This window comes from Sciurus vulgaris (assembly GCF_902686455.1).
Source record: "Sciurus vulgaris genome assembly, chromosome: 13".
Classification (NCBI taxonomy): domain Eukaryota; kingdom Metazoa; phylum Chordata; class Mammalia; order Rodentia; family Sciuridae; genus Sciurus; species Sciurus vulgaris.
This window is the reverse complement of record NC_136474.1, coordinates 54,080,726-54,152,814: the sequence shown is the minus strand read 5'-3', so window position 1 is coordinate 54,152,814 and position 72,089 is coordinate 54,080,726.

The window sequence follows — 72,089 nt, the reverse complement described above, 5'->3', positions numbered from 1 at the left end:
GAAAAGGGAGTTCCTGGTTGCTCTGGCTTTTATCTCAGTTGAAGCACAAGTGCGTTCGTGTCCCTTGAGACTGCTCACACCAGACCCAGCTACAGATGCACCAGTCTGGTTTTACCCATTGGTCTGGAACACATGAAATATTTGACATAGAGCTCAAGGGAGAACGCAAGTCTCTGGATAGCTATTTGTAAGTCCTCTACCTAGAGATAATCACTGAAGCAATGAGAGTAAATATATTCTTCTAGAAGACAGAGGTCGAAGAAGAAGGCTAAAGGAGAACTTCAGGACACCTGTGTCTAGGGCCCAGAGACAGGGAGAGAGACCAGAGATAAAGTCAGAGAAGAAGCGATTCAAGAGAAGAACAAAAGAATGAACTAAAACCTGGGGACCAATTGGTCAAGGGCGGAGCAATCTAGAGGAAGTTGCTGAGCAGCAGTGTAATGCTACATGAAGAAAGGTGAACTTGGTGGCCAGCGATGACCGCCGTGCTTTGAAAGCAGGGCTTTAGCAGTGGCTGAATGCAGACTGCAGAATACAAGAGTTTATAGGACCAAGCCTCATGCTCTAAGGACTCTCCTCCATAGTTAGTTACTAGCTACCAGGTTCAGACCAGTGGTGGAGTATTGGAGATAAGGAATGAAGAATTAAAGATAGGAGCGGTGCTTCAGAGAATAATACACCAAGTATGTTATGGTCCTGTATCACTTATAGAATGTATCCTGGCTAAATAGAAATACTGAGGAGAAAGAAAAGTTTGAATATATAAGGGAGAGTAAAAATCATTGGAAGATGTGTGTGTGTGTGTGTGTGTGTGTGTGTGTGTGTGTGTGTGTGTGTAAGTCAAGAAAAAAGTGCCTCCCTTTGACAAATAGCACTTTTCACTTGAGAGAAGGGCTTGCGCATAGAAAAATGAGGGCTTCATTCATGTGACTTGCAATCTATACAATAATGCACGTATCTAGACAACCTGCTGTATTCATGCTTAGGAAAAACTATATACAGTTTACTTCGTTTTTCCTCTGTCCTCAGCAACATTCATTGTTTTCTTCAGAATATACAGTTTTTATTATTTATAGCCAAAAAAAAATCAGTTAGTCAATGTCTTACACTGATCCTTCTCCAAATACTCCCTCCCCAGGGTGCACAGAGGTAACCAAATAGAAAAGTCCCCAACTGAAGTATGTGGTGGCCAATAACCACATTATTAAGGACATTTTCCATGTAGATGTTCCCAATCTGCTCCAGTTCTGCCACTGTTCACCAAGGCTCAGGGACAATTTGGTGTGGTTGATTATGTTGAAAGCTAAACGATTTTTTTTTTCAATTGGAGTAGGTAACTTATAATTATAAACATGCAGTTTAATAATTGTATGCCAGAAACAGCAATAATTACATATTTTTTCTTTTCTTGTTTCTCACTTGGAAGTGAAAGGAGAAAAAAGACTAAAGATAGTTATGAATATTATTTAATTTCCTTGGGAGGACACCAGCCATCAAATACTTATTTTAAGTTTCATGTGAAAATGTTGCATATGTATTTTTAGTAATTTTTTCAGTGATTGCAAAGAAGATATTTTCTATTTTAATATGTCTAGATGACAATGACCTGAATAAGAATCCACGGGAAATTTAGGGAAGATTTTTGTCATTGAACAAAGAAGGCAAGGAGGAGCCCAGGAACTTCTAGCTCCAGAGGAAATAACCCGTCTCTTGACCCCCTCCTCTGTCTCCATGCCATCACTTGCAAGCAAAGGGGGTCTCCAAAACGGTGAATGACCCTGCTTAGGTTACATCCTCCTTTCCCAAACACATACAGCTTTGTGCCACCTTTTGCTTTGACTGTGATCCACTCTGGGTCTCAATATGCTTACTTGCATCATGTACCACAAAAACCTGAGAACTTCACATCATCCTACATTCCCGGCCCCTCCACAGCTTACTTCTTCAGCACCAATTAGTATATTGTGAATTTATTTTGCTTATTTATTAGTCTGTCCCCAATTACAGTGTAAATCAGAAGTGTTCTCTGTAATGCAAAGCTGCGTTGCATCACAACCTAGCTTGTCAATCTGAAAGCTGCTCTCCCCGCCCTTTCCGGTGCAGCCATTTTCCCCGCCTCCCAACCACTTGTCAGTCTGTGGACATCCTAGCTAGCTATTGGTTCATCAGTCAGCTTGCAAGTATCCTTCTCTGTTATTGGTTCCCTGTTAGCCCCTCGGAGTTCAACTGCTTAAGGCTACCTTCCTGCCATCTTTTCTCTCTTCCTGACTCACTTTCTTTCTCCTCCTTGCTTTTCACACTCTTTCTTGAGCATGCCCTTTCTCTTTCCCTTTCTTTTCCTCTCATTTTCTCTCTTACCCTGCAGGGAGACACTCTGTTTGCTTAATAAACTCCCTTATGTGATTTCCCGTGTTTGGTGTGGTTTTCGTGGGATTTCTTACATTCTCTGTGTTACTTACACTGTATCCTGGTGACTGGAACAATGACAGGCACACAGTAAACATTCCACAATTATTTTTTGGATGAGTGAATAAAAAACAAATTGAGGAAATGAGCCTTTGAACTTGACATGAGCTTGGATGTGACTATAAAGACAAAGCATGAACGCACAGATTTTGGGCCTAAGATGTTTGGAGTGTTGTATTCACTTTGTTCAGTATCAGGAAAAGGTAGCAGTAGTAGATCATGGACTCAAAATCTAGGAGTTCCAAAAAACACTACACCAAGAATACAAATAATCCAATCAACAAATGGGCTAAGGAAATGAACAGACACTTCACAGAAGAAGACCTACAAGCAATCAACAGATATATAAAAAAAGTTCAACATCTCTAGTAATAAGAGAAACGCCAATCAAAACTACCCTAAGATTCCATCTCACCCCAGTTAGAATGGCGATTATCAAGAACATAAGCAACAATAGTTGTTGGCGAGGAGGTGGGGAAAAAGGTACACTCATACATTGCTGGTGGGGCTGCAAATTAGTGCAGCCACACTGGAAAGCAGTATGGAGATTCCTCAGAAAGCTTGGAATGGGACCACCATTTGACCCAGCTATCCCACTCCTTGACCTATACCCAAAGGACTTAAAATCAGCATACTACAGAGATACAACCACATCAATGTTCATAGCTGCTCAATTCACAATAGCCAGATTGTGGAACCAACCTGGATGTCCTTCGATTGATGAATGGATAAAGAAACTGTGGTATATATATACAATGGAATATTACTCAGCCATAAAGAATGCTAAATTATGGCATTTGCAGGCAAATGGATGAAATTGGAGAATATTATGCTAAGTGAGATAAGCCAGTCTCAAAAAACCAAAGGACGAATGATCTCACTAATAAGTGGATGATGACACATAATGGGGTATGGTAGGGGGGGCAAGAATGGATGAAGGAAGGACTGTATAGAGGGAAAAGAGGGGTGGGAGGGGTGGGGGGAAGGGAAAAAAGAATGAATCAAACAACATTACCCTATGTAAATTTATGATTACACAAATGGTTTGCCTTTACTCCATGTACAAACAGAGAAACAACAAGTATCCCATTTGTTTACAATAAAAAAAAAGTCTAGGAGTTCTCTTTTTGCAGAAATTAATTGGGATTATGAGCAGGTATGATATTGCAAAATAAGCAAAATATTTCAAAAAGTAAAACAACAATGACCCAAAATGTTTAAAGTTTGTGTTAAACAGTGATTCGTCACTATAACAAAATAACTGAGAAAACTAACTGGAAAAGAGAAAACATTACTTTGGACTCACAGATTTCGAGATGAGATCTCAATCTGTGATCAGTTGGTCCATTGCTTTTTGGGCTAGGGTGAGGCAGCTCCATGGTAGGAGCACAGGGTGAAACAAAAGCCACTCACTTTATGGCCAAGAAGCAAGAGAGTGAGAAGGGGGCTCCACAATTCCCTTCAAGGGTATGCTGCCAGTGAACTAAAACCTCTCACTAATTCCCAACTCCTTAAATATTCCATCACCTCCCAGTATAGCCATGCTGGGGACCAAGAATTTAACACTCGAACTTTGGAGGACGTTCAACACCCAAACTACCGAAAAGCTCTTGAATAACAGCTTCTATCTCTACAGTCTTTCCAGCTCAGAAGCAGAATTTATGATGCCTTTTTAGGTCAATATTTGCCTTCATACAAGCTGAAATTGTTTGAACAAACTGCAAAACTAACAGAAGCTCCCAGCAAATAGTTGTCACTCAAAAAAAGCATGTCGGGCGAGGAGCTATATCAACGCCTGGGCAAAAATTATGAATCAGACAAAATAGATCTTTAATTTTGCAATCAGCTTCTAGGCACTTGGGACTGATCTCCAGGTTTCCTATCAGGCTATTTTTGAGTTCGCACCCTTCCTGAAAAGACCTTCCACGTACAAACTACCTTCTCTTTTTCCTTTCCTCTCTCCCAAATACAATGACATGACATTTAGACTCCATTCAGGCAGAACTGTATTTTTTCTTTGTTTAATAGACCTTAGCATTCAAGAGTAACAATGCCCAGAACAGGTTAAAATGCTCAGGTTTTTAAAGATCCCCTAAGGGACGAATGATGCTTGGTCCATCAGGTGTTCAATGCTTTGATCAAATACCTGACCAGGAAAACTTAGAGGAGGGAAACCTTATTCTGATTCATGGTTTCAGAGGTTTAGTCCATGGTGGGCTGACTCTATTATCTGGGCCCAATGTGAGTCAGAACATCACAGTGGAAGGACATGGCAAGGAAGCCCTGCTCACCTCATGGCCACCAGAAAGCAGAGGACAATAGGGGTTTTAACCTAGTGATAAACCTAGTGAATAAACCTCCGGTAGCCACACCCACCTGCTTGTATTTACTGTTTAGTCCCTCTGAGCGGGGATGAATAGTTAGACTCAGTCCAATCATTTCATCTTTGGATATTCCTCCATGAACACAGGAGCTTTGGAGTGACGCCTCATATCCAAACCATCAACAATGCTGGTGTCAGAAACGTCATTCAATATGTAATTGAACACTTCTGGCCTGGAGGAGTGAAGAGGTGAAAATGTATTTTATTTTCTGTTACTTCTAAGGAAAATCAGTAAAGGTTTCTCTCCAATTTTTTTTTTTTTTAGTTTATAATTTGAAAATGTTTCTGAGTGTGTAACATATTCTAAATACAAAGGGCATCCTAGGTATCAAAATTCCCTAGCTGACAATAATGTTAAAAAATTTAAGAACACGATTAGGGTTAGCATGGAGAGAGTGAAGAAAAAACTGAAGATGAAGGAATAAATTATTTTGAGAGACTGTATAGTGTTAGGTACTTTCTCATGTATTTTCTGGAACTTCCTGAAATGTGTGAGTTCAGATATAACCTCCAGAACTTCCCACCCTACACGCAGAAGCCAGGTCCTCCCCTGAGGTGCCAACCTCAGTGACTTTTCCTTTTCCCTTACTCTCTATCCGTCCATTACACAAAGGTTTATGAGTATGTAACTGGACTTCAGGGAATTTAGAATTTCCTCTGTCTAAAGTATTTATTTAAAAAATGAGGCCAGCTGCCGTGGTGCGCACCTGTAGTTCTAGCTAATTGAGAGGCTGAGGCAGGAGGATGACTTGAGCCCAGGAATTCAAGGTCAGTCTTGGCAACAGAGTGTGACTTTGTCTCAAGGGGGAAAAAAAGAGAGAGATTAGTTTAAAATTCATCTATCCATCTATCTTGCAATTAGTTTAAAAACACTATTAATAGAAAGAAAATCCATTCACCCGGAAACTCTAATGGAAACTATAAAAATCAAGACTTGAGTTTCATAAATTCTCCAAACACTTATCATTTTCACTAAAACATGCCCCACTGGAGGAAAGGTGACAAGTTACACATAAAAATCCTTACTTATTATGTAACTTTTATTTAACTTTAAAAAGAATTTAAAAGTCCAAAAAATAATGAGACTGTGAGTTAAATTTGTGGTGATAACACGACTTGTGTTACATGAAATTCAATTTTTTGTAGTCGCAAATAGGGAATGAAAGCATTTTAACAGATGTTTGATATGGTTTATAATAGATCCAGGATTTTGTCTAACTGTTGAGCAACAAACATTCAAGAAGAAAATTGCCTCTTTGTTAAAACCTGTTATGCCCAATAACATTGCAGAATAACACAAACAATACCAACATCCATATTAAACGTCAGTTTTAGATTAGAGGCACACATGGCCAGGATTTATTGAATAACAATAAATTCCACTGTGAATTGGATGGAGAATGCTTGTTTTTCAGCTTCAGGTCTTCACCAGTGATTCTCCTGTTACTTTCTGATATTTTTATCCAGTTACTGTTATTAAAAAAAAAAAAAAAAAAGTCTTGCTCATGATTGAGATATGAAATCAAGGTCAGGGGAAGGGTCCAAGATGTCACATGGAACAGCTTAATTGGAACTGACCTGAAATCGAGATAGAAAAGGCTAATCCAAGGAGTTGGGGCTGTCTATAGAAGGGACACTCCCGACAGGCTATGTCTGAATAAGTGAAGAGAAGGGGCATTTCCAAAAAGAACATCATGAGCACTTTGGGAATGAAAGCCAATGAAGAGATGTATTACTGACTGAGGAGTATGAAAAAATATTGTAGAAGGGAGAAGATGGCTTCCACTGTGCCTGACATATGAACTGATGAATGCTTATGTGGCAATTACATCAACTGGTAAACCATATCATGGAGGGACTAAGACTCAAACAAAAAAATTTCTTTTTTTCTTTACAGTGCTGGGATCAAATTCAGGCCTCTGATACTGATATACACGGCCAGCCTCAAACAAAATAATTTCTGTCTTTTGCTCACTACACCTGTCCAGTTTCACACCGCCCATATGCTAAGAGTTCCATAGATAATGGTTAACATCTTGATTGAGCAAAGTATGTTGCACATAATGTGCACAGATCCAAGGATTGATATTATTTAAATTATGAGGACCCTTAGCTGAACACCTTTATTTTACAGATGGAAAAAAAATTAGTGATTTGTTAATATAAGATAGTTTCTATTTTGATCTGATTGAATAATATAGAAAAACTGTGCTGTTTAAAGATAGTCTGTAGTGTTCCAAGGAGAAATTTTATGGACACATAGTATTATATTGCTGGCTAGAGAGTTAGAGCTTCTACAATAAAATTCCTGTTTTGAAACATTGAAAGGAGGAGACCGGGAAGATGTATCAGTATACACATTCAATTTCTCACTCATTCAATTAAGAATGCCCATTGTGGCCTTGGCACTATTCCAGTTAAACAAAGCATATGAAATTTGTGCCTTTGTAGAGTTTACGTTCTAGTTGACAAGGGTCTAGTAGCTTACACTACGGTGAATGGTAAATAGACAAGCACGGAAGGATATAGGAGATGGGATAGGTAGGGAGAAAAATCTAGTTTCAGGAATGTGGCTGAGACAAAAAGGCCTCGCTGAAAAGGGAAACATTTGTGTTAAGATTGAAAATTTGTGAAGAAGCAAGCTCAGGATGTCAGAGGGCAGATGGGACAGCACGTGTCAACACTGTCTTGAATGATCTATCATCTATCTATCATTGATCTATCATCTTTCTACCATTAATCTATTGTGACGGGCTGACAGATTTGACTCCATGAAAAGTTATAGTCCAGGCTATATGGGCAATGACTAAACAGACTCCATTTTACTCTGAGACCCCATGTTACATAGGAAATGCTTCTCCCATGGGAACACCCCGTCTCTGTACCCGTCAATAGTTGCTTAGCTTGACATGGTTGGCAATACAAAATGACAAGATGGCAATTCTCGTATAATGGAAAATTGTTCTCTTTTTGCTTCCTATTTTCCTAAGCACTGTATCACGTCACCAGTGATGTCAATAGCGATTGTCTAGATGTTAATAACCATTCTTTAATTTGTACCTAAGTAAGGTCATTTTGACCCACTTCCCCCTCTGCTAATGATTTCAGATCTCATGATGTTAGTTTGTAATTTTGAATCATAGCAACAGACACTTAGGATTGGTGTACTGATTTATGGTATAAAACCCCTGCAACCTATGGTCGGGGCTTTTCTCCCAATAGCCATTTTTGGGGCATTGTGTGAGACAGTCAGCCAGTTGGCTTAATAAAGACTCTCAAATTTGAACTTCTCATTGGTGATCGGTCTGTTCTTAAATTGTGCCCCATAACACTATCATCTATCTCTCTATCTATCATCTATTGATACTAGGGACGGAACCCAGGGAGTTTCACCATTGAGCTACACCCCCAGACCTTTTTATTTTTTATTTTGAGACAGGGTCTCAAAGTTTCAGAGACTGACCTCCAACTTGTAAAGCTCCCGCCTAAGTCTCATGGCCAGGATTTATTGAATAACAATAAATTCACAAGCTAGATCATTTTCTTTGTTTTAATTTCTTGAAATACTCATAGTTCAATTGGTGTCATGTCTGAGGTCATTATGAGTTCTTTCATTGCATTTATTTACTAATATCTGTAACAGAGAAAAGCTAAGAAAGGGTTAAAGCAGGCACAGGGTTTCAAGAGAACTGGTACAGATGCAAAACAGTCACTGCAGGTGGTCAGGCAAGAGTAGAAGTGGGGGTTGTGGCTCAGTGGTTGAGTGCTTGCCTAACGTGTGTGAGGCACTGATTCTCAGCACCACATATAAATAAGTAAACGAAATAAAGGTCCATCAACAACTAATAAAGATTAAAAAATAATCAGAAACAGCCTAAGAACTTGTTGAGGGCATAGGGATGTTCAGGGTGCAGAATTCACTTAAGGCAAAGGTTGGACACCAGGCAGTTTGGAAGTGGACGTGGTCAGGCAGAGAGAGTGAACCAAGCTGAAGTTCCAGGGAGTTCACTGCCTGTGGCCCTCTTGATGCATTCACCAAATGGCCCCATAGGAGGTTGGGTGAGTGTTCCCAGTACGACTGTCCTACCTGCCCTTCCTTGTATGTGTCTCAGGTGAGGGGCTCGCATCAGTCTGTGGTGTGGTATTGTGTTAGTCAGCTCTTCATCTGTGTGACGAGAGATAGCTGATAAGAACAGCTCAGTGAGGAAGTTGGTACTGGGCTCACAATTTATGGTCAGCCAGCTCTGCTGCTTTGGGCGTGAGATGAGGCAGAGCACCATGATGGAAAAGGTGCTGTGGAGAAAGGATCAGGTCATGGAAGCTAGGAAGGAGGGAAGGAGGAAGGGGAGAGAGAGAGAGAAAGAGAAGCCAGGGACAAAATATAATCCCCAAGGGCACACCACAGTGACCTGCTTCCTCCAACCATGCCTCACCTGCCTATAGTTACCGCCCAGTAATTCATTCAAATCATTAATCCATCAAATGGAATAATCCACCATTAGGTCACAGCTCTCAAACTCTAATCATTTTACCTCTGAACATTCCTACTTCGCCATATGAGCTTTCCAGGGGACATCTCATATCCAGACCAAAGCAAGTGTACCTGGTAAGCTCATGAACCTACTTTGGCTGATATGGGTTTGATACACGAACGCATCCATGTGCTTCTAATTCAAGTTAATAAGTTCACAGGTGGTCATTTTTAGTAGCGTAATTAATCTGTCAGTTGGTGCCTTATTGTTGTGCTGTGCAGCTGGGCTTATTCTTTCTGATTGGTTCTGTATGTCCAACATTTGGTGGTTGTCTTTTTGCCCAGAAAAGTTACCAAGTCATTATGCCTTATCACTTGTTCTCAGAGTGGAGTGGTTCATGGTAAACTGCTGGTTTATCAAGTGGAGTATTTCAGGGAGAGTCACCACTGACCTGGAGTGACATGGAGTCACTCATAGCAGGGTACAGCCACCCTCCACAAAGGCCCTGAGCCAACAGTGTACCCAGGAACATCCAGAAGGCTGGGATGTCTGAGATGAGCAATAGAAGAGTAGAAGAAATCTGCTCAGAGAGGTTAAAGCAACCCTTATGTGTCATAGGAAAAAATTTCCTTTTTACCTTGAATGCTGTGGAAAACGCTAGGAGTTCTGAATAGAGGAGAGTTGCTGTCTTGAGTTGGTCACACTCTTGGTGAACATATACCTCTCTATGAAGTTGTCTGTGAATTTACGAACTAGAATTTATTAGTCCCTCATGGGTTCTCATGGTACTTTTTTTCCTACTGTTTCCACACTTTTTATTTTTGATAACAATAGGTGCCATTGTTCTCCTTTCTTTCAGTTACTCCACTCATATACATGTGAACAGTGACATCCCATGTAATTTCTGTACATAGTAGGCATTTACTAAATACTTACTGCCTTTACGTACCTTTGCAACTTTTTCTTTTATGGTGAATTCAATTAGAGAATGTCACACAAGTACAGAACTGGTGATACTTAGTATGGTTTTCAGACAAGAATGAATAAAACTTGTGCATCATTCATTTGAAAAATTTTGCCCGTATCAATGTTTGATTTTTTTTAAAGCAATAAATTGAAGTGTCATTCCATGGAAGGCCAAAAACATTTAATCAAACATGTCACCATCGGGTTACCTTTATAGGCATTTCAAACAACCATGCAATTCCTTTGGAGTGGATCCTGTGAACTGTAGCTCTGGAATTAGTCCTATGAGTGTGATCTGACGGTATCAAAAGGCCCCACTTGCTTTAAAATATTTCCACTATAAAGAATGCCTCCCCCTTACCAGTTCCCAGACCCTCCAACCTTTAGTTTCCACCTCTGAAGCAATTCCTTTCTTCCATGGCAAGGAAAAGGGCAGAGCTTTTAGAAGTCTTCTATAGAATGCACACTGGAACTGAGCAGCCGGAATCCTTCAGCCTGGTGAGAACCTGCTTACAGACTGCTTTACTTACCCCTCTCCACCAGCTGAAAACATGACCATTCCTCTATATTTATTTATATTTATGCAAAGTCCTCTAATTCTTCAGGATGTTAAGGATGCAGGGAGCATCCCTCTTCTGAGCACGAACATCTTTTGGATATGATGATTTAATCAGCTTTGATGATTTGGAATTACAGGACTTTACCAAGAGACTGGCTCTTCTGAGTTGAAAGAAAATGTCTTAACCTCCCTCACCATGACATTTATTTTCCATAAATGGTGCTGGCTTTGCCTTGGCATTCTTTTAGCAGCAGGAGACCATTATCCTGTGAGAATGTTCTCTCCCCTTTCACATTATCTCTTAATTATTGCCCTCTATTTTTTATGGACAATGCCCTCAGGAATTTTCATGTAATTCCGCCACCCCTCCCTCCTTGGATTTGTACTGCCACAGGGAAAGGATTTAGGTGTTAACCCCAGAAAGTCCAGAATAATGAATCTTGTAGACAGTTGGCTCAGTATCCCAGGAGTCCTTTGAGAGGGGCTGAGATGCTGTGAGCTACGCAGGGCAAATGCTTGGGAACCAAAAAATTTGCATGGAAGCCTTGGAGGGAAAGGAAAAGATGGCGGTGTAAATCTCAGTGCTGGCAGAGAGAGGGATGGATGGAAGATTTAGTTCTTCCCACATACAAGTCTCTCCACACCATCCACTGTATTTATTTTATTTTAAAGGGAACTTTTCATCCCTCCCACTAACACAAATAGACCTCAACACGTAAATCCCAGCTCTGCAGTTTTGTTGAGTCTGAAGCCAGTCAGATTAAAACAATGGCTACAAAACACCAAGAACTCCCCTGATGCATCTGAATGACTGTTTGTTAACTTCAAAGCTGACCATTTAAATGCTAGCTTTATTAAGCAAGTAATCCAAAACATAAGCACCCAGTTTGAGTCATTAGCATTTAATTATCCAACGTTTGTTGTTGCTAAATTACAATGCGGGGTAAAATCTTTCTCTACTTATATATGTCTAAAATATACAAAATCATTTTAAGATGCAAGTTTATGTTTAGGCATAGATGCTTCTCTTGTATTATTTATAAATTGAAGGAATCCCGGGTTAAGGTTACCATTTTCTGCAGAGTAACATAAAAATTCCATTAAGAAGAGCTTACCTCCACCCTCATGCCTTTGGATATTGGCTCAAGGGATCTACAGATTCTGTTGAATTTATCATCAATATTTATTGACTATAATTGTAATTTCAAATAAAGGGAAGCGTTGAGCTCTGATTGCAGGTGTTTCTGGCAGTGAAAGAGTCTTTTTCCCCATTTCGTTGAAAATGCAAGGAAAAAAAATCCTGGTGCTTTTTCCACATAATATAAAAGGTCACTGACAATAGCCCACCTATAGATGCTGATGTGTGACATTTAAGCTGAATACAAAGAAAGCATGATAAGCATTAAAAAGAACGAGTTGCTTTCAAGATAATTCTGTTTACTAACTCAGTTCTCTTTGAAAAAAAAAATGAAGGTAGCATTCCATTTTATTTTCCGATTTTTCTTGAAAAACACACATACACACTACCTTTGAGAATGTGAATAAAGCACGGAGTGCCTATCACTGATATTTATTCATTTATTTTTCAATAAAAAGAAATTTTTTAATGTAACGGATAACACTTTGGATACATCCTAAGTCCTTCTGCTCTATGTATTTACCTTAAGGAACTTTATTTTCTGTAATTCATGATCACATATGGAGACTTTTCATTTAAATTAAATGTGGGGGCTGGGGAGATAGCTCAGTTGGTAGAGTGCTTGCCTTGCAAGCACAAGGCCCTGGGTTCAATCCCCAGCACGGCAAAAAATAAATAAATTAATTAATTAATTAAATGTGTTTTCTAACTGATACATACAAATCATACATATTAATGAAGTGACATGGTTGAAACATACCTATCTCCTCAAACATTCATCTTTAAAATCCTTTCTTCTAGCGTCTTGAGTTTTACATAGGTTAGTACCTCTATCCCCGGATTGTGCAAAAGCACTGCTTTCTTCTTCTCACTGTGACTTAGCACCCATCACCCTTTCCCTGTCCTTCTTCCCCTCTACTCTTTCAGCCTCTTGGTGACCATAATTCTCCCCTCAACTTCTGAGATCAACTTTCGTAGGTGGCACCTGTGAGTGAGGTCATGTGGAACTTGTCTTTTCTGTGCCTGGCTTCTCTCACTTACCAGAACCATCTCCAGTTCCCTCCATGTTGTCACAGATGACAGCACTTCATGCTTTTCTATGGATGGATAGTGTTCCCTGTGGGGCTGGACCAAGTTTTCTCTATGCAGTCAGCAACTGATAGATACTTAGGTGGTTTCCCTTTCTTGAGTATTGCAAATAGTGCCTTAATGAACACAGGGGAGCAGCTGTCTTAATAGGCGGATTTCATTTCCTTTGGATATGTGCCCAGCAGAGGGATTGAAGGATCACGTGGTAGTTCCATTTTTAATTTTTTGAGGAACCTCTATGCTGCTTTCCACAATGACTCTGCTAATTTACATCACCACCAACACTGTATAAGGGTTTCCTTTTTTCTACATCCTCACCAGTACTTGTTATCTTTAGTCGTTTTAATAGTATTCATTCTTTCTGGAGTGAGGTGACATCTCACTGTGGTTTTGATTTGCATTTCCCTGGAGATTAGTGATGTTTTTTGAATACTAAAAAGCTTCTGCACAGCAAAGGAAATGATCAATAGAGTGAAGAGACAACCTATAGAAAGAAAATATTTTCAAATTACATCTGACAAGGGGCTGATAGAAGAAACTCTAAAAACTCAATAGCAAAAAAACAAATAATTCAATTACAAATGGGCATTAGACATAAATAGACATTTCTCAAAAGAAGACATACAAATGATCGTCAGGTTTATGAAAAACTGGTCAACATCACTATCACTGATATTTAATCTACAAATTGGTTTAAAAATATGGCCCAGGTTATGCAAACTAGAATGTAGAAAAATGTTCTTTGGGTGATATATTCAGTTATATCTTAGTGAAAAATATCTGAAGTGTTTATAACAGGAGCTATGTGTACATGTTGCCAAAAGCACCAGTTGAAAAAGCTAAGTCATGTAGAAAATTGTTCTATTTTTGACATAAATATAGGACACAAATAACTGCCTGGACTGATTTAATTTCTCTTTGTAAAATAAATTATTTAACCCAAATTATGAAATGAACCCCTGGTTTAGCATTCTGCTGTCACAGTTGAGTCTGAATCTGTGTGAGGGGCTAATAGAGTATGCCAAGCAGGATCCCTGCAGGATACCCTCCTCCCATCAAAACCCAGAATACACTGCTAGGAAGGCTCAGAACATAATACCCTCAACGGAGGAAGCTGTATAAGCAAAAAGTTCATTCTGACCTTCTCTTGCCTTTCTCCCCTGAAGTACAGTCATAAGGACTTAAAATCATCATACTACAGTGATGTGGTCACATCAATGTTCATAGCAGCTCAACTCACACTAACTAAACTATGGAACCAGCCTAGGTGACCTTCAACAGATGAATCTTTAAAGAAAATGTGGAATACATACACAATGGAATATTACTCAGTCATAAAGAAGAATGAAATTATGGCATTTGCCAGTAAATGGATGAAACTAGACACTATCATGCTAAGTGAAATAAACCACTCCCCAAAAGCCAAAGACCGAATGTTCTATCTGGGATGGTTAGGGAAGAATAGGAGTACTTTAGATTAGAAAAAAGGAAATGAAGGGCAGGGAAGGGAAGGGGAATGGGAATAGAAAAGATAGTAGAACGAATTGACATTACTTTCCAATGTTCATATATGCATACATGACCAATGTAATTCCACATCGTGTACAACCAGAAGAATGGGAAGCTGTACTCCATGTATGTATGCTATGTCAACGTACATTCTACTGTCATGTATAACTAAAAAGAACGAATACAAATTTTTTAAAAAGAAATTCTCTGACCCATGTTGTCTTAAGATCGTAAGATCCTCATTCCAGAGGAGTCCTGCCCTAGATCTGGAGGCCAAGAAGAATATGAACAAACAGGTCTTGCTAAATTCCCCTATGAGGTCATACAGAGATCACGATTGGGTCCTCATTCCCCTGGCATTGAAGGTTAAACCCCTGAAACACGAGGCAAGAGTAGAAAGCAAGTTTTATTGAAGAGAGAGACAGAGGTAGCAGACTTCTCTGGAGAGAAGGGGTCCCAGAGCTGGGTGTCCAAGGAAGTGGGTGTGTCTTGCTCTTTTGTAGGTCTCCAGGGTCCGCCTGCCTCTGTTTCTTCTCCGGGTTTGTCCTGAGGGCAGGAAGGAGCAGCCTGGGGGGAAGTGGGATCCTGGGGAGGTGTCAGTCAACAGTGAGCAACCCAGTGATGACCAGCCCTCATCTTCTCTCCACCCCCATCGTTCATTATCTGCACTGATTCCTGCCCTTTGCCCCTTGCCTCAGTTTGTGAAGGAATGTGACATTTCCTGTCCCCTCAGGTCAGGCAGGGCTGCAGGCAGATTGCTTTTTGGCATAGAAAACACGTGGGGAGTCAGTACAGTGGACTCACTTTACAGAATGGATCTCTTCACCTCATGTTCTCACCACCCTCATCTCTCTGTCCCCTTACAATATCCCTTTTTTTTCCAATCATACTTCTATATCAACGTCCATTCTTCATTGATTCTAAGCATAAAAATGGAGTTTTCCCCGAGTTCATTGAGTCTTTGCTTTTGAAGACTCCTGTGTCCCATGAAACTTTGGTTAAATAAATCTGTTCTGCTTTTCCCTCATTAGCCCGTCTTTTCTTATAGGGGTATCAGCCATGAACCAAGTGGGAGGTTAGGGAAAGATACTATTTTTTCTCCCCTACTCTGCTGGTTACTATGTAGGTTTGTAGGGATGGGTGAGAAGAAAGAATGGGAGCTGTGGAAGGAGTGGGGATGGATCCATTAGCCTGACTGAGGCTCTCGTGGTAGTTCCAGAATTGGAATTAGGAGCCTGATCTTTCCCTGCGAATCAGCGATTCTCAGTGTTTGCTGCACAGTGTATTTCTCTCTCCAACATCCCTGGTCCTAGGCCAAATTAGAGGCCTCTGAGTTTGTTGCCCATTTCTGTAACTGCATGGATATTACATCCAAGAACATTCGTGGGTTCGTTCATGAACTCCATGAGATGTGGGGAAAGCCAAAGCAAGCTTAAATGCCTCTGTCCATTCTGGAAGGATCGAACGGGGAAGGAAGTGAAGAGGCTTTCACTGATGGGGGAATAAGAAGCCCAGTCTTCATAGCTGTGGGCAGTGTCAGTGCTGACCGGAGAGAAGAGCAGCTGGTGGAGTGATCTGGGCGGCCGCTTCCCCAGGTCAGAAGAGGAGCAGCATTTCAATGAATGGGCCCTGCACATGCCCGGGTGTGAACTGAGCTTCAGGTTATTAGGGAAATAGAACCATCATCCACTAGATATGTGGGGCCAGCTGGGTGTGGTCCTTAATCCGAGTGCCCCGATAAGCTGGGAATGTTGCCTAAGCATGAGTGACACACAAATCCTTAAAAATACAGAGCTAAAAGACAACACACACTAATGTTTTAAACATAACATTGCTACTTAAATTACGAAGTTATCATCAGTTTGCATTCTTTCTGATAGCTTTCAGTGAATTTAAGCAACAGCCTGGTGACTGAAGGAAAAATAGCAGGAGAAAGTGGGTATAGAGCTAGCACTCCAAATAAACATTACCATCAATTGAAAGAAGAAAAAGAAAATTAGCTTGTGTTGAGTCCTTATTTTTGATGCATACTATGCTAAGTATTTAAAATTTTTTTTTGTTTTGTTTTCAGACTGCATTTTGATTCATTGTACATCTTTTCATTTCTATGGTTGTACACGATGTGGATTCATACCATTTGTGTAATCACACTACATATTTTTAAAAATATATTTTCACTTAAATATTATTTACACTACTTTAAGACTTTGCCATTTTTTTATAGATAGTTTTTTGAGTTTAAAAAAATTAAACTAGGTAACAGGTCAGCTGGACAAGTTTAGTTTATCAGATAATATTAAAAAAGATTTATAGGATAACTGGAAGAAGGAAGATGATAATAAACTGATGAACTTTTCTTTTGTTCCCAGTATTTTTCAATGCAAAGGGGCAAAAGATATTTAATATTTTAGTAAACAAACCTATGATGAAAAACAGATTGAGGTAAATTGAGGGGAACCTCTAGGAGGGAACTGACCAGCGAGACCTCCCCACCGGGTGAGTCTTCCCTGCTGGGTGAGGTTTCCCCACAAGGACGGTAAAACCAGAGACTCAGGCCCAAACAGGCCTTGCCTCAGCCCGCAGCCTAGGTCCCCTTTGGATGACCATTGGTCAACAAGTGGAGGCACCTCTGCCCACTAGCAGGGATTATACCCCACCTGAAGGCCACCACTCCTAGAGAGGCAGCTTCCTTGTGGAGCACCACATTATCAACTTCTTCCAAGACTTCAGCCTACTGAAGGCTAAGGGGGGATATATATAGAAATCTTCAGGGACATTGTAAGTCAATAGAGGAAATCTGCAATATCTCAGCGGTCCTCTGATACCTGAACAATATGAGAAAACAAGGAAAGAAAATGCTGCAAACAAATCTAGATGTTACATCAATAAAACCCAATGACAGCATGGCAGAAGAAATGACAGAAAAGGAGTTCAGAATGTACATAATTAAAATGATCAGAGAAGCAAACGAGGAGATGAAAGAGCAAATGCAAGCATTGAATGATCGCACCAATCGACAGTTAAAAGAGCAAATACAGGAAGCAAAAGATCATTTCAATAAAGAGTTAGAGATATTGAAAAAAAAACAAACAGAAATCCTTGACATGAAGGAAACAATAAACCAAATTAAGAACTCCATAGAAAGCATATCCAATAGGATAGAACACCTGGAAGACAGAACCTCAGACATTGAAGACAAAATATTTAACCTTGAAAACAAAGTTGAACAAACAGAGAAGATGGTAAGAAATCATGAACAGAATCTCCAAGAACTATGGGATATCATCAAAAGGCCAAATTTAAGAATTATTGGGATTGAGGAAGGCCTAGAGAAACAAGCCAAAGGAATGAACAATTTATTCAATGAAATAATATCAGAAAATTTCCCAAATCTGAAGAATGAAATGGAAAATCAAGTTCAAGAGGCTTATAGGACTCCAAATACACAAAAATACAACAGACCCACACCAAGGCACATTATAATGAAAATACCGAACATACAAAATAAAGACAGAATTTTAAAGGCTGTGAGAGAAAAGAACCAAATTACATTCAGGGGGAAACCAATACGGATATCAGCAGATTTTTCAATCCAGACCCTAAAAGCTAGAAGGGCCTGGAACAACATTTTTCAAGCCCTGAAAGAAAATGGATGCCAACCAAGAATCTTATACCCAGCAAAACTTACCTTCAAATTTGATGATGAAATAAAATCCTTCCATGATAAACAAAAGCTAAAAGAACTTACAAAAAGAAAGCCAGCATTACAGAACATTCTCAGCAAAATATTCCATGAGGAAGAGATGAAAAACAAAGAAGCAAATCAGCAAAGGGAGGAATTATCCTAAAGGAATTGTCAAATAAAGGAGGAAACAAGTTGTGTCAAACAAATAAATAAATAAAATTTAAAAAATGAACCAAATGACTGGGAAACCAAACCATTTCTCTATAATAACCCTGAATGTTAATGGCCTGAATTCATCAATCAAAAGACATAGACTGGCAGACTGGATTAAAAAGAAAGATCCAACAATATGTTGCCTGCAAGAGACTCACCTCATAGAAAAAGATACCCATAGACTAAAGGTGAAAGGATGGGGAAAAACATACCATGCACATGGACTCAGCAAAAAAGCTGGAGTATCCATCCTCATTTCCGATAATGTGGACTTCAAGCCAAAGTTAGTCAGAAGGGATAAAGAAGGTCATTTCATACTGCTTAAGGGAAGCATAAATCAGCAAGATATAACAATCATAAACATCTATGCCCCAAACAGTGGCTCATCCATGTTTGTCAAACAAATCCTTCTCAATTTCAGAAACCAAATAGACCATAACACAATAATACTAGGTGATTTTAACACTCCTCTCTCACCACTGGACAGATCTTCCAGACAAAAATTGAACAAAGAAACCATAGATCTCAATAACACAATCAATAATTTAGACTTAACGGACATTTATACAATATACCATCCAACCAAGCGCGAATACACTTTCTTCTCAGCAGCACATGGATCCTTCTCTAAAATAGACCATATATTATGCCACAAAGCTAATGTTAGCAAATACAAGAAGATAGAGACACTACCATGTATTCTATCAGATCATAATGGATTGAAGTTAGAAATAAATGAAAGAGTAAAACACAGAAAAAAAAAAAAAAGAAAAACAGATTGAAGTTAGCTGGAAAGGGTAACCTAAAACCAAGAAAATGAAATTGATCATAATTAAGTATATTTGCATGCTTGTATATTTTTAAAAAGTAGTTATCTCACCTATATGGACTGGAAGAAACCTGAGACCATCCATCCATGTTTAAAAATGAGAATTCTAATGATACGGCTTGGCTCCTTGTTCAAGATATGTATGTCAAAAAATGGCATTTTAGGCAGTTTTGAGATGTAATGCATGTTAAAATTGATTAATATATCTAAAAAAAAAAAAAGCACTTTGCAGAGTGACTAGAATAATGTAGAAGCAAATTAAGGTCAGCTCTCATTATTATTGGGCCTGATATTCTTAACAGAAGGAAGGGAAAGTTATCTGTTATCCAAAGCAAATTGCAAGACAACCCCAGATTTAAGAAGCAGGAAAACTGGCTTCACCTCTTGATGAAAATGTCCAGGTCAAGGAAGGGAGCAGTGGAGAATTGGCAGCACTTTGGCAAGCAAGCTACTATCCCTGTCGCAGTAGAAGGCTGAGCAGAAAACCATGTTAAGTGTCAGGCAATGAGCAAAGGGGCTGCAAAGGCACAGGCAACAGCTCTGGTTGTGTGGGAGATGAACTGGCCACTTGGCCATAGACCAGAGTCAGCTTTGACCATCTGAAAGGCTGGGGCAGCCTCTGGGCAAGAGCAGCTGTCCTGGCAGTGTGGCATTTCTATATAAATGCCAGGCAGCCTGGGCTGCAGTGAGACACCTAGTCAAAAAGTCAGGAGAAGAGGAAGAATGTGAGGGGATGCCTTTCTGAGTATGTGCACAGCATTCTTGGTGATTTTCAGAAATAATAAGAGACTGTGCTAAGGTTGTGTCATGGAGTTGAGGCTGAGCTGGGGTGACTGAGAGCCTTGATAATTTTGGTATCCATGTGAGCATTTATACTCTTAACAGACACAGTGATGGGCTGGGGAGATAGCTCAGTTGGTAGAGTGCTTGTCTTACAAGCACGAGGCCCCGGGTTCAGTCCTCAGTACTGCAGCGGGGGGGGAGACATGATGATAATTCACAGAATATATACAACATGGTTTTATTTGTTTATTTGGGGTACTGGGGGTTGAACCTAGGAGCACTTTACCCCTGAGCTATGTCCTCAGCCCTTTTCATTTTTTAATTTTGAGACTAAGTCTCCCTAAATTGCCAAGTCTGGTCTCGAGCTTGCAATCCTCCTTCCTTGACCTCCCAAGTAGCTAGGATTATAGGTGTGTACCACTGCACCTGCCCACAACATGGATTTAATGCAAATTTATCATCCTTCTTCAAATGAGTCAATTAACTACAAGTAGCCAAGACCATTTTCTCTGACCAGTTCCTGCTTGGAATGTCCTTTTTACCATCCTAGATTCAGGTTGACCCTCTTTAGGAGGGTCAGCTTCTTTGCATCCACTGCATATACATTGAAATAGCAGTTTTCTGGAATCAGACTCTATACTAACTGCACAGATTTCTCAGACTCCTTAGCCTGAAGTATTTGAAATTCAGCTACAAAGTTGGAAATTATTTATGGTGATTCCTACTCTTTTTAGATGATGCATGGATTTGGGGAATTCTGGACTTGAAGAAACTGCATTCTTCCATCCTGTATACTCTCTAGGATTGTATTTCTACATGTGAGTGATATTACGGTGCCCTGGTCTCTGTAGAAATGGTTGTGAAGGTCATCTTATTATTGGACATCTGGAGAGCAATGTCCCTGTTTACTGCCTTGAATACCACCTTCCACATGGAAAACCACTGTCTTTCCAAGTTATTTTGAAACATTATTTCTCTCTCTTTTTCCTTGTCTGCCTCTTTTCTCCAGTCTACTTAACCATGTATTGCCCAGTTAAGGTTATACTTAGAGTTTAACCAAGATAGCTAACATACATGAATTAATAAAATAATTAATGTTAAGCTTTGCCTTATTGATGGAAATTAGGATAGGGGGCTACCAACAGGAGTCATTCTAGTTATAGAAGACTAATTAATACACAGAATGTGGAAAAAGTAAGGTCTGGGGAGGCCAGAGAAACATTATACACAAATTCTTAATTCAAACAGACTGATCAGAAGGTATTTCTAAGATATTTTAAATGTACTAAATGCATACTTGTATTAAATGTAAATTGTTTCCTAAAACCACAGATTTCTTGTCCTATTTCTAGGGGAAAGGCAAATTGCCACACATGCAAAACAGCTAGCTTCTTAAAAATTAATAAATGTGAAAGATTAATACTTATTTGTATTTTTTGGAATAGTTAAAACCTTCAGCATATAGCAGTTTTCAAATACAAAATATTAAGTGTTCTATTAATATTCCTAACTGCTGTTGAAACTAAGATAATCTGTTCTGATTTTTGATGAGATACATTCTAGGAGAGATGGCCTTTAAGGATAGCTTTCAATAGCGAAGGCCCCTTTTGCTACCTTTACATTTGGTATTGACTAAAATCCTGTTTGAGTACCATAAATACATTATTTATAAGTGTGGATTGTTACGTGTGAAAATTATACAGCGAAGGCATTTTTAGCATATATATTTAGATGGATAAATGGGTGGATGAGTAGATGACATATAAGTTCATCCTTGCAAACCCCTGGGATGGAAGCAGAAGGAAGGAGGTCAGCTGAGAATGCTATTGCTCCTTCGTGAGCTGAGAGAGTAGCACGGGAATATTTTCTGGGCACCAAGGTCATGTGTCAGGGACCGGTAACTCAGAGTATGAGAAATCTGAGTGGGTGGTACCACCGAGAGATGGAAAAATCAGGTCTCCACTCTCCGAAGAACTTTGCACAACTGGAGCCAAATATCAGTTTTCGGGGGTCATTGCACATGGTAGCTGGAGATTTAATTGTTTAAACTTTGTAGACAACCAAAGGAGAACCTGTTCCACCATGATGCTCATTCCCATAGTCCTCTTATCAGCTGGTGACCCCAGCTTTCCTGCTTGACCATGGCTCTCTTCCCTTTACTGCTTTATTTTCTGTTTCATTTTCTCCTCTGGTGAAGTGGGGGTGGGGTAGAAGAAGGAATAACCATAAGTATCAGTTTAAAAACCAGAAATCTCTACCTTTCTCTGATTCTTTTCCTTAAAACCAAACAACAATAAAAACTTGAGAATTGTTTGTTAGGGTGAAATATAAAAACTTTATTGTTTTGAAATTCAAAAAGAAGTCATAAGATTTTAAATACTGCAGAAAATTTTGAGAAATGTGTAAGGTATAGGTCTAAAAGAATTTTCTTTGCAATAAAATTTTCTCTTCTGTTTCTGTTTTTCTAAAGTCACCTGTGTTTTAATATCTTAGTGTCTTATTTTTGTACTCAACAGCCTTATTCATTGGGAGGTTCGTTCTGCATGCCTGAATTGTGAAAGGATAATTTCACTTTTGCTGTTAATAAATTGGCACTTACTTTTTTTTAATTATTATTTTATTTTTACAGATTGCATTTTGATTCATTGTACAAGAATGGGGTACATCTTTTTGTTTCTATGCTTGTGCACGATGTAGATTCATACCATTCATGTAATCATACATGTATACATGTACATAGGGTACTGATGTCTGTCTCATTCCACCATTTTTCATATCCGCCTCCTCCCTCTTATTTCCCTCTGCGTACAGTTCCTCCATTCTTCTCTCCCCCTGCGACCCCCCCAACCCCCATTATATATCATCATCCACTTATCAAGGAAAACATTTGACCTTTGGTTTTTTGGGATTGGCTTATTTCACTTAGCATGATATTCTCCAGTTCCATCCATTTATCTGCAAATGCCATAATTGTATTCTTTATGACTGAATAATATTCCTTTGTGTATATATACCACAGTTTCTTTATCTACTCATCCGTAGAAGGGCATCTAGGTTGGTTCCACAATCTAGCTATTGTGAATTGAGCTGCTATAAACATTGATGTGGCTGCATTACTGTAGAATGCTAATTTTAAGTTCTTTGGGTATCAACCAAGGAGTGGGATAACTGGGTCAAAAGGTGGATTCATTCCAAGTTTTCTGAGGATTCTCCACACTGTTTTTCAGAGTGGCTGCACCAATTTGCAACTCCACCAGCAACATCCACGCCAACATCTATTATTGCTTGTGTTCTTGATAATAGCCACTCTAATTGGAGTAAGATGAAATCTTAGAGTTGTTTTAATTTGCATTTCTGTAATTACTAGAGATGTTGAACACTTTTTCATATATTTATTAATTACTTGTATATCTTCTTCTGTAAAGTGTCAAGTTCCTTGGTCCATTTATTGATTGGGTTCTTTGTATTTTTGGTGTAAAGTTTTGGCATTTACTTTCTATCAATGTGTTCCTTTCAAGTGTTTCACTTAAAGATTGCAAAAGATTTGTTATATTGTGCAAAGGTTTACATTTGTGGTGAATTATCACTGTAAGAAAAGTTACCTATTTTAAACTTCAGAAAGTTTTTTTCAATACCTTTGCATTTCTTCAGTTTTGTTTCCTATTTTTTGATTGCTAGAGCTCTTGAGTGGGATGTTTTTCTAAACTTCCATCAAGGAGTGTTAGCTATTATTTTGTGCATGTTGTATTTTACAACCCTATTGCTCTTTTCAAAGAAATGGCTCACACTGGATTGTATTCTAAGATTAAATTACAAATGATTTTTAAGGGTTCACATGTCCTATTTTTCATATTATCTTTGACATGTCTCCCCTAAAACTGAACGAATTCAGCTTGCGATTGTAATAGAAATTGTAGGTTCACAATCCCTTAATTGCCTACCAAAATCTAAGTGCTGAAAAGTGACACATTTTTCATAACTAATTTGGCAGTTTCTTGACCTCTTCTGAAGATGTTCAGAATAATGTGGTAAAACCAAATGTGGAATGAAATGAGGTTATTTATAATCTTTTTATCCTGCTGAGTGTAAATATTTATATTTTTCACTGAAGAAATATTAAGATGTTTGTATATTGGGTGCTGTATATATAAAATATACATCTCTGCACTTTCTAAAATCTGATGAATTTGGAATTCCAAAACACATCTGGTACCAAATATCAAAGCAAAATTCTCAAAGTAAAAAATATGACTATCATACAAATATAAAATGAATTCATATCAAAGATATTCCTTATTAATTGATGAGGAAGCCAGTAAGATAACAATGTTTGTTCAAAAGAGAATTTAAGAAGTAAAAATTTATGTCAGACAGTCAAAGGAATATTGAAATGAATTTGTATGAATAGTTTTTTTTTTAAATATGGATAATGGCATGCAAAGTATGAAAAACTGGTAATCTTTTCTTCCCACTAGGAATCTACAAATTATGTTATTTCAGAATTTCTAGACTCTAATTAAAAATAGTAAATAACAGAATCAAATTTGGGTGCATTCTCCTATATATATATATGTGTGTATATATATATATATATATATATATATAATCCATACTTAAACAATGACACCGAAAGGTCAAGTAGTTATCCTTAAACATTATTCTAAGTTTTCAAAATCTATTTTGGTTTTGGTACCAGGGACTGAACTCAGGGGCACTCAACCACTGAGACATATCCTCAGCCCTATTTTGTATTTTATTTAGAGACAGGGTCTCACTGAGTTGCTTAGCACTTCATCATTGCTGAGGCCGGCTTTGAACTTGCAATCCTCCTACCTCAGCCTCCCAGGTTGCTGGGATTACAGGCATGTGCCATGATGTTGGGCTCAAAATCTATTCTTGATTAAAAGAAAAAGGTTAGTATCATTTAATTTTGGTTGATTATTTACATAAGTGCAACAACATATAAGGCTCTTTAAGAACATAGTATTTTGCAAATTAAAGATGTGAAAAATGAATTTTCATTTTAAATTTTGTAAAGAAACTTTGACTTGAATATTTAAAAGTCTTCATTATTTGTTCTCTTTTGAGTATAGCAGAGAAAGGCCAAGAAACTCCCTCCAGGAAATTTTATCTTCTGTACCTCTAGACAGGGTAAAATCCTATCTCATAGGAATTCCCAATATCTTATAAGGTCTGACTACCAAGAAATGTCTTTCCTTACTCTTGTGTATCTTGAATCTTCTAAGCAACAGAATAGGTTCCTGGTCAACCTATTGGCAACTCATAGCAAAGTATCATCCTTATTCTTTAATGGTGAGCTTGTTATATCATAACGAATAAGAGTCATCCTTAAATGTGACATCCGGATATGGCTGTGGTTGCACAATTAGTATGTAAAGTAATATTTTAGGAAGGAGGAGTATGCATTCCCATTGAAAATATGCATATATTGAGCTGGGGTTGTGGCTCAGAGGCAGAGCACTCACCTAGCACGTGTGAGACCCTGGGTTCAAACCTCAGCACCACAGAAAAATAAAATAAAGGTATTGTGTCCACCTACAACAACAACAATAACAACAAAAATCTAAAAAAATAAAAAATAAAATATGCATATAACCGTATTTTCACTAATAGTAAGGGGATCGTTAAAGTATTTGAATGCCGAGGGGTTGATAAGAATCAGCAGTTATTTACCAAATGTTTTATCGTAATCAGCAGAAACATAGTCTACTAAATTGAGATTTAGAGATAATTTTTTTAAAAGGAAAAAGACCTTCTTGCATACCAATTAGATAATAGAACATTAAAAACAATACTAAATGTATTCCAAAATAAATAACTAGAGTTAAAATTTTTTCATTGGTTCATTTAGTTTGATGTAATTAATTCCTGTTTTACTTTTATGAAATCTGCTGCTTCTAAAGTGAAAAGGAGTGCAAATCCTGACTCTGTCTTCAGGAAGTTTGTTATCTATGTGGTGTTATCCTAAAGCTCCCGCAGCCTGGTGTGTGACTTTGCCTGGACATTGCTGGTATCGGTCTTCCCATAAGTTGCTGATGTGCCCTTCAGTGGAACATACCAATTCACGTCTGTAGCTTATAGCAGTCTTCAAGCACGCAATAAGGTAGGGCACAAACCTGCTCCAAAATGCTAAATGCTGTGATTAATTTATTATAGTAACCAGTAATATAAAAATGCAGGAGCATAAAATTCTCTTTTGCAGTGAAATTCATAAATCTTTCATGAGAATCTGACCAATGTTTCTCCTGAGGGCAAGGATCCATAATGGACATTGAGGATATTAACGTATTTCCAGGGTTTTTCAATCTATTCATTCTGTAAGGAAATGGTTTGCAAACTTTCCAGGTACCAGCATCTCTGGGAAGGCTTATTAAAGCATGGCGTTTGGGGCCTCATCCCGTAATTTCTCACTCAGTAAGCCTGGGGTGGTAATCTACAATTTGTCCTCCCTTCCCTTCCTTCCCTCCCTCCCTTTCTTCCTTCCTTATTGCCTTTCTTCCTTCCATTTGGAGAGTAAACCCAGGGCCCTACCACTGAGCTACACACCCCCACCACTGAGCTACACCCTGACCCAGCCAGCCTAAAATTTGTATTTATGGACAAGAACCCAGGTGATGTGGTCTGAGAATCCCATTATAAGAAACACTGGTGTAAAGGGTATAATTTCTGAAACAATTTCATGAATAACACTTAACCTATACACACATTTATCCTCTGAATTGACAACTTCCACTGATGTTCTTACAATCATGTTCTGCTAATTGAGAAACAGGAAGCACGGCTGACATGGCCTGCCACTTTAGCATCCCTCTCTTTATAAGGCAAAAGAAGACGTATTTGTGATTTTTTGAGTGGTTGAAGGGAAAATCTCAAAGTTAGCATTAAATGACCAAAAAAATGAAAACGTACCATAAAGATTTGTCCTTTTCTAAATTTGGATTCTACAATCAAGGACTGTTGGAAGAGAATTCTCACCTGATTTAGATAGGAACAGGTTCCTGAGATATGGCACTTGGCGACAAATTTAATCAAGCTAAAATGCAGTATTTGAAAATGAACATGGCAAAAGATAACAAGGTGGTAGGGATTGTGGTGGACATGGAGAGGCACTGCCCAGGTTCCTGTCCATGTGAGAACAGTTGACCAGCTGTCAGCAGGCAGCCTCAGATGCTGGTTGCCTCAAGGTTTGCTCAGAGCTGTGCAGAGAGCTGCCAGGGTGGCCCATTTCCAATGACTGATCATATGCTGGGAGATAAGACCTGGCTATTTAGTCCAATGCTGGACACTCTATGAGCCATATGTGATCCAGTGACTCTGTGGGGTTGGCCAAAGTACCTGTGGGTATGGGGTCAGGAGGCAATACCTTTGAGCATTTGCCAATAAATGCCCTGTGCTGCTTCCCCTTTATGCTATTCCTTCTTATGATTGTGGAGTCCTGAACTTCAAATTGTCTCAACAACCTTTTCTGCAAAACCCAACCTCTGATCTGAGTACTTTCACAAGGAACTGAAGTTTATCCTTTTTGTTAAAAATGATAATAAAGTTTGGCATAGTGACACATGCTTATAATCTCAGCAGCTCAGGAGGGAGGCTGAGGCAGGAAGATTACAAGTTCAAAGACAGCCTCAGCAACTTCATGACAGACTGTCTCAAAATAAATAAGTAAATAAATAGACTGAGGATGTTACTCTGTGGTAGTGTACCTCTGGTACTGCAAAAAAAAAAATGTATATATATACACACACACATGTACATATGAGAGTGTGATAATAGTATGTTTGTATCAGTAAATAAATAATAAATTAATAAATCAGGGGCAAAATAAAAAAACAAAGCCATATAAAATTGTATAAAATTGCCCTGATGAGTATAAATACTATTTAGATGATTATACAGAACTAAATAGTAACCACTTACCATCCATTGTTCCATTGCTAACACTGAACATTTCAATATCGTTTGTCTATTTGATGGAGAGCACACCAAGTTCTAAGGTTGCATTAATGCAATACTTTGCAGGAGAGGTTTCTCAAGCTCCTTATAAATTAACTTAGGGATAAGAGCATTGAGATTGGGGAAATTTTGTCAATATTTTAACATTGCTTTTTTTTTTTTTTTTTTTTTTTTGGATTTGGGCATTATAAACCAAGGTAAATAAAGTTCAGTTCTCTCCAAATGTCTACAACTAGCTATACAAGCTTTAATTTGGTTCTCATTGTTCTCTTTCATATCCGGGAACAAGCTGACACTTCCCTTTAGGACAAAACTGCTCATTTCCTGGAAAATCAGAAATGTATCCCATTACCTTATCTACACAGTTGCATTTCTATGATGCTCATTCTTCTGGTACAATCTCCTTTATCCCCATTAAATATAGCTTTTACCAATTAAACCGACTTCTATTTTAGAGAGGTAGGTCATTGATAGTTGCCTATCACACAAGCAGTTTAGCAAGAAACCCAGCAAGTCTCTGTCCCCATAGCCTCACACATCAGTTTTATACATTCTTAAAATGTCAAGAGTGAGCACATTTAATAGCCTCATCCAAGATTATGGCCACCATAATGCATTAACTTCTATATTTTGAACATGTACTTGGGTTTCAATACAGATGGACCATGATTTTTTTTTTTAAGTTTTTTTCAAATTTGCAATTGTGCAAAAGTGATAATCATTTAGTGAAAAAAATTTAGAATGTTTTATTGGTGCATTATAATTATACATAATAGTGGGATTCATGATGCCATTTTTGTTCATGCACATGACATAATTTGATCAATTTTATTCCCAAGTAACTTCAAAATTTTTTGAACTTTGATTTTTCCTAGTGATACGCATTAGGATATTCTCTTGTGAAACCTCCAGCAGACAGCCTCGAAGTCATCCATGAGATCGCAGGTAAATGGCTGATGCTCTTCAGTGTGCCATGTAGCTAAGTCATTATGATCAGTAGATTAGGCGCATTAAATGCATTTTCAAGTCATGATATTTTCAACTTACAATGAATTTATCCAGACAACCTCATCATGACTCAAGGAGCATCTGCATTGTTTTACCTAGAAATAATCCAGGTATCTGAAGATTATCAAATAATTAGCTACTTAAAATTAGCCAAAGGTGTTTTGAGTTAACTAAGGATCTCGCAAAGTAAGCTGAGGCTCTATAGAAAATAATTACTGTTGTATCAAAAAAAGCTCATCAGAATTATTAATTTTAGTTGAACACAAGTTTACATTTGTCATACTCTTAAAAATAATCTTAGTAGTGTTAGCTTATTTGACCAACAAAACGACACAAATAGTTTTGAAAATTTATGAAAAAAATCAAATCTTTTAAAAAAGCAAAACATTCTCCTATAATACTGACCTTTGATAAAATCATAGGAGATAGAGCTGTTTTCCTAACCAAAAATATCAAACCAGCCTCATCATCCAATGGTTCATCTTGATTATGTGAACTTGGATTCTTATATAAACACCCTTCTGGGATAGGAGTTTATTTGTTTTGTTTTAAAAGACTATCACATTTAATATTCAGTTTCCTTATTTTCTGGGGGAATTTTAGGAATGATCATTTATGTAAGCATTTATTGATCTTGCAAATGATACAATCTAGAGCTCCTTTATTTTGAGAAACATTGTTATCTGCTAGAATCCTCAGAGGTAGGAAAATTTTCAAATTTGCTCAATGAGAAGTTAAGGTTTTTCTCAATTGTAGATACACAGACACATGCTCATAAAATCTGAGCAAAATGTCAAAGTAACACAAAACACAAAAACTCACAAGTTTCTATCTCAGAGATCTGTTTTCCTTTAATGGATCTAAAATATTTTCTTAATTGATTTGAGCACAGAAAGAGACAAACAGAAAAAGAAAATGTCTTTGGTCTTTGCCCTGACAGAGGGCAGATATCTATCATCTTGAAACAGTCACGCTGTCCAACCATGAAACAAGATCCCCACTGCTGCCCCCAGTGAGAAAAAAATACATTGACTGTGCACAAATTAGAATCAGACCGAATGTGGCCAAGAACCAGAAACAAAACACAAAACAGGCAGGCAACTGAAAAGAGAAGCAGAACCAGCAAGAGAGTCTCCTGCAGTTGGGAGATTCACTCAGGAACCAAGAAAAGATGTGGCCAGGCTTAACCAATGCAAGCAATCATACTTCTTAGCCAATAAGGTTTAATAGGCTTTGGCAGCTGAGAGCCTTTGAGCATCTCAGTGGACCCTCCAAAACTCTCAAAACACAATTTTCAAAAATTAAGACATGATTCTCATACAAACATAAAACGAACATGTCAAGGTTTTATATGACCCATTGCTTAATAAAAGAACCAGTAAAATGTTACAATAGGTCTGAAGGAGAATTTGAGAAATGGTCATTTAAATGTAGTCAGTCAGATAAAAGAACACTGAAATAAATTTTCTCAAAGGTGCAAACCTGATTAATGTCTTAGAGGATGATATGACTGTAACTTTTGGGATTATCTTTCCTATGAATAGGTAAAAAAAAAATTACAAGTAACTTCAAAATGTCTGCACTCTACTTAAATATTAAATAGCAGATGTTTCCCTTAAATATTCCTTGGGTGAGTCTATTAAACAATAGAATTGAAATGATATGCTGTCATCCTTCTGCTTTATTTCTAAGTTTTGGTAACTTTAATTAATGAAAAGTTTCTGATAAGAGACCATGGATCTGTATTTACTTTGGCAACTTTGACTATAATTGATTGTTTATTCAATCAATTTACATAATATAGTCTGCCCTCTGTATCTGTGGGCCCCGTATCCATGGAGTCATCCAACAGTGGATGGAAAATATTTTTCAAAAATTGCATCTGTACTGAATATGTACAGATGTTTTTCTTGTCATTATTCCCTAAACAATACAGTATAACAACCATTTACATAGTATTTACATTATATTAGGTATAATAAGTAATCTAAAGATGATTTAGAGTATACAGAGGATGTGTGTAGGTTATATGCAAATACTGTGCCATTTTATAAAAGGGACTTCAGCATCCTTGGATTTTGGTATGACTGAGAAAGTGGGTCCTAGAACTAATCCCCTACAGATGCTGAGAGGCAATTATACTTTTTGGTTTGTGAATTACTCTGAAATTTTATTTTCCCCACCTTGATACCTTGTTTATCAAAATGAAATGAGCTTGAGTTACCAGTGACCACTAGTTATCTGTTTAGTGCTTAGTAACATTTATGGTTATAGTATGGTGTTTCTTTAAGGTGGTTCAATGGGATAATTGCATTGGAATCATCTGGGATATTGTTTAAAAGGCAGATCCTGGGGAGATCTCAGATCTACTGAGTCAAAGGTCTAGAGATGCTGCCTGGACATCTGAATTTTGTAAAAGATTATGAATGATTCTTATGCACACCAAAGCTTAGAATTGCTTGTCAAGGGGAAAGAAAAGATGCTTGCCTAAGATAAGTTAATACCATGAAAGGCTCAGGAAAAACAGACCTAAATCATCTTTGCCTCCAGAGATCAAGTCACTGTTTGAGCAAAAAGGGTTATTGTTGACAGACTATTCCAGGGTTAAAATCACGTATGTACTTATGGGAACTCATATTTCACTAAGGTCCTGGTGCTGCTGAACACTATTTACGTAATTTTAAGCATGATATTGAAAACTCTGGTCAGTTTAAAATCTTTAATAACCTTCATGTAAAGTTAATAGTGATCTTTGCTGCTGAACAAAACCCTGGCCTTAGAGTAAAAGGGGTCAACTTGTCACAAAATACATATGCACCATGGGAGGGAGGGAGCGGGATTTCTCTAAGGAACAGTCTCCTTTGGCAAACTCACTTTACTTCTGTGCTGCTTGTCTGGAGCTTCAAATTTTGTGTTTTGATAGCAAATTTCTAGAAGCTGCACTAGAAGAGTAAAAGGTTGATATTTTTATGAAAACAAGTTGATCCTAGCTAGGCATTTATTACTTTTAAAAGCATGGTCATTATATGATCTATATGAAAATGTGTGTTTGCTGAGGTTATTAATTATTAATAGTTAAATAGAATGTTTAAACAAAAGGGAACCATTACCATTCTTATCAACTCTTGGTTTATTGGTGCCTGAGTGTGTATGCGGGAATATAAAAGGAAGGGGATGGATAAAGAGGGAGATATATGTTAAAAGTTGAGCAAGTAGATTATAAAGAGATTTTAAAAAACATCACAGTAACAAATTTTATTCCTTATCCCAGGTCATTTAAAAAAAAATAATTTCTTCCTGGTCCAAACCTTTAGGTAATAATATAAAGATGATTACAAATGGCATTTTGAGTTATATTTGTTTTACTCTTTAAAATTTCATTTTTTTTAAACAAATCCCAAAATGTCTTAAATTCCTTCCTTTTATTTTAAAATTCCTTTATCAACAGACAAAGGGAAAAATAAAGAAAAAAAGAGAGAGAGAGAGAAGGAGACGAGGCTATGGAATGTGTTTCCAGTAGGAATCGAGGTTGGGGGCAAGAAAAATACAGATCTAAAATCTTTCCATTGAACTATAAAAATAGTCCTGAATTAATAGGAGCTGAATTTTATTGGCTTTGACCTGATTTTTCTGCTGGAGCTAATCAGTCGAATGCTGGTAGCAGTTCCACCGGCTTAGTGGTTTCCCATTAGCCAGTTATTAGCTATGCATCTGCTTATTGTCAAGTGGATCCCCAGCCCACACACCAGCAGCAGAGCTAGCTTGCACAGCTCCGGCAGCTTCATTAAGAGTCCAAGGGCCTGAACTCCCAGGCCTGTAAAGACTGCAAAAGCAGAAAAGGTATTGTAAATGTCAGAGCTGCCTTAGCCCAGTGTAAGAGGAATCCTTTTTGGAAGTCTTTGCTTTAGAGATCCTGACTCTGGCCCTTCTTAGACTAGACCTCTTCATAGAGGTTCAGCCTGAGGGCAGAGGAATGTGAACCTAGCACCTTCTCCTACTCCTCTTTCTAAATAGAGTTTTTCTATCCATTTGTGGGTGACTCACCCCTTTTGAAATTTAATACTAATGGAGCTGGGGTTGTGGCTCAGTGGTAGAGCGCTTGCCCAGCATGTGTGAGGCCCTGAGTTCGACCATTCTCAGCACCACGTAATAATAAATTAATAAAATAAAGGTCCATTGACAACTAAAAATATATTTTAAGAAATTTATACTCATGATCAACCAACACTTTTGTTAAATACTAAACTTTGCATTTGAATGTTACAACAATGTCAAATTACTATGAAAAACTTGAAGTACTTCTATTTTTTATATTTGATGAAGACTGGAAACATTCAAGGATCAGAACAGGTTCAAGATGGTCCTTTGAATAGTGCATTCTAGGCCAGGCTGAAGTCCCCAGAATTCTCTACCCAAAAGGACCTGCTGTTGTCATCAGGATTTGTATAGGCCTTTCCCTTAAATCTATACGGAGTTAGATAATACCACCAGGGCCAAGAAACAGAGCATGACGGGTGGGGTGAAGCAATTGCATTCATGCATGGCAGGGCCCTTGCAGTGTGGGGCCAAGCCAGGGCTTGGAAGAGTGTGTAGAAGGGAATGGGGGAGATTCAGGGTGTCCTGCTGTGAATTGAGAGATTCTAAAACTTGAAGATGGCCTTCTAGTCATTAAAAAGTATATTTATCAAGGCAGTAGTGTAGATCATATTTTATTTAGCAGTTAAGATTTATTTATTGTTTTCAATACTGAGACATATGGTATGTGGATTTTTCATTTGTATTCTTGTCTAGGGACCTGAAAGCGTTAAAGGCAGGCCTGATTATAGTCCAGAAATCTACTTCCCAGATAACAAAGTCTTTTTTTATCCACTCAGCTACTCATAATAAATTCTGCCATTTAAAAGTCCTTGGGGGACCTCCATTTTTCTAAAGAGATTCTATATTTGTAAGATCACAGGCTTTAGGACCAATAAACGTGCATTAGAATCTGAGCTCCTTTACTTAAAATAAAGGTAAATTTGGGCTATTTATTTAACTTCTCTGATTCTCAGTTTATTCATCTGTAAAGTGAGCATGGTAATTTATTATCTAGAAACATAGTAATATTTTTGAAGTACCCGGTGCATAGTAAAAAAATAAATAAATGGTAGGCCATTTGTGTGAAGAGCGCTTCCCTGTTGAAGCCATCTGCCCGATGATGACAATCTCATTTTTCCAGGTGTAATTTGGGAGTTAGAATAGCCTGGGGACATATTTACCAAGTTGCATTTATTCCCAGTAGCCCTGCTTATCAACACTGATCTAGTCTTTTGTTAAATATGGCAACAGACATAAGAAGAGATAACCATCTGCCAATATGAGAATTTACCTCATTGGAGAGTGATAATTTTAACTTTTTGACTGTAAGAGTCTTTTCTACCTTTTATTTGAACAAGATGCTAGTGATTAAAACAAAATAAAACAAAACAAAACAACAGTAACAAAAACCCTTGCCTGTTCTGGTGCCAATCCTCTCTGCCTACCATTTAAATTGGGATTAAATTTTAATAAATTCTCAATTATGTGTGCTAATCACAGAATGTCCTATAAGGTAATATAAATAATTTCTGGCCAACATCTAGAAGGACCGCAAGCTGTTTTTAAGATTGGCTCAAACTTATTTTAGAATACCCTACTCATACATTTTGCCTTTTGTAGGGTCACTAAGTGATTTTCTTAAAACGCTTTAAGGCTGTGGGCATACTACTGCTACCCAGAGGTTTATTTCTGAGCCACATCAGGGAGGGTATTAAGCATCCCTCCTCCAAAGCCTGAGCGAGTGCCTGCAGTTCCTCAAAAATGACGATGGTCTAATTTGCCTACAGGTTTGATTCTGCCCTTTCTCCTGTCTGGAGACCCCTTCCATCTTGTCCCTTTAGCACCCGGACTTCCCTGTCTCTGTTGATTTCTACTGTGGCTCCAGAGCTTTCTCTGACCTTGGAATTATGTTGAGGTGTCTCCTCTTGTAAGTACCCTGTGCTTATCTTCCTCCTGTTTACTGCACTGTCATTGCCATTGTACTACGAGCTCATCAAGGACAGAAATGTCTTACTCTGTATTGCGCGCAGGAGTGGCAGTAAAAATATTTAATGAGTGGTTGTAAATACTAACAAGCCTGGTCAGCTGATGGAATAAGGTTCTGCAGGCTCCCTGTTGTGTCAGGGAATATGGAAAAATCGGGAAAGACTTTTAAATGGGTTGAAGGATTAGCAAATGTCTTTAATGGGACAATGCATGGTGTCACTCATATCTTTTTGGGTTATGAGTCTATGGAGCATGGACCTTTTATTATCTTTAGCTCTCAGGTGACAATGTAGAGAGAAAAGTTAACTTGTCAAGAACTAATAGCACTGTAATTAATTCTTATCTATAGAGAGGCAATGACTGTTTAGTGGATATTCCACTGACTTTCACCCCCTACTGTGGAGACAACAGGCCTTGGATCTTTTAAATTAATGCCAGCGTTTCTGATGGACTTATATTTTTGTCTGGTCTTTGAATTTTCCTTTGAACTGGTTGTAACACCTTTCTAGTTCTCTCATTAATTAATGAGCTAAAGGAAATTTTTGACACATGTTCAATTTATGTCTATTTGAAAGTCATGATTTTACATTTTTTTTCCTTAAAAATTATGCTTAAAGAGTTGTAGAGGTCTTCCACTGGGATTATTTTAAGGGAGAGAGAGAAAGAGAAAAGAAGAACTAACAAAGAACAAAGCTTCCTTTCTCATAAAAGACTGAGGATCTTTTTACTTGTGTTACCTTTATGTTTACTTTTAAATGCCTTGCCGTCACTTTGATTAAATCATCAAAGCATTAAGTGATCAAGTACTGCTTCTCAGGTGCCCACGTGAAGTCTTATCTTAACTGTGTGTCCAAATTTCCTGGCAACTTTTTCTATTGTTTTCTTCAAAAAGTCAAATTCTAAGTATATATGTATTCATATACAAATATTTCTGTGCATATAAATGAGATATAATAATACATGTATAGATGAGGCTAAAACTTTAAGAATATCTTTTAATTTAAAACTGAGATTATCTAGATCTCTGGAAATTCACAGTGATTAGTTCTTATAAAGCGATGCTGAAGTTGGATGTGGTGGTGCACACCTGTAATCCCAGTGACTCCGGAGCCTGAGGCAGGAAGATCAAAAGTTTGAGGCCAGCCTGAGCAACTTAGCGAGGCCCTGAGTGGCTTAGTGAAGCCCTGTCTCAAAATTTAAAAAATTAAGTGGGCTGAGAATGTAGCTCAGTGGTTAAGTGTCCCTGGGTTAAATCCCAAGGATCAAAAAACAAACAAACAAAAACCCCCAAAATACCGAAAATAAAGTTCATTTAATGAGTTGCTAAGTCAGAAGAAACGCTCAGATATCTCAGGCTTACATTGAATATATAAAATGTATTTACATGAATATATCAGAAATTGCATGTTTCATGGGAAATTTCTAGAGATTTATCAGTGCCCTCATTGTCCATAATATCTTCCTATCGCACAGAATCCTGTGATTGTTTGCCTGGTAATATTAGGTATAAATAGAATACTATCGTGGTATCATGCGATTTTGGTTATTCTTTAAAATGCTTACTATTATGGTTTAGATATTAGATGTCTCCCCAAAGCTCATATGTGAGATAATACAAGAAGGTATTCAGAGGTAAAATGATTGGGTTATAAGAGCCTTAACCCCTTCAGTGATTTAATCACTTGTTAGAGATTCACTGGGTATAACTGTAGGCAGGTAGGGTGTGACTGGAAGAGGTGGTTCCTTGGAAATATGTCTTTGGGGTTTATATTTTGTTCCTGATGAGGAGAGTCTCTCTCTGCTTCCTGGAGTGATGTCCTGAGCTGCTTCTTCCACCGTACTCTTTCTCCATGATGTTCTGTTTCACCTTAAGCCTGGAGGAATGGAAACAGCTATCTATACACCAAGATCTCTGAAACCATGAGGGCCAAAGAAACTTTTCCTCCTTAAAATTGTTCTTTTCAGGTCTTTTGGTCACAGTGACAAAAAACTGATTAAAACATTTACTTAGGACAACATTCTTTAAAGTGAACCCAGCATCATCTGACCAATAGTTCTAAATTGGAGATGTGCATCAGATTTGCCCATAGAGTTTTATAAAACTACAGATGTCCAGACCCTTCTCCAGAGAGACTAAATTTCTTTACTTGATGTTTTTGCTATAATCTTGATATATTATTACGTGTCCAAAATCACAGAATTGTAATAGCTCAAGATTTTGTTCCTCTCTAAAAATTATATTCATGTATTTATAAACCAAATACGACATTCAAAACTATCCTTAGAAATTCTTGCTTATGGGCTGGAGGAATGACTCAGTTGTTTGCCTGGCATGCATGAGGTCCTGGTTCAATTTCTACACCTACAAAAAAAGAAAACAGGAAAAAAATTTTCCTTAAAAATATGTATTTTTTTTTAAATGGCCTTATCTTGCCACCGAAACAACCAAATTTCTTGTCAGTTGCTTTATTCTGAACTCTCATCAGATCCTTCACATTTAAAAATTATCAGCAATAAATAATAAAGCCTATTTCACATTTCTGTCATCTACAGATAACTTTTGTTTCATTGATTCTCACCTGAGTGAGCAGAGTTTGTGTCAACAATGAACGAGGGCTGAGTCCTTGAAACTATTGACTCTTCTAAGAATCCTCTCTTGGGGACAGATGGCATGGCTTACCAAATGCGACCTCTTGGGAACAGATGGCTTTGCTTACCAATGGGCTGGATCAGGATTTCCAGCTCTTTTTAGCCAAGAAGCAGGCAGCTTCCTGTCTGCTAACCTAGCAGAACACTGAATGACCTGTTGAGGAAATTTTTTTGTTTTTGGAATACTGTTAGTTGTTCTTTCAGTGTTCTTTCTTCTAGATAAGTAAGTAAACCCTCAGTTTTTTATTCTTAAGCTGTCTTAAACCAAGAGAAATTTAATAGACACTGCTATTATGAACCAAAACAAGGGATTGGGAAAAGACATCTGATTCTCACTTGAGGAAAACCGCGTCTGCTTGTGGACAGGGCTGCTTCAAGCAGCTCGCCACGCAGCTTCTCTTATGGGAAACCGCGGCTTCTTTGTCTTTTCGCTTACCGAAAACCACTTGCAGAAAACCGCCGCTCCTCGGGCTTACGGCCCTGATCAGCAGGACAGAAGACACGTACTCTTTAGAAGTTCATGAAGCAGCTTCCCCTTTATTCCAATAACACCCTCAGTATATAAGCAGTCTCATGCATAAGCAATTGTAACCAGATATGTCCATCCAATCCTGTTAAAGGTCAAGCAGTCACTCGCTCGAGCATACATGTAAAGTTTATCTGTCCACGTGCTAGGCAGCTGAACTGATTATAATACAGCCAATTGTAAACCCGTTCTGCCTTTCTCCATGCATATTCAGAACGCCGTTTGCTCTCTGCCAGTCGCCATCTTCGGATGCACGTGGTGTAACCCTGGGCCCCGGGTTTCGCCCGCCACACTCACTAACTTTTCCCTCTTCTTATATCTACCCGAAATCAGATACTCTCCACTGTTTGTACATGGCTAATACAGTTACCTGTATTTGCATAGGCTCAATAAGAATCTGTTCTCCTTTGTACAAAGATATAATTTTTAAAAAATAGGTAAGAAACTAAGTTCTTGCCTGAACATTATCTTCGAGAATGGTTCTTGCTTAATCAGGCATGACAAACATTTTAAGGAAATAAAAATGACTTTACTTAGGACTTTCCTATGAAGTCAATGTCTGCAAAGGCCCCACAGGAAGACTGACCCTGAGCCTCGCAGGGTCCAGCCTCGTGGATGGCAAGGAAGAACGCCTCAAGCTGACCAGAGACTTGAGAAGAAGGGATTTGCCTGTTTTTATAGATTAGATACACTAGATGAAATTTTGTGGAGACAGATTTTAGGAGATTTAGTTTCCTAACTTCGGAACAGCAAATTACATAAACCTTTAAAAGTCCAAGCTGAAATTCCTGATGCAAACCTCTTGAGAGATTAATTTTGTGATTGTTCAATTTCCTAGAACTCTAGTTTGCAAAGCAAATTTTAGACGGCTTCTTGCTCTAGTTCTGCAAATGATGAGTTGGAACCTAATGAGACCAGCCTTAAAAGAATTTTTCTTCAGGATAATTCTTGATTAAGGGGGGTGTGTGGGTAGATTTACACACACACACACACACACACACACACACACACACACACACACAAAAGTGAAAGATTTTTAATTGGGCCAACAGATTGCCTTTTGTCATCAAGAGAAAATCATGCATTGTTTGGAGTACACCCTTCGGGATTATCTGATTATATGAGGTTTGTGATTTTAATTGTCTTTAAGTTTTTTATAATCCTTTAGAGATAACTAGGTATAGTTAACTCTATGGAAGTTAACTGGTACTATATTGATATAATGGAAGTAATTCTTATCTACAGACATCTAAAGAGTTTTGTGCTGTAGAAGTTCAAATTGAACCCCTCTATTGAGGAAGCCAGATTTGCATCCATTAAGCCAACAATGTTTAATGAGCATATACTATGTGTACAGCCCTATTATAAGAATGTTACTCATATTGCTTAATTTAATCCTAAGTCGACTGAAAAATAAGGTACTCTTATTAGATCCATTTTTTGGTGGAAAAATTTGAGGCAAAAAGCAATTAACTGGCTCAGGTAATACAGTCAATTACACGATTAGGATGCTGATCTGAGCATTCCTAACTACTATACTGCTTCTCATGAAAAGTGAACTTCAGAGTTTATTACTATTACAATACAGTTTTCCTTTTGCTATTATATTCAATTTACTTAATTGGTCCTTGGGTTACAATTTGATTTGCATGCAGTTCTCACAAAATCCTTGTCTTGGTCCATTTTTTGTTGCTATAACTGCATACCACAGACTACAATTTATAAAGAATAAAAGTTTATTTGGCTCACGGTTTGAAGACTGGGAAGTTCATGAACCGGCAGCTGCAGCTGGCGAGGTCCTTCTTGCTGGTGGTGATTCTCTGCAGAGCGCCAGGTTGGTGCAGAGCATTACATGACAAGAGGAACTGAATGTCCAAGCTCAAGTCTCTCCTCTCATAAAGGAGCATCCCCATTAGATTAGGGCCCACCCTGGCAGGCTCATTTAACTTTAATTACCTCCCAAAGGTCCCACCTCCAAATATCGTAGTCAGATTGTTTCTATCTTTTTAAAACTTCATGGTGGGGATTAAATTTCAAGGATTCTAGTGTGGACATTTGTGTTAGGCAGCTTTCCATTATTGTGACAAAATACCTGTGATAATAAACTTGGCTTATGGTTTCAGAAGTTTCAGTCCACGGTCACCTGGCCCTATTGCTTCAGGCATGTTGTGGCATAGTACATTCCGGTGGGAGTGCATGGCAGAGGGGGACAGTTCATCTCCTGGTGACCAGGAAACAAAGAGAGACAGGAAGGGGCGGGGTCCCTTTCAAGGACATACCCCCAACCATCTAACTTCCTTCCATTAGGCTCCACCCACTGAAGCTTCCTCCACCTTCCAACAGTACCTTAGACTGGTAACCAAGCCTTCAATACATGGTCCTTTGGGAGACATCTCTAAACCATAGCAATATTCAAACTGTGGCAAACCCTGTAAGAGAGTTGTTACTCCCATTCTGCAGAAAGAAAAGAGAAGTTAAATACTCAGGTCGTAAAATTTATATGTATCACAATGAGGTAACATTCGTTTTAAACGTTTTCTATTGACTTAGTCATGGGACATGCTCTCTTCCTTGGGTCCACCCATGCTTTCTGGTTTTTAATCTGTGTAACTGCTTGAACTTGTTTTCCTTTCATAATAAACTTGTAGTTCCAGGCCCTTGGCATCACTGCCTCTCATGGTTTGGAAATCTCAGTGTAGTCCCTGGTGGAGAAGGGGCATTCTCTTCTAAGAGGAGTAGGGTCATACCCTTGAGGGCTCTTGGGAAACTGCTGTTTGGGAGATTATTGTCCTTGTTGGTGGAAGGTATTAAGAAGATACCTGAGCTGGATGTGGTGGCCCATGCCTGTGATCCCAGTGACTCTGAAGGCTGAGACAGGAGGATTGCAAGTTCAAGGCCAGTCTCAGCAACTTAGTGAGGCCCTAAGCAATTTAGTGAGACCCTGTCTCAAAATAAAAATTTAAAATAGGACTGAGGATGTGACTCAATGGTTGAGGGTCCAACAAACAAACAAACAAACAAACAAAACAAACACAAAAACAACAAAAAAAAAACAACCCAACCAAACAAATAAAAAAACAATTAAAAATAACTTTAGCTGACCAAATGAAACTATTCAAAGGGTAAGCCCAGGGACAAGCATGTTTTAGAAAGGAATAACTTGCTTTTTATTCTTTTTCCTTGCCATGCAAAGAATTAACCAGCTTTAAGTGAATATTTTTCCTGCTTTATGACCAGTTTTCCTGCACACTTGTCCATTCCCTCTTGATCTGGACTTTTGGCAGAATAGAATGTCAGCTCTGCGATTGCTGAGCCAGTCCTAGCGTGGCTCTGTAATGACTTCGGCGGTGTCCTCTTGGCTGCCCGTAGCTTGATTTCAGCTGGATTTTGTTCACTTAGTGGCAGATTGTTAAATAGCATGTGTTTCTTATGCACCAAGTTCCTCATCCATGTGGCATCTGACATTTTCATTACTGCTTGTCACAAAACTCACAGCGTCGACCGTCGCAGTCCTCAGCTATTAGTTTAGCATTGACTTTTGCTGGGTCTTTGCTCTCTAACACAGGGAGCCATTGCCAACCCTTGGGGAGTTAGATCAGTCGATGTGAAAAATAGTTTTCTTGTTTATTTCTTGTAGCCACTGTGTGCGCTAAAACTGGGGCTTAGCCTCTCTTTCTGGCAGAGGAACACGAGAAAAACTCAGACCCTGCTGCTATTTAGGGGTGGGTGGGGAGGAGAAACCACTCTCCCTCTGGAGCGCGGGTCTCATTTCCGAGTCCTTGGGAATGTACCACAGCCCTCTCCTGTAGTCATGTTCAAATCAAACTCTCCTCTCCCCACTTATCTCTCAATCCCAGGCCATCTTCTCGGTTCCCATTATGTAACTGTTGTTTCTCTGCTAATTCCTCACCAAAGCCTGAGTCTGTTTTCCCCATTTCTTTTCAGTCTTAATATTCAATTGATTAGTAGTCCTGCCAATTTACCTCTTGCATCTCTCCGCTGTTTTGGGGTGGGAGGATTCTGGGGATTGAACCAAGGGCCTCTGACATCTTAAGCACACGCTCTACCCCAGGGCTACACCACCAGCCCCTCTTATCATTCCTATTCAGTTCAGCTTCTTGGTACTATTGGTTTTTACTTCAAGAATTCCATTTAGATAGAATCCCCAATCCCTACATTCAGGCAACTGCCAACCACCACAGTAGGTTCTAGAAGGAAATTTTCACAGGGGCGATAAGGCATCCTAAGAAGGATGTCATCTTTTTTACTAACTAGTATTTCAAAATATTGTCAGCTCTGCTCCATCGCAAGAGGGCTGAGTTGGATTTGAATTTCTAAACAATTGCCCTGACCTTACTACTTTCTGTGGAGCAGAGAATCTTCATTTTATGTCACATATCCCAGTTTTTCCTGATCTGAAGTTATCTATTTGGCTTTTTATATGGGGAAATTTCCCTACCATGCAGGAGGAATTCCAGAAATTTCTCTACTAATCACTTGAATGAAAGCACAAGCCAAATTATTTAAAAACAATGCCTCCCACCAATTCTTAATCCTACCCGGTCTTTGTCCTTCTGGGTTCCACTTTGACCTTGACATACCTCTGTGGAAATTAAGTTGGGCAGTGGGTGGCAGTCAAGAGTTGAATCTTCGTGGTGAGATTCCGCCTTATGCCTTCTGTCCCTTCTGCCCATACTGCCCCATCCCCACTCTTTGTGCATCCTGTAGCCTGTGTTAAAATTAGCTTCTTAAAATGTCAAGGCACCACACCTCTCCATTCGCTTTAGAGACTGATCCTTACTCAGAATAATGGCAACATTTCCCAACATTTCTTTGAAACTCTGTCCACCCCATCTCCCATGAGTCCCCTTTCCCTGTTCTTTCTACGCAGCTGGAGGATACCTTACCTGCTCCCCATCCCTGGAGACCAGGGCTCCTGCCTCTCTCAGGATCTTTACCTCTGTGTTTAGTGAAGGGGTCCTGGACTCCATAGGGTGCAAACATGAAAGGGTTTATTTTTATTCAATCACCCCTTTAAACTGTATCCTGTTGACTCATTCTTTTGTCCCTTGAAATCTGGAACAGCAGTCCATTCGCTTTCAGTTATTAAAATCTGAACTCACGTGACTCAGAACTGGTGTCATACCTTTACTTGAAAGTGCAAGGTTGATCTGTGGTCTTAGGGAGCCTCACCTGCCTTGATAAGGGGAGTGGTCTGCTGCCACTGTCACTTGTTCCTCTTCCTGCTCAAGAACTCGAGCTCCTCTGATGGCAGGTAGGAGGGATGGCTTTATGGGGCTCAGCCACCTACGGCTGATCCTCTCCTGGCTTCTTTTGGAGGCAGTGGCGTTCACACACAGCTCTCCCGCACAGAAATCCCAGGCTGAATATTTCTGGCGTTGAGTGTGGCAGGGTGAGATTCACATCCAGATGCTCCAGAAAGTAGGAGGAAGGATTCACTTGTTAAGTGAAACCCTGATCTTCTTCAAAGCCCTAGAAAACCACACCCCAAAGACAAGTAGCAACAGCAAAATGGGCAGGTAGAAGTCCAAGAATGCATGTTCTTAGAATTACTTGGCCATGGACTAGCAATTGAAAATTCTTTACTTAAAAATAGATCCCATACGTGTGCTTCGGGATGTGCAGTTACCTGTGCATTTGATGGCTTTGTTCTTTACCTTGGGCTGAGAGAAGTTAGTTGAAAGGACTGGGACTTGGCACAGGGTAACTTTCTTAGCACCAGGGAGAAAATTGTCCTTTCTTCCTTTTTAAAGCACTCAAACGGGGAAAATCAAATACTGGTTTCCTAACAACTGCCTTCTTAGTTTTCAGAGCATTTGTATGCTCAGAATTCCTGGATTTCTTTTTCCCCATCTAGTTTTGACTTTTTCTTAAACATACAAAATCCCTCACTCCTCATTCCCCTCATCTTGCAGAACGCTCAAGTTTTTTCAAGGTGAACTAAGATCCTAGTAGAGTAGAAGCAAGCATCCTTCGTGCCCTCCGGGGTCCCTGAAAGCCCTGGTGACGTTTCAGACTTGCTATTCCTCTCTCTGTGGCTGAACTCTGGATTTCCTCTGAACTCAGCATTGACCCTGCTCAGCTTAGTTACTGCCGATCCCAGTTGGGAACATTTTACACCAGCTGCTAGTTGGGCCTTGTCTTTATTGCAACAGGCATGATAGCCAATGGGTGTTTTTGTCCTTTGTCTTTCTGTTGCTCTTCCTGCTACAGGAAGTGATTTTACGCCTTCAAATTTAATGCTTCTCTTGACCAGAGACTCAGGACAAGTTCTCAAGGAACCATGCTGGAGAATACATGAGAGGCTGCCCTCTCTGACCCTCCATGGGCATTTTAGGGTGTTGAAGAAGATTGTATTTCAATGAGTTTTCTGCAGTTGAGGGCAGGGTTTCTCAGCCACAGAGTTGAGAGTTAAAATAGAAACAGCCATATTTCTCAGGACTCAACTTTAGCCCATGCCCAGTTTTCTCCCTTGACTCCAGGCATTTCAAGTACCTTCTCTTAGCTGGAACTCTTCTGCACCTTTCCTGACATGTCCAAATGATGTGTGACTTCAGAAGACTAAAATGTATAGCAAGTTTCTTCAGTAAAAGCACACTGTGTACCCATGCTCATATAATTTTTATCCCAACACAGAGATGGGGCAGAGAGAAATGGGGATTAACATCTACTCCCTGCCTAGTGTGGACAAGGCCCTTTAAACCCACCATGGTCTTTAACCTTCTTTGGAACTTTCTGGAGGCTTATTCTCATTTTCCAGATGAGTGATCTGAAGCTTGTTGAAGACCCCAAGATTGGCATCAGGATTCACACAGGTTTGTCCAAATCCTTTTAGCACGCCCTCCAAATAAATAGATTGCTAAGAGGGAGAAATATACAATTTCTATAGGGTTTGAATTAGTTTCTCAGGGCTCCTAAAACATTGTACTATAAACTGGATGGCTTAAAACAACAGAAATGTTTAATCTCACATTTCAGTAGGCTAGAAACTTGAATTCAAGGTGTTGGTAGGATCATGTTCCTTCTGAGACCAGCAAGGAACTCTGGTCCTTGTCTCTTCTAGTTTCTGGAACTTTGCTGCCAAACTTTGGCATTCCTTGATTAGCAGCTGCAAACTCCAGCTTTTCCTTTTGTTGTCCCATGCAGGGAAATTTTCCATATGTGCCCCGGTCTACACACGGACAGCTTATGGAAGAGGGATCCCCCTCCTATTGAATTACGGACCCACCCTACTAGGACTTCACCTTAGTTTAACTAATTATACCTGCAAAAGCTCTATTTCCAAATATGGTCACCTTCAGAGATACTGGGAACTGTTATTTCAACATTTCTTGTTTGGAGGAAATGTTGTATAACAGGGCTGTACTAGGCACAGGGACAATAACTTGATGGAAGTAGCTATTATTTTTTACCAGTAAACGTATGTACTCTCTCATCTCTCTCATATTTGCCTCATAGTTTCTTTTTTGTTACTGGGGATTGAACTCAGTGGTACTTAACCATTGAGCCATATCCCCAGCCCTTTTTAAATATTTTATTAGAGACAGTCTCACTGAGTTGCTTAGGGTCTCACTAAGCTGCTAAGGCTGTCTTTGAACTCATGATTCTCCTGCCTCAGCGTCCCAAGCCGCTGGAATTATAGGTGTGCCCCACTGTGCCTGGCTAGTGTTTCTTCAGAATACTGCATTTTGGAGTAATAATAACCTATTTTAATGTGTACAAATTAAAAAAGTTCTAATAGGAATTATAATGTTAATATTGTAGTACAAACTTTAAAATTGAGTAAATGATTAAATCCAGGAGTTCATTCTATTTGTGAACAATCACATGCATAAAGTTAGGATGAAATTTCATACTTCTCGGATAGTAGTATTTAGACCTTTGCCCTGCTTCATCTGTTTTTATATTTTTCTAGTTGTTTTTTCTTTTTGCTTTCTCTTCTTTTCTTCCTTTTTCTCTCTTTTTATTTTTTGAAGAGGGCTTTTGTTTTGAAAATAAATTATGACTTTTTAAAAAAAAATCAGTAATGCTCAAAATGGCAATTAATAAATCATGTCTTCTATTCCTTTATTTTTCTACAATATCCACAATGACTCAATTTAGCATTTCTGAATTTCTGTAAGTGAATGAGGAGAGAAGCCTCACACAGTCTTCCTATCACATATCTCAAAGATTATGCATAGAGAACTTATTTAATATTTTCCATGATCTGGGCTATTCCCCAAATCATTAAAATCATGGTTACAATCATGTTTTGAAAATTCTCTGTGTTTTAGGAAGTTCATTGATTATTGTCTTTTAAAATTCTGCTTTCCTCTAAACACATTTTGCAAACTCCCCCGTGTGCCCTCTTGCCATGTTGAATTTGAAATTCCAGTTCACTAAGCAGGGATCATGTGTAAAACATTTGGTTCACCTATCACCCTCAATAAATATTTAATAATAGCATAAAACTTAAATATTATACCAGCAGTGCCTAAGTACTTATTCCCATTTTGTACAAAACCAGCTACAAATCATTACTTCTAAAGCTATTGCTACAGAATATGCTTGAGTCCATTAAGAATCAATCTGATGTGTTTGACAGAAAATTCAAAATGTGATTACGATGCTTTCAAAGCAGTGCAGGAAATATTTAGTCTTTTTTTTTTTTTTTTTTTTTTAATTGATGAAACTACCTCAGAACAGCTAATTATTTAGTGCTGTCTGTTGTTACATGTGTCCTGCCTGCCTGCCTACATATGTCTTCTGTCCTTATGGCATTGAAATAATTGGAAACAGATGTAGAATATTTTACATCAAACCAATTTTATGATTTCTCTTCTCTGCCCTGGTTTTGACCAAACCTGCTCCTAATGGTCTAATTAAATTATCATAATGCGTTACAGGGTTCTTTCTAGGAGCATTGGAAATGAAGATATTGCCATTTCTGAAATACTTTCAGGTGGTTTAAAGCAATATTGTTGTTTTGCAGAGATGAAGTCAAGAGAATAACCTAAGAATAGACAGTTTAGCATGATTTGATTTTACTTAATTTTTTACTTTCAGAACATTTGTGAATTCAACCTTTTCTAACCACTGTCACTTTACAGATGTTTATACTATGCAAGGCTGAGTCAGAATCCTAAAACATTAGGCTTCAGTTTTTTCTTTCTTTCTTCTTTTTTTTAATCCATTAGCTGAGATGGCAGAGGAAGGATGAAGTGCTGGTTTAGAGCTTGAGCTCTGGAGCCACACTGCTAACCAATAATCTTGTGGCGTTGGGCCTCAGTTTCCCCTCCTGGGCATTAGATTGAGTCTGAAGTTCTCAGCAGTATCTCTATGCACTTAAAACACCCTACAGAGATTTTGCTATTGTTCTTCTGGGTTTAGTTTTGTCTATGTTTGCTGTATGATTGAAGGCACATTCTTAAAACATTTTATATGAAATGTGAACAGTGAAACCTAATTACAACTTTTCATGAAGATTAAATCAGATAATTTATATAGAAATTGAATGCATATCTAGCTTATTGCTATTAATTATGCCAGACTCTCTAAGCACTCTTAATGTATTATTCAAGACATTTTGGTAACCCAAACAATAAATGTCTTCCAAGTCTCTTAAAGCTCATCTTTCCCTGGGAGTTGTTTAGACATTAGCATCTAGATCATTACAACTTGTTTGGGCTGTGGCTTGATATTATTGCATATGCAATATTGCATTATGTGTGATCTTGAGGTATATTCAATCACTTTATGGTTGTTGTAATTTAAGCCATAATCATTAAGTGGAAGTCCATCAAAGCATCAAGTAGCAAAGTATCTTGAGTAAAAATAGACGAACGAGTAAAATGTTATATTTTGCCTTGTGTATCATCACCCTCAAATTCATAGTTCACTGAAACCAGTTGCTGTAAAAAAAAAAAAAAAAAAAAAAGAAGTTATATAAATCCCAGTCACGACTGTGAATAGGAGTCTAGAGTTTTCAACTTAAAGTAATAATGTATATCGTCATATTTTGTATTATGGGTGGAAAAGTAATAAAGCGAGCCAAAAGTGTAACCTAAAGTTTTGTGGGGGAAAAATTTTTTTTGTTTCTTTGCTTTGATATCCATAAGAACTATCTAAGTCCTTATGGACAATTTGGGGATGTTCTAAGACCTTATGAGCGGAAGTGACAGCGAATATAGAAAGTGGTGTTCCTTACCATTTGTAAGTGTAGTAATTTCAGAAGAGTGTTATAACCTTGTTTTATATTTCTAAGCAGCCTACTCATTTAGCGTTTGGTTTCCTGGTTCATTATGTGATCATTATTCCACATGGTGCCGTTATCTTCTCGCTCACATTTTCATCAACCAGTACTACCTTGTTGCCCATTTAATGATGCAGAAATTTAAATTCATGGATGGCAATTTTGGATGTTAAAATACCATTGCAAATTTACCTAAGGAAAATGAGTACAAGCATTTTTGCATTCAGAGCAAAATGGGTCTTTAGGCTAAGGAAGAATTCTCACTCTCCTCAGTTCCTATACCCTACAAAAACATCGCCCAATTAGGGAATGCCTGAAGGAAGAACTTTAGGCTCCTTAGCCTATAATGAATTAAATTGAAATAAGAGAAAAGATGTATTTTCACTCCCATCACGCGTGTTAGGTTTCACCAAGCTGCCATTTAAAAAGACAAAACCAAACAACAACAACAACAACAATAACATTTTCTCAGGTATCCCAGAGCTTGTCCGTAAGTTTTTAAACTTCAAAGCTAAGTTCTCTTAAATCCATGCTTTAAACATCAGCACATGCTAGGTGATCTCCTTACATGGGGAACGCAGCATCCAACACAGGAGTGTAGTTATTTCTGTGGGTTAATGACAACCTAGTACCTCATCAAGCTGTGGCACTGAGAGTCACAAAACAGAATTTATCAAGTCCATGAATCTTGGGATAAGCAGCCTAGATGGAGACCTGGAGCAATGTGACTGCTGCTCATTGTCTTTGAAACAATTATCAAGCAAGTGGCTGTTAGCATCCTTCACAGACAGAGGAAGATTGCCCAGCTTTTTTGGCAGGATAGAGAGATATTCTGATGACTTCTCAGTGGGTGCCTTTTCAGAAACAGGTGAATATGGCTTTTGTAAATTGGCTTCCTAGCTTAGCTTTCTCATTACTTCTATCTGGGAATTAGTCTTTTTCAAACAGTAGGTTGCATTACTTGCATGTTTTAAGTTTGCTGTGGTCCTTTGGGGTGTTGGAAACAGATTTTCACTTCTCCATTGCATGTCATCTTTAACTCTTTAGGATAGCTAGGCAATATCCAAGACTGTTAGAAAGAGGTGTTCCTCATTGGTACAGTAGCCACTGCGTAAATGGATGCTGTTTCCCTAAGTCTGATAGCCACCCTTGTTTCCTGAAACAGTGAGGTTCCAGATGTTTTATAAATGGCTGTTTTCAAAGTGAGTTAATGGAGCTGGGCGTGGTGGTGCATGCCTGTAATCCCAGCAGCTCAAGAGGCTAAAGTAGCAGGATCATGAGTTCAAAGACAGCCATGGCAACTCAGCAAGGCCCTAATCAACTTATCAAGACCCTGTCTCAAAATAAAAAAATATAAAGGGCTGGGAATGTGGCTCAGTGGTAAAGCATCCATGAGTTCAATCCCTGGTATACCCCACCCCCAAACAATGTGTAAAACAAAACAAAAACAACAACAAAAATGAACCACAATTCACATATTCTGATATGATTTGACTAGGTCTGGGGGACTTTCTTGATTCTTTTTCTATTATTATAGCACTGCTTACAGACAGCTCATGTCCTTGTGGTAAGAGTTCACAGTTTTTGATCATATTACAATCCATGCTTCTAGGATTTCTGAATGCTGAAATGTTTTGAAATATAAAATGTAATATGTGCTTATGTGTCTAAAACATTCTATATTTTTGTCACCTGTCTTCTGCAGAGACAGTATCATTGATCTGCATTGGTCAGCTGCTGTATCATCTGAAGGCTGGGAGAAGAGAGAAGTAGATACAACAGTTCTTAATATCCGCCTCTAGCATGGACGTACTGGAGTACCTAATATCAATCAAAAATCTTCTCTACCTTCTTTTTCAATCTCTGAATGGCAGGTGCATGTTCACCTGCCATTGCAGATCACCTTCCAGATTGCCTGTAGGTTTCATTAAGCCAGGAGAAGTAGCTAGGTGCTTGGTTTGAAGTCACTAGGCAAGTAAGAATTTCAATTTACCCACCAAGTACACCAACTGCAAAGTCAAGCGGCTTTGTTCTGTCCCTTTTGCTTCATTCTTTTCCATTTAGATTTCAAGAAATTCATTGAAAGGAAAACAAATGCTTTCTTCTTTATGAAATCTATAGGCTGCTGTTTGTGTTTGTGGATAAAATTTGCTCCCCAAGGCTCACCATCTTGGAGAGACTAAGGAATGAAGGGGAACAAGCATAGAGAATAATGTGTTCCTTTAGAATACCAGCAAATTAATTTTGGGGGTAGGGGCAATAACAGGTTGAGAGCTCTGAGTGTGGATTTTTTTTTTTTTTTTTTTTTAACAGCCCTGTGTGAGCTGAATGCACAGGGACAAGGGTCACATAGCAGTTAATAGTGGTATTCTCTTTGTGCATTGGGGAAGGACATTTCACTTCATGCATCATTTATAATCTCTCTGTTATGCTGTCCTAAAGTCACTCCCAAACACAACTGAAACAGAAAGAAATATAAAAAGATGAGTTGACTTTCTTATCTTAGGGACTACGGATATTCTGGGTCACACAGTCTTGGGAAGGAGGGAGAGAAGGGCCCCTCAGAGCAGTTGGAAGGATGACTCGCACTTGAATTTTGGATGTTCTATGGTGAGGTTGATGCATCTCAGTCTCAACCCAGACCACACTCAGAACAGATTCTCCTTCCATTCTTCTAATATGAAAGCAAGCAGGGATTTTTATTTCCGAAAGTGCAGCTTCATTGTCTTTGCTCTGGTTCAATGTGTGAAGCTTATTTTAGCTCGTTACTTGCAGGTTACTTGTATCACTTGGGATTCCTCCTCTTCAGGCCTTTCCACTGCATCCTCCACAATGGTACCTTTCTTTTTAGTCCACAGAAACATAGGCTTGTCCAAATTCCAAGGTTTGTGCTACTAACCTTTCTGTCCATTTTCAGTCATTTTCCTGTGAAAATCTCAATTCTTTACCTACTTCTAAGGTCTAAAATATCCAATGGTTTAAAACGTTCCTTTCATCTGGGTGCAGTGGGTATGCACCTACAACCCCACCTGTTCAGGGGGCTGAAACAGGAGAATGGAAAGTTTGAGGTTGACCTGGGCAACTTAGTGAGACCATGTCTCAAAAATAAATAAAAAGGATTGGGAAGGTAGCTTCAATGGTGGAGCTCCCTGGGTTCAGTTCCCAGTACTGCCAGAAACAAGAAGAACAGTAACATTCAACAAAAAAGCCCAAAATGTGCTCTATGGCTGAGGCTGTTACTCAGTGGTAGAATGCTTCCTTAGCATGTGTGAGACCCCAGATCGCATCCCCAGCACTGTAGAGCCCAAGACCAAGAACCGAAAAAACATGTAGTTCCTTGATCTTTGCATGTTTCCTTCTAGATCACCTCACATGCTCTGCAACACATTCTACTCTTTAGATTTCCTAATGATTCTCTGTTCAGTGGATGTATTTCATACTGAGAAACAAAACATCTCTTTATGTTAATTCTGCCACTGCTTGATAGCTTGTGTTTAAACATGTAGTCAATCCAGAATGATGTAGCTACAAAAGGGATGGACAGTGTGGCGAAAGGAAGCCAAATAGTTCTACCAAGGAGCCACCAAGTGGACCATTGTGGGTTGATTTCTGTGTCCCATGGTCTGCCTCCCTAGTTTGTTGTACAGAATCTTGTAGACTTGGGAAGGCTGACTCATGCTAATCAAAATAATACTAAAATAAGCAAACCATAATGAACATTTAAAATGGGAATATTTTTTCTCTGGATGAAGATGAGTATAGTATACCTGGGTCCCTGAGACGTGTACTCAGCCAGGGTTGGTGAGTGTAGAGAGGGCAGCTTTGAGGGATATTTCAGTAAGACTGTGGAGAACTTGTAGAACCATCCAACTCTTTAGATTATATCACTATAAGAGCCAAAAAGTATATGCCCCTTATGGGGTCAGAAAAACAAGATCCATTTCAGGAACCTGGTCTTGCTGCTTCCAATTTTGAGACCAACTGTCCTTTCATTCAGTTTTCCTGTAAACTAGTCATAATTATATTCCTGGTTTTTACATTTTCTTTTTAGTTGTCAACAGACCTTTATTTTATTTAATTATATGTGATGCTAAGAATTGAACCCAGTGCCTCACACATCCTAGGGAAGCACTCTACCACTGAACCACAAACCCAGCCAATATATTCCTGTTTTTAAAATTATGAACATCTTCTAAACATTTTCTTCCATTGAGATGGGAGTATAAGGTTAGGTTTAAGTTGGTGACTGTTGAAAGAGAACTGTATGCTCCGTGTTTGAGATCAATGTCAGGAAGACCTTCCCCAAACTCATTCATCATTCAAGGCTACAGAAATACATAGGCAGTTCTGGCATAGCCGCTGGCCTGAGAGTAACCAGGGACCCTCATGTAAATACATTTACATGTTAGAAGTACACCCAGTAGGGAGACCTAACACAATATCAGGGATATTTTTGATCATGTGAAAATGGTGGAGGTCCAATTAAATATTATAATATAGTTTGTGAATATATTAATTTCTAACCCCCAAATATATATATATGTGTATTGTTCACCCCTTCATTTACTGGCCACTCTACGTATGGAGTAATCACTTTGTTTTTGTTGCTACTCTCTGCCTAGAGGGTAACCACTTTGTTGTGTGAATAAATGAAATAGATAATTCTGACTAACCCTCTTTTTGTTATCTGTGTTTGATTTTTTATTATCTTGCATGGCCAAAGGACCCAATGAGCCAGTGATACTATTACATTAAGGTCTTTCTAGTTTCTTTTCTTTTGGCGGGTGTGGTGGTGGTTCTGGGGATTGAATTCAGGGGCACTCAACCACTGAGCTACATTCCCAGCCCTATTTTGTAGTTTATTTAGAGACAGGGTCTTACTGAGTTGTTTAGCTGAGGCTGCCTTTGAACTTGCGATCCTCCTGTTCCAGCTGGGATTAAAGGAGTATGCCACTGTGCCCAGTCTTTCTAGTTTCTTGAGATATAAATTTAGGGACAAGTTCTAGGTTTAGTGCTTTGAAGTCTAGTCTCATCCATTTTATATGAATTTTATTAGTTTAATGACTAATATTAAGCTTCTGGGTGGGTGACTGAACTTTTCTTGACATTTCCATTAGTTACAACACACCACAAAATACAACCATCATTCTTTTATCATTTGTAGAGACTGACAAAGCATGTAAACTTTTAAACCAACTTTACATATATAGTACATTATAAGACAGGAAAATGCAAGTACTTAATGAGAATTCTTTACAATGGTAAAACGGGGGAGTACAGAAACCCAGCCATATTTATATAATCAGTCATAAATCAGTAATCAAATAACTTACATTATATGGGAAATCCCTCCTCTAATCACACAATAGGAATCTACACTAACAAGGACTCACTGTTCCATAAAATAATCTAATGTATTTCAGGTTGCTTCTGAATGGTTAGAAGTTATTTGAGGTTATTTGGTAAATGCATTATTCCTTCTTATTGAGGTTATTTGGTAAATGCATTAGTCAACTTTCTATCACTATGACCAAAATACCTAAGAAAAACAACTTAAAGATGGAAAGATTTATATTGGTTCATGGTTTCAGAAGTCTCATTGCATGGTCAGAAGTCTCATTGCATGGTCAGATGGTTACATTCTTTGGACCTGAGGGGAGGTAAGACATGGTGGAAGGGCATGGCAGAGGAGAGCTATGCTATGAGGAGAGCCAGGAAAGAGGGAGAAAGAGAGGGGGAGGGAGGGAGGGGCAGAGAGAGAAAGAGAGAGAGAGAGAGAGAGAGAGAGAGAGAGAGAAGAAGAAGAAGAAGAAGAAGAAGAAGAAGGAGGAGGAGGAGGAGGAGGAGGAGGAGGAGGAGGAGGGGGAGGAGGAGGAGGGGGAGGAGGAGGAGGAGGGGGGAAGGGAAAAGGAAGAGAAGGGAAAGGAAGGGAAGGGAAGAGAAGAAGAGAAGAGAAGAGAAGAGAAGAGAAGAGAAGAGAAGAGAAGAGAAGAGAAGAGAAGAGAAGAGAAGAGAAGAAGAGAGAAGAGAAGAGGGCCAGGGACAAGATATAGTCCCCAAGGCATGTCCCCAAAGACCCACTCCTTCCAACTAGATAATACCTCCTACAGTTTCCACCACTTTCCAGTAGTCTATTCAGATTATTAATCCATCCATGTATTAATCCACTGATGAGGTTGTCATCATAATGATCTAATCACTTCCCAAAAGATCCACCTTTGAACATGGCTGCATTGGGGACCAAATTTTTTAACATATGACCCTTTGGTGGATATTTCAGATCCAAACCATAACAGTGAAAGTTTCTGTTCTGATTCTTTCATTTGGAGAGAAGTTTTCCATGGCCATTCTATTATTCTCTTCCCTTTACCTACTTTTAGTTTCTCCCATGTTTTTAAATATTAATGTCTAGAACTGAATAAATACATGGCTCTGGTATGGAGGTACCATCTTTAAATTGAAAGACTCCTATGTTTTCTGATGCCTGCATTATACCATGGATTCATAACAAGTTAGTGATAAATTAAAACCCAAAGTATTTTTACAAATTCTGTTGGAAAATTAAGTCCTTCCATCTCAAGATACAAAAACTTCTTTGATTCTAAGTGCAGAACTTTCCATGTCTCCTTCTTTTTTTGGCATTTTGTTGTAGTGACTTGGCCTTTCACTCCTTCAAGGGGTGAAATTTTAAATTTTTACTTTATCATGAAATATATTCATCCAATATAACATAATGAGAAAAACTAAATCAAAAAATCTTAGGCCTTCTAGGTCTCCATTTAAGACTAATAAAAATTATACTCTGAAAAGCAAAATAGAAAATATATGCCTTCGCTTAGGATTGTACTGATTAATGTATTCTTTTATTCCCTCAAGTATTCATGGAAACCTCATTTATGTCAGACATGGTGCTAGGCTTTGAGGACACTTGGTGAGTAAGCAAATGAAGTTGTGGCATTTGCGTGAAGTTGAGGTTTTAGTGGGAGAAATGGAAAATAAACAGAGACTGGCAGGAAATACACAGAGGGATAGGATAAGAAGTGGCAGGGTTCGGTAGGTGGCTGTCTCATTGAGAGATAATGTCTAAATCCTTGACATTTAAATTAATGCCTGCAATTTGTGAGGGATCAACTACCCAATGAGCTGGGTGGGGGTGTTCCAGACAGAAGGGAACAGCAAATGCAAGCAGGAAGGAGTGATGCGGCCTGGATAAGAGCAGAGTCACCAGCTCAACGGAAGAGGGGTGAACAGCAGGAAAGTGAGTGGGGCCATCTCAAGGACCTTGTGGATTGTGATCTGGAGTTCGGCTTTCTTCTGGACTGCCAATAGATTTCATTCAACTAATAAGCTATCTATCTAACTGCGTTCCTATCCAACCCATGTTTCTCCATGTTACACAAGAATACCGTGAAAATCTGTCTATTATCAGAATCTTGGCTTACTTTAAGGAGTAGTTTTTCAATGTATAATTCAAAATAAATGAGCAAACAAATTCTTTTAGGGCTTGTGCTTAATGAACTGTGTTAGCTTATTTGTTGAGTGCTTCTAGACCCTTTTTGAATGGATGGACCCATGATAGGATATTATAAAGGACTAGAACAAAGTGGAGCAGTACATAGTTTCTAGAATTAATGTTTTTGAAATTTGGGCCAAGACTTCCCCCATCTGCAGTCTATTTAAATTTCTTTCATTCCTCCTTTATTGCAAAAAAGATGATCACAAATGGTTCTTGATTGAATCTACGAGAGGGTTCAATACTCAGCAATATAATTTGCTCTATTTAGAGCAAATGAATTCTTTCTTCCTTTCTACAAATATGTCAGGATTGTTTTGGTTCATTATGTTTTAAGTTTGGAGGTCTTTTTCCTTAATGAGAAGGGGGAAGCAGATTATTATTTACCTGGGTCTGTCCCGACTCTGTCATTTGGTACCTTTGCTTCATGAGGCTCAATAGGGGGGTCACCACACTGGAGTCAGGTCTCCCTCTTTCCACCTTGCTTGAAGCACAGCTTCCATACGTCAGTGAACAGACTTCCTCTCAAAAATAGCAGTAAGCATTTGTTAATAGAAGCATTTACTTCAACAATTTGAGTTTCTAATTTAACTCCTGGTGTCTTTAGAGAAACAAGAGGGTCTCGCACAGTGGCGCACACCTGTAATCCTGCGACTCTGGAGACAGAGGCAGGGGAATGGCAAGTTCAAGGCCAGCCTCAGCAACTTAACAAGACCCTATTACAAAATTAAAGAAAATAAAAAATTTTAAAAAGCTGTGGATGTAGCTCAGTGATAAAGTGGCCCCTGGGTTCAATCGCCAGTACCAAAAATAAAAACAATGAAACGTGGACATTCACTCGTGTTACTTGCTTCTGCTGACAACAGCAGTCCATGATGTGGAGGCATTAAAAGGAGAAAAAAAGGTCAGTGTCCTTCTCAAGCTTGGGAAAAAGTCCGGGAGAGTGGTGATGTAAGCCTTCTGAGTTCTTCCATGTGACCCCAGGAGCTGGCTGGCTCCTGCTGGGTTACGACCGTTAACTTTCCAGTTTGTGGGTACTGTGTGAGAGTGCACGTTCTTGGTCACCTTTGTGGTTTACACGAACAGAGCAAATCTGTAACACAAATCTTAGGTTTCATATGGAAAGCTAAGAGCGAAGGTGACCAGCATGAGTGACTGAAATGATTTGGCTCCTGGGTTTTCTCATCTATAAAATAAAGTGCGTAAGATCATCTCAGAGGTGTCTCCTAGTTACAATACTCTAAGAAAAAATTTCTCCTCCTGAATAGAAAGTTTGATCTTCTTTGTGGTGATTGAAGCAGAGCTATGGCTTATTTTCTTCAGCAATTTTATGTGTAGCTTTTACATGGGGGCATTAGAAAATTGGATCAATTTTCCTTAGAGTTTTCAAATAACTTTTAAAATATATTCCATCTTTAAGTTAATATTTTCTCTATACCATATGAGGCAGCTCTATGTTAGATGTTAAAAACAATCAAAATGTAAGTGGTCAGTACTAGGACATTTTGCCAAATGAAGATTTTTTTTTATCACATCACATTTAGGGTTTCTTGTAGCCAAAAATTATATGTGAGAAGATCTTAGTTAAATTTTCAGTGTTGCCCACTTTGAACAAAGAAAAACAATGAATTTTATCACAGCAACTTATCTATATATAATTTGATGGACAATATGTAATTTTTAAGCCTTGCAAAATTTTAGAAACATCTGTGAAGAAATAGTTTTAGATGTTAATTTCTTTAAATTGAAATGTTTTCATTTTATTCAGAAATTATATCCAGAAATTACTACCAACATGCATTCCAATGGAATTTCATATACTTTTCTAGTCCAGAGACTTCAAAACAAAAAACACTCTTAGAATGTGTATCAGATAAACCAGATATCAAAGGTAAAAGATCTACATCTTTTCTTTTAGCCTCGATTGTTATGGGATGTTTGGATAAATATCATTTGCCAATCGGGCTATTCCTGATATGGAACAAATATTCAGATTGCATTTCCCCAAGAAAATATTGGGTCTCTGTAATTTTTAGAATGGAGAAAAGAAAGGAGGGAGTGGAGGTAAAGGTTCTATCAGGCTGTATTGTTTGAGCAAGAGGAAGGGGAGAAGGATGGAAAGTTGAGAGAGAGATGAAAAAGCCCGCTTTCTTTTTCTTCTTCTGTTTATAAGTACTGTCTTTATCTGATTTCTATGGATACCGTTTCTTCTTAGTCTCAACCAATCAACTTCTATTATGTCTTAACTACTAAAAAATAATGGGAAGGTTTTTCTTCAGTCTTGACCACAGAACCTGATTCCCAGTATCAGATGATACAGAAGCAGGATATAAAGGTGATTTCAATACATTTAATTAGTTAAATCGATGCCACATTCACTCCCATAATTGTTCTAGGATGTAAATGTGAAGTGGTTTTGGAGTCTCTGATCTATGCTCTTCCCGCTTGTCGCTGGCTTTTTCTTTCTTTACTAAACCAAAGTGAAGAATGCAATGTGTATGTGTATTGAAACACTGCAATACCCCACTAAGGGTACACTTTAGTGTTTTGATACATCAGTTAAATAAATTTAATTTTAAAAACTGGTCATATTAAATTCTTTGAAAAATTTAAGTGCAACGTATTTGGGTTTGGTGTGGAACAACGCATAGTACCCTTCTCCAAGTGTGTGCGTGCTTACGTGTGTATATGTGTGCACCCACACATTCTCACCACCATGAAAGCTCTGAAACTCTTCCTTTATGACTGCATTTCCTCCAAGGCGGGGCAGAATGCTGACGAACAAGGAAAGATTTGGGCCCTAACATTCAGCCCCCGGCCTTTCCTATTCCAACACAGACACACGCTGTTGGACTTCTTTAGCTGGCTGTGAACACAATGTGTGATTTGTTATTCTCCTTAATTTCTCAAGGAGCAAAAGAGATGCCCTTGGCCAATTCTAATAGGGAACAATTCACCTCTGTTGAGGAAGAATAGTGAGGGGTATTCCTTGCATGCCATCGTTCCCTGCATTCTGCCAAAACACAAATCCCAATTCCTGGGACCCTTCTTGAATGGAGAGGCGCTGTCATCCTACAGGGTACAGTTTTAATACAAAAGTGATTCTTTTCTTTCTGTTAAAACAAAAACAAAAACAAAAACAGTTTGTCCTTTGTCCAATGCGAACTGATGTCGCTTCTTTACCATCTCACATTTAATTGTTGTGAAAACTTATCTCAAGGATTCTCCATATCTAATTTTCACATTTTCTCCCAGAAAGCATCTGTTTCATGCAGGTGCTTTTGAACACGTTATTTTTTCTCCTCCTATTTCTACCCAGAAACAGTGTTATATTTATTGAGGGCATCGAAATTACATTTTTGTGGCATGACAAGTGCGGTATGTTGCCAAAGTGAGAAATTTGGGGGCGGGGTAATCTGGCTGTGTAGCACTTCCTGGTGTTTGTTTAGCACCTGTGAAGTTCTGAGGAGAAGTGTAATGAAGAACACACCCAGCCTAAAGAGGGATACAGAAAAAATGGGTTCCCTGAGAAGAATTCTGAATGTGGCCCTTTTCCTGAGGTTTTCTATAGTGATGGTCAAATAACTCAATGCATTTTGAAAAGAATCATGGTAAAAGGCATAAAAGTAAAGGTAGCACAATACTTGCTTTCTTTTTAATTATATAGGATAGACAGAAATGGAATTGGAGACTCTTGTTCTTCAGTGAGCATGGGTGGATATCAAATAATGCACAAGACTAAACTGAAGGTTTCAACCTGGGAGCAAGGACCACCTTGTAAAGGAAGAAATGCCACTTTCTTCCAGAGGTGCTGGGTTAGAAACGTGTTGACAACGTAACCAAAGCAGAGCTGATCGAGGTAAGGACATGACTTTCCCAGATCATAAAAAATTTACCCCAAGTATTAAGAAAGTCGGAAACTGTGGCAAGAAAACCCTCCAAAAGAGGATGACTATGGATATATTCTCCCTCCCAAGCTCATCTCTCCCTTCTCTGCAATCTAGTTTTGTAAATCTCAAACATGTTACCCTGTACCACGTCCTTATAAACATTTGAGATTGAAAATGCTACCTCCCACCCCCAAAATAAATTTTTAAAAAGGTACTGAGGGAGTCTGAAGGGGAGAAGCTATGAATAGGAGGAACTGGTAATGTATCCTAGCATGTAATGGATCTCCTTTCCAGTGCAAGGAAAGTCATCCAATGACGACTACGAGACTGTAAACATTTTTTTTCTCTCGTGATAATATCAGCTCTGTATGAAGATCAGAGCAAGTCACTAAGGTATCAAAGAGGAATGAGTCACAACTATAAAAGGACATGGTTTTTAAATGTATAAAGGCCTACTTCAAAATTATGAAATATTTTTTGGATCACAAGTATTTCTTAAGCAAAACAAAGATTCCATTGCCTAATGGAAAGTTCAATGGAGGTGGGACAAAAAAAAATATTCTTTGTTTACTTTTGAACACCTGGAAATTTTAGATGTTTTGAATTATTGCTGTAAAGATGAAAATGATAGGAACTGATGTTAACTAGATAGCACCTGGTTTAAACTTCTGTGAGATTTGTGTGAATTTATTTTTAATTAGTAATAAAAAATAATTCACATTAATTTGGTCTGACACTATTCACCTTTTTTGGTTAAACAAAGAAAAGTTCCATCTCAACTTGTTCATCTGGGTAGGAATGTAAACACAGATTTAAAATAAAGAATTCCTGTTCTATTTAAAAATCATGTCTAGGTATAGATTTTTGCACAATTCATTAACTTGTGTCATGTCTCTGCTACCATTTTGTGGTTTCTGTTAGTGCCTCTGCTAATAGTACCTGGTGATTGAATGAATCAATGAGTTAAAGTCACTAGGAGGTCTGGGAGTATTTCAGAAATTTAAAGGCCAGTGACTCAGAGAAGCAGGTGGCAGAGAACAGGAAGTAGCCCGACCAGCTGTACCAGAGCTGGTGGCGGAGGCGTCTTCTCAGCGCTGAACTCCAAAGCAGAACTGCTGGCAGATCCACTTTCAGGAGGTCATCTCTGCAGGCAGAATAACTCTCTGCTTAAAAGGGGAGGCTCTCCTTCCCTGTGTAAAATTTGAGTGGGCGGGTTATAGATACCCGGGAAAGCCTGCCCACTGCTCCCATTTTGGTAGTAGCCATCACTCCTGGAGCATGTCTCTGCTGGGCCAAGCTCATAGCTACACACACTGTCTCATGCACAGCAGAAGCAGCTCTGGACATCTGAGACCCACTACCTCTCCTGTAGGTGAGGAGGGAGGGAGGTGAGAAATGGGTGGAGGAAAGAGATGTGATCCTGCGTTTGGAACTAGAATGGGAAAGAGGGAGACAGCACTCACTAAAGAGCCAAGGGGCCCAGAGAGTACCAGGTGCTGTGTTAGGGGAAGGGATATAACACAAACAGTCCCTGCCCTTGTGGCACTTACACATTTACCTTGTACAGCAGATAAACTGGACTCAGCTTGAGGGATATTCCTATTTAAAAATGGTGAAATGCCACGTGTTGATGTGGTTATGTATATGAAGCAACTAGTCCAGTTTCTGGCTCAGAGCAGATAATTGACAATGTTTTTCCCTTTCTCCCCCTCCCCTACTGAGCCTAAAACTTAATAGTCTACATAGAAACTTTTGAAAAACAATAGACAGATGGCCAGTGGCAGATTCCTTGTATATATAATCAGTGCTCTAGCATCTTTGTTATTATCTAGTACCTCCCTTCTTTTATTTCCTTTTGGTGCTGATTTCATTTCTCCCCCAAGGTTGTCCTTGATGTTCTTTTTAACCTAATTCCACCCACATACCATATGCTGGAGGGTGTTGGTACAGAGGAAAGGCGCTGAGATTTGTTCTGCATCCTGCACCTGCCCAGGGCTGGACTTGCCTATATATAGATAAAAATAAGCAGCAGGAATTTCTGAAATGTCAAACTAAAAGAACAGGCAGGTCCCTCTGCTCTATTTGGGAGTGTACAGAGTAGTGTCCATTGACTGGCATGGCAGCGTTTTCAAATCCCTAAGCACAGGTGTAGTGTCTCCAGTCCTATCCCTTCCATCCACGTTCATATGAGTGGCCTGAGAGTCTAAGGACATTGCTCAAAGCAAGAGTGAAGGGTACAAAGGGAACCAGTGGTCCCTACCCTGCCTTTGTGATTGAAGGTGTAGGCTTCCAGGTCCCACTGTCTTGGTTCAAAGACACCCTCTGTCTTTTCTGTGGCAAGCCCATAATCAATGGGAACCTACATATCCTAATTTTAAAAAAGGAAGGCAAGTCACAAACCATCTTACATAATAATGCCCAGATTGATAAATAATGCCAGCCAACTTCTTTCTGCAACTTCCACCAAATGCTTTGACATCATTCTTAATTTTTCTGTCTCCCTCATTTCCCGTTTTTTGGAGGGAATAACCGGGATTGAACTCAGGGGCACTGGACCACTGAGCCACACTCCTAGTCCTATTTTGGATCTTATTTAAAGATAGGCTCTCACTGAATTGTTTCGCGCCTCAATTTTGCTGAGACTGGCTTTGAACTTGCCATCTTCCTGCCTCAGCCTCCCAAGCTGCTGGGATTACAGGCCTGTGCCACTGTGCCCAGCCCCTCGCTTCCTTTTGTTCCTGGAGTGCCTTTTCTCAGAGCCCAGTCCTGACCATTCTGTATCATGTCCTCTTGTAATTCTTCTTCTCCCAAGTTATTTTGTCCATGGGACTTATTTCCAGTCAATGCCTATTTTCTGTCTCTCTGTTATGGTCTGAATGTTTGTGACCCCCTCATCAAATCCATATGTTGAAATCCCAACCCCAGAGTCGAGAGCGAATAATAGGAGGTGGGGCGTCTGCTGTCATAAATAGAATTAGTGCTCTATAAAAGGGGCCCATGTAGGTCATTCCGTCCTTCTGCTATGTGAAGTTAGAGTGAAAAGATGGTTGTCTAGGAAGCATGCTCTCTCCAAACCTGAATTTGCCAGCAGCTTGATCATAGACTTCTAAGCCTCCAAAATGGTGAGCAATAAATAAACACATGTTATTTATAAGTTACCCATCTATAATAATTTTTTTTCAGCAGCCTGAGTGGACTAAGGCAGTCTCGCCCCCGTCCCCACTAGATGATAACTCCATGATGGTGAAGGTTTTGCATAATGTGTTCATTGCTGTCTCCTTGTCAACTTGTGCATGGTCTGGCACTATGTTGTTCTTGTGAGGATCCATATCAAGAAAAGCTTTCAGCCCTTTGATTGAACCAGAAACTATCTGTAAGTCATCTCGCAGGGACCCACTGTGTTACTTCTTACACATTTGGAATCATAGGGAGCTTTTCTTTGATGCTATTCAGCAGCAACAGAAGCTAACTTCATATTCTAGGACACTGCTCTGTGAGAAGCTCCCAGAGGACAAGTTGCTAGATCCCTTTTAGAAGGAAAAAAATAATATCAAGCTTGCCGTATCAAAAACAATGTACGAATTTTGCATATTATAGAGATGCTGCTGCTGCATGGCAGAGCTTCCAGTTGCCCAGTTGCCAATCACCAGCATCAGGATCACCTGGGATGCATGCTCAAGTAGGGACACCCAGGACTCACACCTGACTGTCCTACTTTATAGCCATGATTCCTACATTGCTCATGTTAGAATATTACATCAGCAGTGACAACAGCATCTCTTGTCCCTGGCTACCAGGGGATATACTAAGTATCCAGTAAGTCGCCCAAGGGGCCAGATGCTGAACCAAAAAAAGTTAAACAGTCCTAACACCTACCATTTAAGATCCATAGATGGATGGAACATAAAGTTATTGGTTAGAGTTGAAGGGAAATAACAAACCTACACCTGAATGTGAGGTCAGGTGCTTTTATACCATGCATGGATAGAGCTGGCTGGGTGGGTAATGTTTGCAGATCACTGTATAAAGAAACATACAAGAGGATAGACATCTACCTACATATGTCAGAGCTATCTAGTCGAGAAGAGGCAGAGAGTCATGATGGAAGTCTAGAAACGTTATGTTTGCCAAGTTTAGCTTGACTATGCTGAATTTTTATGAGACCTATAAGCATGAATTCACATGGGAAAGTCCATATTTCAAAGAGTAGTAGGGTACTAAATTTACAAATTCTCCAAATACCCAGAATCTGTGTTTTATTCTTATAATACTGAGTCATGACACTGTGTTCTAGAACACCTAGAATTTGACAAGATTAATTATGTAATTAACTTAATTTCTGTGATGGAAAAAGAAGAATGAGAAGTATTAATGTCTATTTTATCCCTAAGAGTTAGAACCTGGAAAAACTTCTCATAGTTTAAATTAAATATAAGAGGGGAAGAATATTATCAATATGCAACTTGATAATTTAGTTTACTAAAATTTACCTGGGTGTGTGGAGAGATCAGGCAAGATCTTTAAAATCTATAGGCCCAAGGGAGACTTGCAGTCAAAATGACTATGGCGTCCATTATTTGATGAAGAAATAAAATAAAATCTGTCTTGAAACCAGCAAATTGCTTTTCTAAGAATATTTTAAAATTAATCTGAGTAATTTGTAACAAAAATTTTTACTAATATGAGATTCTCATGAAAGATTGAATTACTTCAGAGTTTTACTATTTTAGCCAGGACGATAGTTTTCCACAGCCCTCTTTACTCACCTGTATCAGGATCATTGGGTTTGTCATATGTTTCCAGGGTGGAACTCAGACCAGGCACTTAAAACCTTATTTCAAACATAAAATACAGCCTGCCTTGTCCTATTTTCATCATTATTCCAAACTCAGCTGTATATGGTAGCCACAGATAAATTCTTCATCTGTCACAGTCTTATGGGAGTCTGACTCCATAAGGTATTTGGATGCTCTGAAAATGATTTCTGGTAACTGTCTGACTGAAAGGGACATCTGTGTGGGGGTTTGGCAGCTGAACAGAGGACTGCCAACTTTGTATGGGTCTGATTGTTTTTCTTATTCTAGGAGATTAAAAAAATTACAACCACCAAATAGGGGCAGCGTTAGCATTTCTCTCTGGGGGAGGCTGAAGGGTAGCTTATGCTTGAAAAGGAGAGAGATCTGTCTTAAAACGCATTTGAATAGCACAAGCATGGTTTTACTTAGGATGTATGCTATTAGACAACCAAAAAGAGCAAACTTTTTCCGAGATGCTGTTATCCACATCTTATGTAGATTGAGAAAACCTCAACAGTCAATCCCTATCAAAGAATCAAATCACCAAGGATATAGGAGGGTGGCGTATGGAGATTTTGAGGGCCAGAGCCTTACGGGTCACCATTTGTTGCTTCCAGAATCCTTCAAAATCACCGAAATAAATCAAAACAAGAGCATGCTTACATGGCTAACTTGGTAAATGTTGGCTGGCATGCTATTGTTGATGTTCTCTGAACGTTGACATGCCAATTGTTGGTGTTCTCTGAATGTTGACTGACATGCCAATCGTTGGTGTTCTCTTGTAGGATCGGATTCTATCATTAGTGGGGAAGAAACTTGGGCTGGGGGCTGGCATGAAGACAACAACATGATTTATAACTTTGGTTGGGTAACTGTAGGCAAAAATAAAAGAAGCCATGCTTTATTTCCTTCTAAATGTGCATTTCCACAGTATTTTCCATAATATCTTTTTGTTAAGAATATTAAAATTTGCCCCACCTAATAGGACCTTGAGAATCTGCAAGAAGAGCAATTGTTCCATTGGTATTGGCAGTTTGGGTGGAATAAGAAGTTGAAAAGGATTAACTTGAGCCTTTGAATCATTCCACAGAGAAGAGGAAGAATTGTGTTTTTCTTTCATTGGGATTCACTCACTCCTGAATGGGTTTGATTCTGAGACAAAATTAAACTTATGAGTCACAAAAGTCTTTCAGTGTACTTCTTTCTTTTCAAACATATAAAGATCCATTGGTAAGAAGCATCTTGGCAAGACTATATGCTGTGAGTATTTAATTCACAGTGCATGAGGTTTAGATTTGATTAAGATGAGGTCTCCTGGCCATTAAGGCTGTTCAAGGACACTAAGCACAGCTTTCATGGCCACTGCTGTTGTGGTATACACAACTTGAGAATGAGACACACAAGCATGTGCATGCCTGGAAACAGGGAACCACCGAATAGCGGAACGTAAGGGAAGACCTAAATGGTTACAGAATTGAGCCACAGCATCTTTATGTATCAGTGCTTCCACACTACATAAACGCTTTAGGATTTAGCATCCTACAAACTAGAAACTTGAGAAATACAACATTATGGCAGTGATTCCCATTAGGACTGGGTGGCTTACATAAGTATAAGAAATGAAGAAGAAATTCTAGCATTTAGCATAAATCCTATTTGATGACCTTGGAGGATCTACCTAATGAGTCTAGAATTTTACAACATTCTCTGGCAGGAAAAGTCACAGCATTAGTGACAATGTCGTCAATGTGAATTTAACAGTGGGAGAATTGTTTTGGACTTCCCGAAGCATGATGTTTCTGCCCCAAGCTTATTCCCCATCAAATTGAGGACTACTTAGATTCAAAGTTGCTCTTATTGCTCACATATCCACCACGTTTTGTGAGTGGTGTATTTTGGTGCGAATTGCTCTTCAACAATTTTGGCTTACCGAGTTTATTGAGCAAAACAGCAATTATTAATAAATAAATAAATTTTAAAAAATTGACTTCTCATCATAACATAACCCAGTAATATTATTTTTAATATTGGGGAAAATAAGATTTCTGTTCCTCAAATTATTGAAGTTCAATGTCAGCAAGAGATAATTCTACAAATTACGAAGATGTCAAAATTCACACCATTGCCTAATTAAGCCTTTTCTCCAAACATATCCCCTAAAGCTTATAATGTTTGTAAATTGTCTGTATTACAGACATCAGAATTGCACACAAAATTAACTCTTTAACATAATTATGATATATGAATAAGTATAATGGAGGATATAATTATGAAAATATCATTATTTTGATTTTTCAATTAAGTTCCTAGTACTGACATTAATGCTGCAAGGTATAAATATACTTGATAAAGATAACTGGATAATGACAACTTAATATAGCAAAGACGGGAGAAAGGAAAAGACAGTTTTAATGTTATACTATACATATATCAAAGTTAAAAAGTTGAACCATATTTTAAATGCCATGGGCTAGTTTATAATTTAAAAGAACCAAAGCTTATAATTTCCAAGAACCCAAAACTAAAGAATAGAGTGCAGTACTTTTTGGGAATAATATTTCTATTGTTCTAAGTTATCTGGTTTTCTTTGTATTTTTATCTAATATCTTATATTTAATTTTTTTCAAAGCCAGGCAAACCTATGCGCATGTATTTTAAAATTCAATATAGTATTTAGCTTAATAGGATGGAAAATACACTTCAGTGTACCTGTACTGTTGCTATAGTATCCAAGTCTTTCAAAATATAGTCATTTCTTGGAGTTAATTATCCTTTACATGGATAATCACAATACTGAAAAAAGCCATTAGGTTTATATTAGGAAAACAATAGACATTCAAAAGCTTGTGGGTTTAGGACTAGAAATATATTAAGACCCTAAGGCTAAAAGAAATGCAAAAAGAAATGATAGGAGAGAGGTTTGAGCTGCAGAGTAATTAACCCTCAAATGGCTCTATTTGAACAAAAGGCATTTTATGGAACTCCTCGGGAGCATGGTGGTAGTTTTCCAAGCTATGAAGTTCCTCAGACCTGAAACTCACATCTGATAATTTCTCCTTCACTTGAAACTCTTGAAAGGAATGTCTGATATGGTGGGGAAGGCAATGAGGGGACTGTAATTATCTTAAATCTCAATAGATTCTGTTTTTTGTAAGTTTGTAATTGATCTTTTCAATATTATTTCACTATGCAAGAGACTCCATGAATTTCTTGTTTTCCTCTACAACTTAAGTCTTTTTGTTTGTTATGCTTAGTTGCTGTATACTTGTTATATTTCTTAGAATGAATATGTGCTATTGCCTAAGTAAATTAGAATCTATAATTATGATGTTATTGTGATACAAATTTTTCCTACTAAGTTTTGTCAGATGAAGTATCTTAAGCATATAAATCATATTCAAAATCTCAGGAGATAATTTTCCTAATTTATTTTTTAAAAAACCAAGTGAATGATTTCTTTGGCATTAAAAAGGGACCTTTTATGTAATTTGAGAGTTCCATGTGTTCTCATGCACTTCCTTTGGAATACTACATGGCTAATTTTTAGCTCTGGCCTTTGGTGGGGTGGAAAGATTAAGAGAATGTGGTGGGTGTTACCGTAGGAGGTTGTTCAGCTGCATGACTGGCCTCCTAGGTAACAATCAAAAGTAAATTCAGGAGACTAAATAAGGCAAATTTAAGTATACAAACTCCTTTCAAGGGTGCAGGTGGGCCCCACTAAGGTCTTAGCATTGTCACATACATAGTAAAAATTATGGTCTCTTTCCAATGTACTTCCTTCTTTCACCTCTCCTAACATTAGGCTGCACTGGGGTGGCTGGGGGTATGTTTGGGATCTGGCTAAGTCACAAATGAGTTGAGAATTCACACATTGAGTTGGCTGAGATATATTAGTGCAGTTTTTGTCAGTTCTTTGTACATCAAATGAGCTCTCACTGTCCTGGTGCTGCCATGACTTCCGAGGACACTCCCCCAGTCCACGCGTGACAAATGATCTGGCTTCTTGACATGAAGGTGTCAGGTGATTTGGAAGGATGCTCTGGAATGTTTCAATAAGACAAATAAGAAATTGGACTCAAGTTATTAGATGTAGATGATGGATACCTTCTTTTGTCCTTCAAGTTTATTAAAGTTCTGAGAGAAATTTTAGAATAAAAAACAAATATAAAACAAAATGACTAGAGAGAATGATGAAATCAATAGAATTTATGCAAACACCCAGTGTGTGATTATAATGAAAAATTATTTGGATCATAGGAAAAGCAACAATTCAGAGAAAGTGTGATAAATTTCTAGTACAAGTAGTAAATAGGTTCTTGGATTTGAACCATATAAGTGAATGATATGAAATCACTGAGAAAATATTTAAATTACTTGATGATTTAATGAAAAATGCTAATAATATTAGAGATAATAAAATTCATATTATGCCTTTACATTGAAGTTATCAATGACAAACTGATTAATGAATACCATCCACTTGAAAGACACACATTAATCACAGCAGAAAATGAAAACCTCAGAGTGAAATACTCAAGTTAAAGGATTGTTTTCAGGTATGACAACTATTATAAAATACACATATTGTTAACAACAATTCAAGAAACTGAAAGTAACTGTTGAAAACTATCAACAATAAAACAAATTTCCATCAACCAAGTAAAAGAAGGTCAGCAAACTATAGTCAATGTTTTTGTATGGCCCATAAATTTAGAATAATCTTCACAGTTTTAGATAATTGGAGGAAAGCAAATAATAATATATGACATATGGACATTATATCAAATTCAAAATTCAAGGTTCATAAATAAGTTTTATTAGAATGCAGCCAGGCTATTCATTTATGTATTATCCATTGCTGCTTTTGTGCTACGATAAGAGAAGAAAAGAGTTAAGTGGGAGATTGTATGGATATCAAAACCTAAAATATTCACTATCCAGCCTTTTCTAGAAAAATTCCTTGCCAATTGATGGTAAAGACTGATACTCCATTTATGTATGATCTATCAAAATGTATAAATGCATTCTGTCATGTACAACAAATTAGAACAAATTTAAGAAAATTTTAAAAATGATAAAATTCTTCCCATGATAAATAATATTAAAATTCTCTGTTATATAAAGACATGATCAAAGGGTAGGTAGCCAAAATACATAAGAAAAAAAGGTACTGTAGTATTGAAACAGCTAATTTCATAAGCATATCTTGTTATCCTTCTGGATTTTAGATTTGTGGTATTTATCAGGCTTTAGAATTTGTCATTAGTTTTCTCATTCTAAATATTCACTTTCTAATTTTGTATTTGTAATTTTGTCTTTTTCTTAATTTCCCTCCCAAATTCCTTAAGTTCTAGGTCCAACAAAACTGGATATGCCAGTGTATAATAAACTACATTTCTGTCTAACTGTAGCTTGAATGCAGTTCTCATGCTATGTGTCTGTCCTATTTATAAACATCACACTTTAGATTGAAATTAGTTTTCAGAGAACGAACAAGCATCTGGGGTAAAATAAAGAAAAAATTTCTACTAAATGTTTTACTGTTTTAGAACTTGACCCCCTGCTAAAACTTTCTCAAATATTGTTCCTAAATAGCGGAAACTATTGGTTTGAGTCTTGGAGTGGCACATTATTGCTCAGAGGGATTTTTTTATGACTAGGTTTAAAATGGAAATGCCAACAGGTTTAATTATGGTCCCACTGTAGAGGGTACAACACATTAACATTATTGCATGAAAAAATACCAATATGCTCTTTGAATATATTGAGCACCTTTAATATTTTCATTTGCATTTATAAAAACTTACATTTAAATTTTTCATGAAAGCCAAATAAGACTTTACAGGGAAATGCCCTCTCAAGGTCTTTCAGTTTCAAATTCCTTATTTTAGAAAAGGTGATAAGAGAATGTGAAGAATTATGATTATCTGTACAAATCAAATGGGCTTGCCATTCTCCATTATGGCTCTCCTGAGGATGATATTTGACTCATTTTTCTTTGGGGCAAATAGTGCTATAATGGGCTGAACACTGAACTGTTAGGCATTTAAGAGAAATGCAGCTATAGATATTTAAATGACTCTAGACAGTGCTGTAAGAAGCTAGATGGAGCCATTGGCTACAATATTTTGGGCCAACATTCTTTTCCTTTTTTTTTTAAGACCACATTCATGGCAGAAACCAACGGTTATATAAATAGACACTTCTTGTATTTTCTAAAATTTTGATTATATGCTGTAGTGGAATGTTCTTATTCAAGCTTCAGTATCTTCCAAGATACGAGGTAGTTAGGAATGTCTTACACTGCTCCCTTTGACCAAAGGTTCTCTTTGACCAAAATCTAGCAAGGCTTTTTGCATCTTAAGGCCACATCTCCAGGATGACTCTCCTATAGCCCACCTCTAAAAAGTTGACCTGAAAAAGTTAGCAATATTGATTCTTTCTCAGACTTTGAGACACATGTTTTCCTATCATTCAAATCTGTCTCCTCAGAGACCTAAGTCATCTTTTGAAATTCAGACACCAAGAGAGATTAGGCCCTCTCCTTGTTTCCCAGTCTCTGTTGGGAGGCAAAGGGTTGGTACCTAGCTCTGTATTGACATTGCCTCCTGTCTTAAGGACAGAGAAGGCTGTTTCTCCTCAGGATAAGCACCAATGAGAAAACCCAGATGGCCTAACTACGGGGCTACCTCTCTCCCTTGATTCCCTTCGGTGCCTTTCCATTAGCACACTCCGGCATTTAAAACAGCTCCCACTTTTCTTTTGATGGAGTCCAGCTCAGGTGACAGTGGCTTCCTCCCCTATTGCAATAGTTATTGCTGAAATAAAACCTGTCTTTACTGCTTTTAACTAATGCCGACTTGGTCTCTGACACCACGTTAATTCAAAATATACTAATAATGATTCTATATAGCATTTTAGTTCTTAGGAGTCTTAGAAGAGTGATAGCCAGAAGGGGCTTAGAGCTCATTTCTTTCAATTCTGTTTTACAATAAAGACATAGAAGCTTAGAAAGAACAAGTGAAGCATGAGCCAGTAACTGTGGAGCTGAGATTAGATGACAGTGCTTCCCACCCTCCCCTGGCACTCTTTCCATCGCCAAGTCCATGGTTTTGGTGCCTTTATTCTCTACAAAATCATTTTCATTATAGGAGGAGGGTTGGGTCTTGACAATGTCTAAAGCAGTTTTGCTGCTAAAATAAGTTCATTTTTCAGATTTAAGTTCAAAGTTTGACAGAGGTCATGTGAAACAAGACTAGTTGTGCTAAGCAACAAAAAAATGAGATTTCTTAGATCAGGTAATGGAATTCAACAATTTGATTA